Here is a 60,922-nt window from a genome sequence, read left to right as displayed (position 1 = left end):
TAGGGCTTGGGGCTGCGGCTGCCGCTTTCCCCGCTGTGGATTCACCCTCAGAGGAGCTGAGAGTTTGTCCCGGGGACACACACACACGAACACAAGGACACAGGACACACACACGGACACAAGGACACACACACGAACACAAGGACACAGGACACACACACGGACACAAGGACACACGCATGGACACAAGGACACACACACGAACACAAGGACAGGACACACGCACGGACACAAGGACACAGGACACACGCACGGACACAAGGACACAGGACACACACACGAACACAAGGACACACGCACGGACACAAGGACACAAGACACACACACGGACACAAGGACACAGGACACACGCACGGACACAAGGACACAGGACACACACACGGACACAAGGACACACACACGAACACAAGGACACAGGACACACGCACGGACACAAGGACACAGGACACACGCACGGACACAAGGACACACGACACACACACAAACACAAGGACACACGCATGGACACAAGGACACAAGACACACACGGACACAAGGACACAGGACACACGCACGGACACAAGGACACAGGACACACACACGGACACAAGGACACACGCACGGACACAAGGACACAGGACACACACACGGACACAAGGACACACGCACAGACACAAGGACACAAGACACACACACGGACACAAGGACACACGCACAGACACAAGGACACAAGACACACGCATGGACACAAGGACACACGCACGAACACAAGGACACACGTACAGACACAAGGACACAAGACACACACATGGACACAAGGACACAGGACACACACACGGACACAAGGACACACGCACAGATACAAGGACACAGGACACACACACGAACACAAGGACACACGCACGGATACAAGGACACAGGACACACGCACGAACACAAGGACACACGCACAGACACAAGGACACAAGACACACACACGGACACAAGGACACAAGACACACACACGGACACAAGGACACACGCACAGACACAAGGACACAGGACACACACGAACACAAGGACATACGCACGGATACAAGGACACAGGACACACGCACGAACACAAGGACACACGCACAGACACAAGGACACAAGACACACACACAGACACAAGGACACAGGACACACACACGGACACAAGGACACACGCACAGACACAAGGACACAGGACACACACACGAACACAAGGACATACGCACAGATACAAGGACACAGGACACACGCACGAACACAAGGACACACGCACAGACACAAGGACACAAGACACACGCACAGACACAAGGACACAGGACACACACACGAACACAAGGACACACGCACAGATACAAGGACACAGGACACACGCACGAACACAAGGACACACGCACAGACACAAGGACACAAGACACACGCACAGACACAAGGACACAGGACACACACACGAACACAAGGACACACGCACGGACACAAGGACACACGCACGGATACAAGGACACAGGACACACGCACGGACACAAGGACACACGCACGGACACAAGGACACAGGACACACACACGAACACAAGGACACACGCACAGACACAAGGACACAAGACACACACACGGACACAAGGACACACGCACGAACACAAGGACACAGGACACACGCACGAACACAAGGACACATGCACAGACACAAGGACACAAGACACACACACGGACACAAGGACACACGCACGGACACAAGGACACAGGACACACACACGAACACAAGGACACACGCACGGATACAAGGACACAGGACACACGCACGAACACAAGGACACACGCACAGACACAAGGACACAAGACACACACACGGACACAGGACACACACACGAACACAAGGACACACGCACAGACACAAGGACACAAGACACACACACGGACACAAGGACACACACACGGACACAAGGACACAGGACACACACACGGACACAAGGACACAGGACACACGCACGGACACAAGGACACACACACGGACACAAGGACACAGGACACACACACGAACACAAGGACACACGCACGGACACAAGGACACACGCACGGATACAAGGACACAGGACACACGCACGAACACAAGGACACACGCACGGACACAAGGACACACGCACAGACACAAGGACACAGGACACACACACGGACACAAGGACACACGCACGGACACAAGGACACAGGACACACACACGAACACAAGGACACACGCACGGACACAAGGACACACGCACGGATACAAGGACACAGGACACACGCACGAACACAAGGACACACGCACGGACACAAGGACACACGCACAGACACAAGGACACAGGACACACACACGGACACAAGGACACACGCACGGACACAAGGACACACGCACGGACACAAGGACACAGGACACACGCACGAACACAAGGACACACACACGGACACAAGGACACACGCACGGATACAAGGACACAGGACACACGCACGAACACAAGGACACACACACGGACACAAGGACACACGCACGGACACAAGGACACAGGACACACGCACGAACACAAGGACACACACACGGACACAAGGACACACGCACGAACACAAGGACACACACACGGACACACTGGTGGCCGCCGGCTGCCGCTGTCAGCACCCACACACCCGACTCACCTCACACACCAGTACCGTGCCCTCCTCCTCTGGGGTGGCAGAGGCAGGAGGTCACTGGTGTCATAGAAGTGTCACAGAATCAACCAGGCTGGAAAAGACCTTTAAACTCATCCAATCCAACCGTTCCCCAGCACTGCCAAGGCCACCACTAACCCATGGCACTGAGGCCTCGCAGGGACGGTGTCTCCAGCACTACCCTGAGCAGCCTGTCCCAACGCCTGACCAGGCCCTGTGTGAGTGCAGGTACACACACATTCAGGGCTCACAAGCACACGCACACTTGGGGTTCCCCTGAGCACCAGCACAGCCCCTCGGTTTCCCTGGCACCCCTGCATCCCAGCCCTCCCACCTGCCAGGAGTCCTGGGCTCACCACCTGGTCCAGCTTGAATTTCTGTGGTGAATGCACAACTTCCCCCACACCCAGTTTTGGGGGGGACACTCTGGTCCCCAACCAGACACACGGGCTGTGACACACGATCCAGCTCCAGATGCACAGAGCCACTCATTTGCATCACGCTGGTCCCCTCCAGTAGCGAGTTATGGGGATACTATTCCCACCCCGTGGCCGGAGGTAGAAGACCCCCTTCCGCTGCAGCAGGTGACACCAAATTCCCTGATGCACACACAGGTCTCCCCAGTAGGTGGCACCTGGTCCTTGCAGCACCCACTCAAACTCAGATCTCAGAGTGAGATGATGCACAGAAATGATTACAAAAACGTTTAATATGAAAATATAAAAAGCCAGGACAGACTGTGGTGACTGGCACAGGGCTCAGCCTGGTTTATAACCAAATGGCCCCTTTTAAAACACCTTTCTGCTTCATCCCGCCTTGCTCTTCCTGGTTCCCCTTCGCATTTGCATGGGTCCATTCCTGCACCCTTCCCAACCTGTGTCCAAGTGTTTAGTCAGACTTTCCCTGAAGATACATGAACCTGAATCATAGAATCATGGAACGGTTTGGTCATGCAGTTCCAATGCCCTGCCATGGACAGGGACACCTTGCACTAGAGCAGGTTGCTCAAGAATCTCTTCTGTTATTTTCTATGGCTCCTTTGAGAGGGGATCCTTCACCTGTCAGCAGCTGCATGTTCCCTGACTTAGGGGAGCAGATAGATCCAAGGTATTGGCACAGGATTTGGAGCCAAGCTCTCTTATTCCAGCAGCTTCTCACCAGTGGCTCTCATGACACTGTCCACTGCTGGCAATAGAATTAGCCAAGTAATGTAGGCCTGGGACAAGGAGGCTCAGAGGGATTATTGCATTTTCCATTGTAACGTCGGGATTCCACACTTTAACTGCTCTTTCTTTGCTCCCATAAGCTGAGCAACGGGAGCAAAAGCAGTTCAGTTTTCCCAGGCCTAGCTGGAATTCTCCAGATCTGCAACAAGATACGGGTCTTTCAAACGGAGGATCTGGTATAGCTGTTCCTGGGCCTCCAGACCCTTCTTCTCAATTACATCCAGCAAAATTAGGTTCCTTGTTACACTATTATTTTGACTTCGCAGCTCCTCTTCTTCATCACTATTGATGACGTTTGCATTCCGCAAGTACGACAGAATGGTGAGCTGCCTCATCCTGGAGCAAAGTTTGGCTTTGTGCTTCTTCAGGAATGCTCCACCTAGCAGAGACTGAGGCTCCATTACTGTGCTGCAGCAGCCGAGTGCTGTGCTGCTCCATGTGGCATCCAAAGCCAGCGGATACCACAGCTGTGCACTCTGCTCCACAGCCATGTGGCTCCATCCCTCCACCAACAAGGATGGGCACCAGCTGCAACAGCAGTGGGAGCACTGGAAGCAGGGCAAGGAAGGAGGACCCAGTGGTGGGAGCGCCGGAAGCAGGGCAAGGAGGGAGGACCAGTCTGGAGGGTCACCTGCACCGTGCCACTTTACCTACCAGCATGGCACAGAGTGTGCTGCCAGCAATGTGGGACCAACAGTTTGAGGTTGCAGCTTTGAAGACTTTTTGTCTAGAAACTATCATAAGGATGGGAATAAAGGCTGATATCTGCTTTAAATCAGAGACTGGTGAGCTCCAAAGAACTAGATTTAGACTCTAGAAAGGTAGCTCTGAAACACTGTACTGACCTGATGTGTTCGTGACGGCAGAGGCAGGGGGATTAATATCACCTGAAAGTGAAAGGAGAGAGATCACTGAAAATGCCATCACTGAAATGATGGTGCCCAGTCCTCCACAACATCTTCCTGAGGTGCCCAATCCTCCAGAAAGCTCTTGGCCATTTCTCCTACTGTTCCTGCCCATCTGTGCAGCACTCAGTTGTAGGTGTTACTCTTGGGGGTGCTGGATCAGACCAGCAGAGAGGGGGTCTCAAGGCACGACGAGCAGTGCCATACCCTGTGCCTGTGAGGGGCTGCCTCTCGCAGCTCTGCTGCCACACTTCTCCACAGGGGATCCAGGGGTGGATATTGCTGCATGATGTTAATGGTGTGTGTGGTGGCTGCAGAGCTGACCCAGCCATGCAGAGGCACATGGAGAAGGCAAGCTCTGGTCCATCTGGCCTTGCCTTAACCCGGTGTGCTCTTGGCGTTTTATCACACACTGGTGTCATACCCAGACAACCTGGAAGAGAAATGCTGGCTGAACATGCAGCTTTTAAAGATAGAATCATAGAATAGTTTGGGTTGGAAGGGACCTTCAAAGCTCATCCAGTCCAACCCCCCTACAAGGAGCAGGGATATCTTCAACTAGATCAAGTTCCCAGAACCACATCCAGCCTGGCCTTGAATGTCTCCAGGGATGGTGTATCCACCGCCTCTCTGGGCAACCTGTGCCAGTGTCTCACCACCCTCATGGTAACAAATGTCTTTCTCTCGTTCACCCTCAATCTCCCCTCTTTCAGTTTAAAACCGTCACCCCTCATCCTATCGCAACAGACTCTGCTAAAAAGTCTCTCCCCATCTTTCTTATACACTCCTTTTAAGTAGTGAAAGGCCACAATATGGTCTCCCCAGAGTCTTCTCCTCTCCAGGCTGGACAACCCCAACTCCTTTAGCCTTTCCTCATAGGAGAGGTGCTCCAGCCCTTTGATGATTTGTGTGTCCCTCCTCTGGACCCTCTCCAACAGGCCCATGGCTTTGCTCTACTGAGGACTCCAGAGCTGGGCGTAGACTCCAGGTGAGGTCTCCCCAGAGCAGAGCAGAGGGGCAGAATCACCTCCCTCGACCTGCTGCTCACACTCCTCTGGCTGCAGCCCAGGATACAATTTGCCTCTGGGCTGCAAGCGCACAGTGCTGGCTCTTGTCCAACCCTTCATCCCCCAGTGCCTCCAAGTCCTTCTCCTCAGGGCTACTCTCCATCTCTCCATCCCCCAGCCTGTATTGATACCAGGGGTTGCCCCGACCCAGAAGCCAGGACCCTGCACTTGGCCTTGTTGAACCTCATGAGGTTCAAGATGCTGATTTTCACTGATGTTTACCTCCTCTGCATTGCACCGTGGTTGCACTGGGAGATCCACGGGTGTTCCTTATGTTCATGGACTTATTAAAATAAGTCAGCCTTCTACGTAAACAGTAGCCACGAGAAGAGAGACTGACAGCGCTGTCATGCTCTCCTAAGCCCCAGGCATATGAAATTCCGCATTAAATTTGAAGCTCTGGTCTGATGTATATTGGGGTGTCCTTTCAGGTCCTTATATCCTCAGTGGCCTGTTTTTGCACACATAGACAGCGTTCGCTTTTCCTGCAGGATGTGTGGACGACTGTGACCACAAAATATGTAAGGTCTCTTGGGTGATGCACCTCTGCTTTTGCTAAGATAAATGAGCTCCTAGATGGACCTGCTGTTCCTACCTGGTCTCAGCGATGCCCTCCAGACCTCGGTATTATCACGTGTGTTTGTTATAATGAGCCCTATTTCCTCTGCCATGTTGTTGATGTAGATCTCGACAAAGAGCTGCTGTTCCTTAGGACTCTTGTAACAAAACATCAAGCGTGCCTGTAAAGACAATTAGCAAGTTGAACCTCATTGTGAGGAGCTGCAGTGAATTCACAGACATCATCCTGTGTTTCCTGGCTATACCAGCAAGAGAAAAGAGAAGGGAAGATCTGTATGTCAGGGCTCTGCTATGCTGTCAATAGCACTAATTTTTGTTGGAGCATCTTATCTGACCTACCTCCCAAAGATGGACTGATGTCCAGTCTAGATGTGCTGAGAAAGGGCTTTGTCTAGCTGAGCACTGAAAGCCCAGGATGCAGGGATGTAGCACCTTCTAACCTGCTCTGATGGCTGCATCTCCACTGGGTAATACATTTTTTCCCAACGTTCAGCCTGAACTTCCCAGGTTGCAAGTTATGGCTTCTACTGCTTTTACCTGACACTGCCAAGAGCTTGGCTCTGTCATCTTTAGAACTGCTCTCTGGGGCTTTGGGGTGTGCTCTGCAGTCTTTCTGGGGATGTATATCATGAAGTATCTTCACCACTTGAAAGCAGTACAGCTCCCTGTGCCCCTGCCTCTGAGACTGAGCAAGACAGGTTCTAGCAGCAGAGTATGGCTGAAAACAGAGCCTTCTGGCATCTTCTAATTCACTGGGGGAAAAAGAAGGGGAGAGGGAACAATCCCACTTACTTCAGGTGTTATCACCACCAAATCTGTACTGGTCACCCGGTAAAGGCACCCAAAGAACAGAGGGCTGAATGGAGGAGGCTTGGGAATAAGCTTTGAATTCCAATCCTTTTCTTGGTTTTCTATGGCCTGTAAACATCAAGCATGGCTTTTGAGAGAGAAAAGAAAAACACCAGAAGGGCTGTGACCTGGAGCTGGTTCTGGAGAATCCAAGAAGAGATTGACCAAGTCAGAACAGATCAGTGTGTGTGTTTCACAGGCAATGCTGTGCTTCAGGAGCTAGGCAGCTCCTGCTCCATGCAGGCAGGAAGCTCCCATGCGCAGGCAGGAACATGGGCAGGGTGATGCAATGTGTCTGTGACAGAGGGTAGGGGTTTGCAGGCAGCAGAACAGCTGGTGAGCAGCCACCTGGTGCTGTGCCTGGCAGTGGCCCCAAGTCCTACATCTGCTCCGTGTTGCAGAGCATCCTGTGCCGTGGCTTTGCTTGTGCTAGGACATGCTGCCCCAGCCAAAAACATGAATAGTGATTCCTAGAGGTGTTTGTGAAAGAGAGTGAGGTAGGCAGGAGCAAGGATGCTGTCCTGCAGTGGGAGACGGGAGCACAGGGCTGTGTGTGAATCAGAGGCAGCAAATCTGGGAGGCATCTCTGCTTATCAAATCCAGCCCCTGCTACTGCAGTCATACAGATGTCATCCTTTTGTAACCCAGTCAAGCTCCCTCTGTCTTACCTGCTTCACAGAGTTGTCATCTGGGATCAGGTAGAGGTGAAAAGTTGTATTTGCAGCCCTGAGCTGCTGGTAGATCAGCACCAAAGAATGCATAGGAAATGAATTTAAGGTTGAACGTAACTTCCTCCAAAGCACCCCAAGCAGTGAGAAGCTGGGATTCCTCAGGACAGCAGAGAATGCAGACACCTTGGTCGGTATCTCCAGGATCATCTTCTCAGATTTAAAATGAGCAATGGAGCATAGGCTGGTGTCTACGTCTTCTGCAAGAGACAGCAAAGGCAACAAGGTTCTGTTCAGTTGTTCTGGCACCCTCTTAGGCTGTCAGGCTTGAGCAATAGAAAGGGGATATGCACCCACACATGATGACATGCTCTGCTTTTAGTCCCAGGTGTGCCCTGGGCTTTTGGGCTTTGGCAAGGGAGCTGCAGGCCCAGAAACCTGCGAATCTGAACTCTAACGACAGCGTTTTGGTCTGCTCAGCTGTGTCAGTGAGGAGTGCATAGAGCCACTGTCTGGCTGACACAACTGTCCCTGCAGGCCCTGGCTGGGAGATGGAGCCAGACAAGAAGCTCTTTTTCAGAAGAGGACATGGATTTGCCACAGGAGCCTCATCCAGCACACCCAGTGCCTGTGTCAGGGCCACAGCATGGGGACTGGGACTCCTCTGCACAATCAGGTGCTGATGCTCCTTCTCCACTCATTAGCAGTGCCTTGGTAAGAGCACTGCAGGACAGAGGACCCAGATCCAAGCCTTGTGACTCCTCATGTTGCCTGGGGGAAAATGAACAATTTCATTCCACTTCCTCTCCTGCCTGGGCCAGGTCTGACCTACTGCATCCCACCCCAGAGTGGTCCAGCCTGGGGGTGAGTGCAGTTGGCTGGCTCCTGTCCCAGTGGAGCAGAGCAGAAGCAACCATTGCCATCCACAGCTGCCATAATGCAAAGAGCTGAGAACTCCCTGGGGGAGCCTGGGGTAGTGCCTGGGGGAGTCATCAGTGGGAGGAAAGGGTGAGTGAGGAGGCACTGGTGGTGAGGGGCAGGAGTTGGTGAAGGACCACTGGGGAAAGGCTTGGTAAAAGATACGAGAAGGAGGAAGGATTCCAAAGCAAAGCAGAGGAACACAAAGGAACACAGGGAATCTCAGAGGAAAGAGAGAATTTGGCACTTTCTGAAGAGATGTGCCGGGGGGCAGAGGCAGAGGGGTGGTGCATTGGGATGCCCAGGTCCCTGTGGCTGCTGTACCTGCAAGGCAGATGAAGTGGGGCAGATGCACCTCCTCCACGACCCAGGGATTCACCTTGATGTGGAAGAGGGGTCCGGCAGGAACCCACATTTCCTTATCGGCCTTGCTGAGGAGACTGCTCCAGGCGACATATCTGTAGGTGATGGTCACTGCTGACTTCACCTTAAAGCCAAGGCCTGTAGTGGAGCACTGGAAGATGCCTGCATGATGGAGGTGAGCTCTGCGGGTGGAAAGGATGACAGCATCATGCCACCATGGACAGGGCTTTTGGAAATACTCCCTCTTCCCCCCATAGCACTTACCGGTAGGTGATGCGGTGATTCAAAGCCCCTGGGATTATATATGGCACCACCTGTGGAAGATCCTGCAACACAAGTGTGGCCAGTTTGGGTCCAAATAGGGTGTTGTGCTGGGATTGACAGTGAAGCATGGTGCAGCTTGGAGTGGGAGCTCAGTGCCTGTGCCTGGTGCTTGGAAAGGCATTGCTCTCATCAGTGACGAGTCCAGAAAAATCAGTAATTGGAACTCCTCTGCTCTGGGATCCAAAAGAAGCACTGGCCATTTCTGAGCCACGTGACCCTTTTAATGTATGCAGATCCCTGCAGCAGTGCCCAAGGCAGATCACAGCCCCCCCTGGGTAGATGCCACTAGGCTGAGGAAGGCATTGGCTAGTCCATGCATCCTCCATCCAGTAGTTAGGATACACAGCTCCCAGAGCTCCAAATGATGTATTTCACCTGCTGAGTTTTAGGAAGCATTTTGCAAAGGGAACTTCAGGATAGGAAAGCTGCTCTTTCCTGAGAGAAAATGTGTGCTGCTGACTTCCTTGTGAGTAAACCTGGGCTATTCCCTCTCTGCCATAATGTATCAGCAGAGGGGACTGTGGCCACAGGCAACTGGAATGTTTAGCAGTGAGAATAAATACGGGATGTAAGCAAGTGGGATTTGTCTTCCTGCAAACTTGGAAACTTGGGCAGCGCATGGTGGGTTAGCACAGCAAAAGGGACGGGACTGTCCTGGAGGATGAGGAATTGCTGTGAGTAACGGGTTGTGAAGGTGCACCCGGTGACAGGCAGGTCCGTGCCTGGCTCCTTCTGTGCCGCTTCCTGCTGGTGTGACCTGCAAAGCCCTTACCTCTCTGATGCAGCTGCAGCACTTTCCCTGCAGTGGTGGGTCTGGGTTTGGGGCCAGCTCCAGCTTGTCATCGCTCTCCTGCAGAGCGAAACACAGAGAAAAGCACTTGCACACTGTATTTGTTTACTCCAGCGGTGCTTGCTGCTGAAGGAGAGGTCTGAGGACATGAGCAACATCCCTGGTGCCAGATAGTGCTAGCCCTGCTCCCACCTCCTGCAGGGAGGAAACAGGCTGATACCTGAGCTGTGCTCACCTGACCGGTGAGCTCCATCTCCTGAGCCCAAGGGCAGCACCCACCAGCTCCTGACACCCAGCGCGGTAGTGATGGGCAGCCCCAGAGCCCCCAGCCACAGAGCTGGCCAAGAGCCTGTGCCTTCCTCCCCATCCCTGCATGCTCCTCACCCAGCCTTGTGCATCTTGTCTTGCACGACCTTACCTCTGAGCTCCCCAAGGCTTCACCTCTCAGAGGTTTGTAACGGCTTGCCACACGCTTCCTTACGACTGGAAGAACAGGAAGACATTGTTGGTTTTGCCTCATGTTTGGGAGAAGGCATTCTCAAGCAGCCTTCACCCCATCTTCCCAAACCCATCAGCCACACTAGTCCCCTCAGGTACCATCACATGCTTCCACAACTACTGCATCTTTCACATCTTCCTCTACAAACCATGGCAGTGACATGCTCAGCACAAGGCAGTGAGTTGAGATGTTACGCTCACCACTGTGCAGCTCCACAAGCCCCACGGCACCAAGCTGTCAGTGAGGACCTGAGCACGACCTTACCTGAAAATTCAGGATCCAAATCTTCCCCATAATCTTGCACTGCAATTGCAACAGAAAGCAGAGGAGAGCCCAGAACCAACTTCATGTCCAGAGGAGTTTCCTATCCTCTGCCCGTCCTCCCCCTCTTTGTAGCTTTACTGTCAAACCTCTTCCTGCTTGTTTGTGCCCTGTCCCAAGATGGGCAGGCACTGTGCTGCCGAGAACACGCTCCCAGCCTCCTTATCACTCCCCATTGCCACACAGAGAGCAAATTTCTTGCTCAGCTTCCAGGAGCAGAGTCCTTCTCTCTCCTGCCCTCCTCCTCCACAGAGGCATTGCTGAGCCTTTGCCTTCCTCTCACCTGCCAGTGCGCGTGTGCGATGGCAGCTCTCTGGTGCACAGAGAGGAGCAGCCTTGCCCCTTCCTTCCTGCCTGCAGTCCTGATGAGGTCCCTCCTCTGGAGACACCTCAGTCTGCGCCTGCTTGCTCCTCCACTGCCTCCAGACAGATCACCTACATCCCCCAGGCCACCCAGCGCTTACACCTTAGGTTACAGTACAGAAGGCAGCTGGGTTTGATTTCACAGTGTCAGGTTGTCCTCCATCTGTTTGTAATTATAGAACAACTTCTAACATTTTGGGGACATGATGAAGTCCTATGCGTTCATCTTGACCGTAAGCTCCTACAGAGTGATCCAAAGACACTGGCATTGAAAGTGTTTTGCCCCATGAAGTTTTAGTGAAGACACTAAACTCGTTGAACTCACCAGCACCGCGGGTTAAGGGCCCATTACCCTCCTTGGGGTCGCTTTCAGCCATCACAAAAATCCAAGGCTCCTTTCTCCCTCGCAAGATCCTGGCTTCCTTGCTTCCCTACGAAACCGAAAGTGCTGCATGACGTCAGGGATGACCAAAGCAGCATCATGCCTCGGCTGAGCCCTCCTCCTCCAGCTGCACCTCGCTGCCTCCCTGCCTGCACTGGCTTTCCTCCCTGGGCTGCTCCATTCACACAACCTCTCCCTTATTACCTTCCCTTTCCCCTTCCCCCCAACCAGCTTCTCTTCTGGGATTTCCTTTCGTGGGGAAGGCAGGGGTAGAGCATTTTCCCAAGGGAATGGTACAGCAGAGGCCTTGATCCAACCTGGAAAGCAGGTCTGGGGATGCCACAGGATCCCCACTGAGTTATCAGGTCACCCCAACACCTGCCCTTCATCCCAGCCCTCCCTTTTCTGCCAGTCCTGAGTGTGCCTGGGCTGGGCAGGACGTGGCTCTGCCTGCCCCGGGCTGCAGGAGTCCAGCCTGTCCTGTTCGTGAGGCAGTGGGGTTTGTGTGAGGGGGTAATGGTGCAGGGCTGAACCTCTGCGGACCTGGCAGGGTCAGCAGCATAGCAGGGGCCAGGCAGGAGGGGTGGGAAATGCCAGTGACATCCAGAGTTCCCTCTGCCCTGGAAAAGGGGGAACAAGGACATTTCAGTGACAGATGCTGCAGTCCTGGCAGTGCCCAATGTGGGAGTGGTGGAGTCAGTGCCTAGAGCCTAAAGTTGTACCACAAGAGAGCGGTAACAGGAGTATGCACTGCCCAGTAGCTCTGTGTATTTATTATGGAATCACAGCCTCGTTTGGGTTGAAGGGACCTTAAAGCTCCTCCAGCTCCAACCCCTGCCACAGGCAGGGACCCCTTCCACTGGAGCAGCTTGCTCCAAGCCCCTGTGTCCAACCTGGCCTTGAACACTGCCAGGGATGGGGCAGCCACAGCTTCTCTGGGCACCCTGTGCCAGCGCCTCAGCACCCTCACAGGGAAGAGCTTCTGCCTAAGAGCTCATCTCAGTCTCCCCTCTGGCAGGTTAAAGCCATTCCCCTTGGCCCGTCCCTAAAGGCCCTTGTCCAAAGCTGCTTTTCAGGTTCCCTGTAGCTCCTTTAGGCACTGGAGCTGCTTGAAGGTCTCCCTAGAGCCTTCTCTTCTCCAGGCTGAACCAGCCCAGCTCTCTCAGCCTGGCTCCACTATGTCAGGGATGCTCTTGCTCTGCTGCTTGTGGACGCGCCCAGTGCTCCATAGTCCCTCTTGCAAGACCATGGAGGCACATGGAGTGCCTATGTCCACAGGATCCACCCGTGGGTAGTGCTTTTTACCCTCAGTGAACATCACAGCTGAACAGCCCAGTTAGGCCTCTTGCTTATTTGGAGCAGTGAGCAAGTAACTAAAGCTGTGCATCAGAGAGCAGTGACCTACCTGGACAACCTCGAGGAGTCATATCGTCAGGGTGTCAGACAGCAGTGACACAAGACAATCTGTAGCCAGGGGAGATAAAACCTTTCTCTGTATCCAGAGTGGTCTCAAAGTCATGGAGACAAAAGAAAAGGCACACAGGGATCATGGAATGGTTTGTGTTGGAAGGGACCTTAAAGCTCATCCAGTCCCAACCGCCTGCCACGAACAGGGATGCCTTCCACTAGAGCAGGTTGTTCCAAGCCCTGTCCAGCCTGGCCTTGAACACTTTCACGTTGTAAGATGTGGAATGCTGACACTCGTCCAGACAGTGTATGACAGGGAAAGAAAACAGTTCACCGGGGAGAAGGGTGACATGCCAGCCAGTCAGGAGGGGGAGGAGATCGCTGTGTCCGAGGGAAGCCAGAGAAACGGGAATTCAGGAAGAAAACGTGGAACGCGCGGTGCGGGACAGGACGGGGAGGGTTGCGCCGCAGCGGTCCCTGCTGCGGGCGGAGGGATCCGGCGCTGCTCGGTGAAAGCATCGCGTGCGCTGGACGCCGGGCCAGCGGGAACCCCGAGCCCCGGGACCAGAGCCGGTGCCGTGTCCCGGGCGGACGCCCCTCCCCGCCCCGCCCTGGTCCGCCCCGGGGGCGGCCGCGCTCCCGTCCGCCGCGCCGGCCCCGGCCTCGCCGCTGCTGCCCGGGTAAGCACCGGGGGCGGTGGGCCCCGTCCCGGAGGTGGTGGAATCCTGATGGGGAAAATCCTGGTTCGGGGCCGCTGCCGCATCCGCACCTCCGGTCCGGGGGGGGAGGGGAGCGGGCGGTGGGAGCCGGAATACCGGGGGGTGGCGGGGACTGCACCGGACCCGGAGGCTCCTCTGCGGGGCCGGGGCTGGGGCATGGGCGGCCAGTGGCGCCGCAGCTGTGCGGGTGCGCCGGTGATGTTCGCATTTCTCGAGATGCAGCAACGGCTTAAGAAAGCAATGCAGAAAAGAACGATCTGTGATGAGTGTCGGGGAAAAGCCGCGGATCACCCGAGCCCCGGGTTTGGGGTCTTCCCCCCTCCCCAGCGTGTTCTTCAAGCTTGCTTGTCGCTGATTTGGGGGCCATGATTCCGTCTGAGCAAAAAGAGCCTGGGTGTCACAGTAGCGCTGGGGCACTGGCAGGATGCTACTTGCAGGTGCCTTGCTTGAGTAGTGGGGAAACGGCATTAGCAGAAGTATAGGTGATAGCATGGTCTCCTTTGAGAGGGAACATCCAGTTCCCAGTGCTATGGATGGAAGCTGGAAGTTGGTGGTGTGCTTTAGCTGTTAGTCTTGGAAAACACTGCTGTGATAAAGTCCTCTTGCACTGCTTGCAGCTTCTGTAGGAGCACGGGTTTTTCTTGTGCAATCCTGAACGGGCAGCAATAGCGGCGAGAGGACTTGGCTGCCTGGAACAGATGGAGAATTAAAACTCCTCTGTGTTGTGAAATGTTTTGATTTTTTTTCATTCGGCAGTCTACACCTGGGGAGCATGTTCAGCCTTTGCACTTTCTGCTGGCATCCCTTTGAGATCTGAACGAAATCCCATGTCTAATTACTTCCAATCCAGCTTGCAGAGGACATGCTTGGAGGGGTGGCAATGACAGCGTTGCTGAATGAGCCTTTAACCTGGAGCCTATAAACTGCTGAAGCAGCAGCCAGAAAAACAATTGCGGATAATTGTAGTCTGTCACAGTGCTCCTGCTGCACTGCTCTGGGAGCTGGCAGGGCACGGTAAACGGCAGCTTCAGAGCTCCCTGTGCTGCTGCTGACACAAAGTCCCGGGGACAAGGAGACAAGGTGGAGTGTGACAGGATGTGGGCATCCATGGGGCTGTGAGGCAGTCCCGGCACGTTGCAGCATGAGTTTTGCTTCTGTTTCTTGGGGCTATCCCAAAGCAAGTTACCTGGGAAAGCCAAACCCATCTTTGCTCCAGGGCGGTGCAAAGCAACTCTGGGTCCTCACCAGAACGCAGCTGGAGAGGTGAAGGTTCGGTGGGAAGGGCTGTGCTGAGAAGGCAGGAGGGGGTGGGGACCCTGGGGTGGCACGGTGGTGGAGGAGCATGAGGGGAAGGAGACTGGTGGGGCTCTGCTGGTCAGCAACTGAGGGACCCCGAAGCAGAGTCAGGACTTGTATGGAAATGGCACAAGACTGGGAGCAGGAGAGTTGGGCAGAAGGAAGGGGGAACTGGCTGGAGAGCTGTGTAAGGGAAAGAAAGGGGATGTAGGACTGCAGAGGTCAAGGGGAGGTTGGGGTGCCAGGGGGAGGAGAGAAGGGAGAAGGGCATTCCAGGGCACCAGCCCACTTGATTTTGGCTCATGTGCTGCGCAGGCAGGGTATGGACAGCAGTGCACAGCATGTCCCTGCGAGCAGCGTGACCGTGTCCTGGGTGCAAAATCCTCGAGGTGGAGGGACCAGAAGCAGTCACACTAATGAGGGTGTTTCCCCATGTCTGTGCAGGTGCCAGGCTGGGGTGTTGTGTGAGCCTTGTGTTCATCCTTCGTAGTGCAATTCCTGACAAGAATTGACAGCTTCAGGATGGAGACAGTCTGTTTTCACCCCCAAATGATTTTACAATACAAATTCTCCCTGCCCTGAACCCACCGTCCCCCATCACGCTCTTTTGTGACTTGTTTGTCTTCCCACCGGCTTTTTCCAGCTTTTCTAGTGACAGGCAAAGCCTGTGCACCTCCACGGGGTCAGAGCCGGGCTGCTGCTCGCTGCCTGGATAACACAGAGCGCACAGCATGCTCCATGGGGCGCTATTCTCCGGCCGTGCCTGGCTTGTGTTGAGTCCCACATCCAGAGAGACTTGCTTTCCTTGGCACCAGAGCCCAGCCTGTCCCGGAGGTGAGGCGGTTTGACTCTGCTGAGCCAGTCCTTGCTCCTGATGCTGAACTGAGGAGTTTCTCTTTGTGGTTGTGGGCTGTGGCAGCTTGGCCATGCCCTTGGTGTCAGAGCTCAAGGGGAATGGACCCCTGCATGGGCAGCTCGGCGGGTCAGCAGGACTGTGCCAGCAGCGAGCGTGGTTGTCGGTGGAGTTGCTCTCTGCAGAACTGTGGAGGCAGCACAGAGAACTATGAAGCAGCCATTCAGTGTGCCCACAGGTAGGCATGCTTGCTGGTGAGGCTGCACCCTTGGGATACTTAGATACTTTTATTAGTGTCCTCTGCCCACAGAGCAGCAGAAACGGCTGCAAATTGCTGAGGAGGTGGACGTAAGAAGCATCACTGATGTCTGGAGGTGCCCCACTGAGCAGAGATGGAGGAGAAGTGGGGCATGAAGCTGTGCACAGGGGGACCAAAGGTGAAACGGGAGCTAACCTTGAGGATATGATGGAGGAGGATGGTCGGGGTGTACTTGTCAGGGATGGGGGCAATGTAGGCCCGGGAGGGTGGTGGTGACCCACCGCAGAGCTCCGGCAGTCACAGTGCGAGTCTAGCCAGAGCAAACCCCCAAAGCAGGAAGAGAAACGGGCAGCCCTTGTCTTAGGAGGGCACCAGGCGTGTGAGCTTGGTGTGTGGTGGGTCAGGGTGGGTCCAAACCCAGCTGGGATGAAGCCACACAGAGTGATGGTGTGGCCAGGAGGTGGGGTCTACTGCTTGGTGCCACTGCATGGGGTGAGGAGCTAGGTGAGAAATGGGGGCCCCGGGTTGCTGTGAAGTTCAGGACCTGATGGGCAGCGGCAGTGCCCTGTATCTGAGGCACAGTGCCTGGGCGGCTCACTGGCGGGCTGTGCTGTGTGCTGGGCTCTGCTTGCTGTGTGCAGGGTGTTTCTGAAGCAGGTCTGCTGCTGGGGCTGCTCCCTGCTGGGCCTTGCGTTAGAGACAATATTTGCACGTATGAGAAGCGGCAGGGAGGCAGCGCTGCGGTAGAGGGGATGGTTTGAGGTCAGGGGTAGTTATTTGACACAGCGGGGACCAGAACCAGGGGCTGCTCTGCCCCACAAGTATGGAGAGTATCACCAGATGCTCTGAGCCTCCAGCTGTGCACTCCTCTTGTGCTCCTGCTTTGGGGGTGCAGCCTGCAGGGCTGGGTATCACTGGCTGGAAAAGGCACAGTCCTCACTCTGCAGAGCAGGCAAGGCTGTTTGTTCGCACACAAGCAAGTTTTCCAGGAGATGTGGAGCTGCCTTGTGTCCTCTGGTGCGCATGGCATTGCATCCTGGTAGGGGAGGAACCCAGGGTCACGGGGCCATGTGTGTCCTGTGTCCACGCTTACAGAATCCCAGCCTGGTTAGTGTAGGAAGGGACCTTAAAGCTCATCCATTTCCAGTCCCTTGCCACGGGCAGGGACACCTTCCACTAGAGCAGCTTGCTCCAAGCCCCATCCGACCTGGATAGTTTTGCTTTCTTGTCTTTGAAGATCAATTCTGTTCAGAATAAAGGGTTCAGGTGGAAAACAAGCCATGTGTGACAACTGGAGAGAATCTCTCACCTGAGCAGCAAGTGTGGTAGAAAAAGACATTTGTGGTAGAAAAAGACACTATTGATGGACATCAGAGGCCTTCTAAGACTCCAGATGTCCATTGGGATGCTATCCCTGAGTACAGATACCTGCATTGACTTCCTTCTCCCAGCCCCAGAGCCTTCTCTCAGACCTGGTAGACCGTGTCAGCTGGTGAGATTTACATGTGCAGAGCACAAGGGTGTTGGTGAGACTCATTTTAGGTGTCCTTACACTGAGCAGGAAAGAAATGACTTGTTGTGATACGGACTCTTCAGAGACATCTATGAAGGATGTCCTGAGAGGAAAGTGCTGAGTTCTGCGAATGGTGGTAACATCGCTGTGAGTCCAAAAATTATCTGCAGTAACAGATAGTGCTTCTGAAGGTCAGAGTTCTGGAGCAGAAGCAGGCATATTTGCAGGCAACAAAACCAAGATACAGTAAAGAGATAATTTTATTGTATGCAGGGGCAGTTATAAACCAGCAGCTCCTTTTGAATATGGAGCTGTGGGACATTGCCTGAGATGACCTCCACTACAAATCACTGAAAACCAGAAAAACAAAGCTGCCGCAGGGAAGGAAGGTGGAGACATCACAGACCCAGCGGGAGCCCTGGTCCTGCAGGAGCAGCAGGACATCATTGGCCAGAAATGGCCCCAGGAGCTTGGCCAAGGCCTGTGCTCAGTGCTGCAGAGGGAGGTGAAACCCCCCTTTTGTCCAACAAAAACAACAGGGAACTTGTGCTGTGCAAGAGGGAAGAGCCCTCCCTGCTTCTCCCTCTGGTGGCACCCGGGGCTGACCTGGCCAGGACCAGGCAAGGGGCAGCTCGGGTCAGGATGATGCCTGTGAAATGGGGAGGGTGCAGCCAAGAGCTCAGCGAGGGGATCTGGAGGGGCCAGGAGAGGCCACAGCCGGTGTCCGTGTGCACCAGCACCTCTTCCACAGCAGGGGAATCATGGCTGTTCACTCCCTGAGCAGTGCTCTGTGCTCCCCATGGAGCGGTCTCTGGCTAACATTCCCAGCTGGAGCGAGCTTGGGTGGCACACTGGCACGTGCCCATGTCCCTGTGCATGGCTCAGTGCTCGGGCCGGTGCAAGGCTTCCAGGCAGGGAACCAGGAATAGCCATGGCAGCAGAAGAGATGCCGATTGTGAGATGGTGTAGTTGGATGGGATGGACCTCGGTGCCCAGGTGATGAAATGACAGTGTTTCAATAGATGCAAACTGATGCTCAGGGGAAAAATACTGATTCTATCTGCAATGTACAATGTACTTACAAACTTAACACACTAGCACTTGGGAAGGATTTCGCAGTCACAGCAGATGTATATCCCTTACCGGCAGTAAAAACTTGTTGCAGTGTTGCAGCTTTACTGCTGTGCAGTGGAAGTGCTTGGGGTTAGTAGCACTGGATTGGTTTCTGCCTTTTTCCGGTTGGATTGTTTTTCATCTTTCTTCTGTCTGGGAGCAGGGTGGATTCTCTGGTTCTGTCCTCTTGGGCAGTGCTCCCTGTGGCTGATGCTGGAGTCCTCTTTTGCAGACAGCCTGTTGCAGGGCTGATTCCCCATTCATGAGGGAGTTTTTAGAGTATGTTCCTCAGCACCACAACAATAACCTCTTATTTTTGATACCTGCCTTCTTGTTGCCCTCTTTGAGCAGATGCTGAAGCTGTTCCTGTACAGCTGTGAAGCATGAAGTGCTGCTTAGCTCAGGGAACAGATTATGAACTGATTTACTGAGGCATGGACATTAGCTCCCTGACTTTGTACAGGTCAGTGCATTACCCTTTAAGAGCTAGCAAGGCTCTGCAGATGATCCTGGGCTCAGTTACATCGTGTTGTGTATGAGCTTATTTCCCTTCCCTAACAGAGAGGAGATTTGGCCATGACTCCTGCAGGATCCAGCTCCAGATCTGTACCTCTGAATGCTGCTAGCAAAGACATGGTCCCATTGTGTTTCATGTTGGTCTAGCAGGGCAGGCTGGTGCCTTCTTGCAACCAGCTGGGTCTTGGGTGACTTTCTGAAGCATCTCTCTGTGCTACCTGGGACTGAGGCTGTGGGCAGCCCGACGGCTCCTTCTCTGTTAGCATCAGCTGGAATCCTACAAGAACCATTTTGCTTCTGCCTGGTTAACTCCAGGAATGGAGGAGAGACCCCTAGAGATGCACCGTTCTCTGCTCTAGGAGTTTGGGGTGACTACTTAATCAGCCTGAGCACAGTGTATGTCTCCAAAGGGCCCAGGGGGACCATCAGTGGGGAAATCAGGAGTTGTGATGTGAACCTGGGGGGATGGCTGCAGATTGCTGTCCTTAAGGCGAAACAAAGCAAAGGCATCTCAGACAAATGGCCGACACTTAGGGACTGGAGCTCTGACATCCCCCCAAAGTCCCTCTAAAACCAGCCAGACCAGCTGGGAACCAGTCCCATGGCCATCAGATCACATGAATATCTCTGGGGGGTTTGGAGAAGATCGAGGTGAGGCACATTTAGGAGTCACTCTTGTGTCATCCATCCCATCTGGCAGACTGGGGTGGATGGTTGGGTGTCCCCACTGTGCTCCCCCACGTGTGCAGCATCCCAAGGGCTTGCTTCCGTGCTGCCTGGGCAACTGGACAGCCCTGTCCTGCTGGCTCAGTGTCTACTTTCTGTTGCAGGAAACCCGCAGCAAGCGGCTGCTCCCCGTCAGCAGGGGATTGGTTGTGGGAACTGGCTGTGGCAGACCTCGGTGTAGGATCTGTGCAGGTGACAGGATCTTCATTTCAGCTTTCTCTTTGCTCTCCTGTTCATGGCTCACGTTCTGCTCACAGCAGCATCTTACTTTGGTGTGAACTCACTTAAGTGCAGTTTTACTTTCCCTTCCGGATTGATGCTGGGGATGTTCTGGATTCCTCCCCCCGCCCCCCCAGCTCATCCCTGTCACTGGCTGCTCTTTGGCACCCACCTCCTGCCTCCAGTTTTGCCAACCTTTTCATGCCATTTTATTCTATGTTTTACACTAATTTATTGTCCTGCCTCACTGATACATTAATGGCTTGAGTCTCTCTTTCTCTGGTACAAAGCCTTTTTTCCTTTCTTCCTGCCAGTTTTGGTACAGCACTTACTGCATGTGACTGTTCAGTTTTTCCCTGGTGCTCCCAAAACTTCCTCTGTGTTTATGCACTTTCTTACATGGCATTTTCTTCCATTTGCATAAATATTGTTGTGCTGCTTTCCTTGGATGCTGCTGCTCTTGCGAGAAGAGGTCTTGGCGCTTCTCTGCTCTATTTCATGTTCCCCCTTTTGCAAATGAGCTCGTTGGTGGCTCCCAGCACATCTCATCACTCTCTGTAGTCTGCAGGCAAGCTTGTGTGGGCTTTGTCCTGGTTTGTCCTGGTTTTGTCCTGGCACTTCTCAGTGTCTGCTTCGCCCGGCACACAGGGCACCCATCTCTCGTCCCTCTATAGCCTGGATTACTTACTCAGCATGTGTCAGGCTTTGAAGGTGCTCCTGCAATGCACCTAGGACTTGGTGGAGCTCACACCATGCACTGCCGAAGTCGAGTTTGAAGGTCTGTGGGAAGGAGTGTGTTTTAGAAAGATATAGCTGAAAACAAAGGGATGTGTCTGGATATTTTGAGTTGGTGCTTAAGCAAAGGGGAGAAATTGCAGTGCTTGGTGCTGCCTCCTGGCACTGCTGTGTTGTCTTCTCGCTGGAGAGATCTTGAACACACTCTTCACCTGTGTTAAAATATCCCTTGGAAATGTTTTTAACTTCCTGCCCAGATCAGAAAGCTTTGTGGGAAATACGTGGCAAGCCCAGAGCAAATCAGTGCAAGTACAGGTGTGAATGGGCAAAATGAATTCAATGTTCTGTTTTATTGCCAGTTGTGTTGTGTGAATCTTTGCTGTTTTCAGGCAAGGAGTGTAACTGAAAAGGTTTGCCCTAATTCTTGGCCTTTGGAGGTTGGACTAGGTGACCTTTGAAGGTCCCTTCCTACCCAAACCATTCCATGATTCCATGATGAGTCTGTGATTACCTGAGAGCACCATCAGTTAATGAGATAAATACAACTTGAAGGGGACTCTTTGCCTGACCCACTTAAACGTCAAAATATCTTGTCTTAATAATACAAAAAATTGTGTTTTGGTGCAAAATGGCCTCATATTGAGCCCCCTTTCCCAAAGAATTGTTTCAAAGTGAATGAGTTTTCTGCAGGAATGAGCATTACTGGAAAGGGGGAACTTACAGCACTGGGCAATAAAGTAGATTTCTTTTTCCATCACCTACTAATGAAAGAAACAAACCTGACTAGAGATGTATTTATGGTTTAACCATTGTATTTGGGCTGTGACCTGCATGCTTAGAGATTTAATTCCCAAAGGCAGGGCTTTGGAAAGTGATTAAAGTCTGAATGTGAAGGATCGGAGGGGTTTTGGAACTTTAAACTTTGAAAGGATGATTGAAGTTTTGAACTTCACATCCGAATTCATTGCGACTCTGGCACGGCGACCCCAGCGTCACATCTGCCCCCGTCACTCGTGTCACCAGGGTGCCTGGGGCTCGGTGTGACTTGCCCCTGTGCTCCATTACCTGTGGCTTGGCTCAGGCGCTAGCTTGAGTTCCGCTCCCTGCAGCACCCGCACTCCCTGCTGCTGCCAGTGCTCATGGAGCTTTTCTGCCCGGTGCAGGTTGTGACCAACGTCGAGCCCAGGCCGGTGTGAGCAGTGAGCAGTGGTGTATCAGCCGAGATGTGCCTGCAGCCGTGCTGACCTGCCCGCTAACCCCGTTTTGCCCAGCGCCATGGGAGGATGCTTCTCCAAACCCAAACCAGGTGACTGTTTCCATCCCATGGGGAGAAGTAGGTCAGTGGCTGCCGCTGCCCGGGGGAATGTTAATTCTTTGCTCCTGCAGGGAGGATTACCAGCCCCTTAATCCCCCCACATTCCTCCACACTCTCACTCCTGTAGGAAGCTGTGCTGGGGCTGCAGAGGTGCTGGAGGGTGCTGGGGGTGGGTTGCACCCTCCAACCCATCCAAACACCCCCTGCCAGGTCTTCCCTGTCCCGTCTCCTCATGCCCCCACTACCCTCACTGTTTCTGCCCCCTCATGGCCCAGGGTGGGTTTGTCTGTCCCCATATGGTCCTCATACGTGGCTCCAGCCACGTACTTCCTTACTGCCCCAGCTTTGGCACTCACTGGGCAGCCGTTAGTTTTGTCCCTGCTGGAAGAAAATGACCAGGGAAGGAGCAGGACCACCTAATGCTTGATTTCCTGATGCTTTCTCAGTCCCACCAACCAGGCCAGATCCTGGGGCTGCTCTGCTCTCTGGATTTCTCATGTGCCATGAGTGTGGTGCCCTCACACCTTCCTTTACCAGTGATGCTGTGACACAGTTTGGTCAAAACCCTTTCCTGGATAATTCTGACTGAAAGAACAGAGACTGAGATGAGCTCTTAGGCAGAAGCTCTTCCCTGTGAGGGTGCTGAGGCGCTGGCACAGGGTGCCCAGAGAAGCTGTGGCTGCCCCATCCCTGGCAGTGTTCAAGGCCAGGGTGGACAGGGCAAGCTCATCATACCCAGAAGCACCCACATCACCCCAGTGCTGGTGCCCTGGAAACAGATGCTGGTGCAGTTGGTGTTACCAAAGCTCCCTACGAGGAGAGCTGTCATCCTGCAGCTTGTTTTGGACACTTAAGAGGGAGCTGAAGGATGACCTTGTGCTTGATATGTGCTTGTGCCCAAGTGCGAGGGGGATCATTCAGCATCCACAATAATAAGGTGGTTTTCTGCCCTAGACCTGCACTGTGACTTTATGGGTCACTGCAGAGCCAAGGTAACAGCGTTGGACACTGTGAGCTCTAAGTTTTCTTTTGTGAAAACCCTCACTGCTTATAGCCTTCCTTGAAACGTTTAAGGAGTGAAAATGCATCTGGGAATAAACGCCTCTGTTGACTAAACTTGTGACAAACTCTGCTGGCAGCTCCAGTTTATTTCATGCACCATCAGCAAAGTTGCGTTTAGTCTTGGGCTGGTGGAGGGATAACAGTGCTCTGCAGGCACATTTCCTGAAGGGCAGATTTTCACATAGAGCTGTATTTGCATAGCAGGGTTGAATGACTGAAAATGCCACCCTGCAATGTAAGGCTTTCTCTGCAGCTCTGCTTTTCATTAGCGGTCTTCAAAGGCTTTTGACAAGCCTTTCCCCAGCCCTGGTTAGCACACCGCTGCCTGCGGAGCTTCATCGTGGTGGTTATACAACCAGTGAGGTAAACATGCATTTGAAGGTGCTGATTGTTCTGGTAAAGAGGTTTCACAGCTTTCAGTGCTGTTTGTCACTCCCCTGCACCACCAGAGCGGAGCAGTGGGCTTCCCAGTTTCTGAAAACCCACTTACCCCCTGTATGCAGGAGAAGCAAACCGTGCAGGGACAGAGCAGGGCTGTTTTCTCCACCAGTGCTGTTGTGAAATGAAGGAACTATTTCAGGTGCAGCCTGAAGTCATCAGAATTTATTTAGGTGCTTTTGAAATAGGTACAGGAGGTCCTTGTCTGTTCCATCTTCTTATATCTGAGAGAGACCCTCGGTCCCCTCCCTGAGCATCCTCAGTGTATCTCGAGATAACCTTGACACTGCACACACGTTGCTGTGTGCCAGGAAGAACTCCTGATGACCAGATCACAAGTACCAGAGCTTTGGGGAGTGGAGTCCTGCAACAGTAAATAGCTGCGCTGGCTGTATCGGAGACCAGCCCTGAAGTGCTGCAGCAGCGTTTGAGCCCGTCCTGGTACTGTAGTGTTTAATTATATTCATTATATTCAAGTATTTATTCTATTCAGGCAGTGACATCATGTGCTGTTCCCTCCGGTGCTGCAGAGCCCTGTGCAGACGGATCCTCTGCTGCAGGCCCTGGTATCAGTCTCTGCATCATTTTTGCCCTGCTTTTCCCTGTGCGAGCGTGGTGCATCCGCAGTAGCTGCCAGCTGGCAGCCTGTGTGGGATCCCAACGCCTGCTCTGGGAGAGGCAGCCAGCTCAGGGTGAGAGTGAAGGGACCTGTGGTGGTGGGAGCTGCAGGAGCACCATCGGTGCACTGGGCATGGGAGAGCAGCTTCCAAGCCCTGTGAGGTGGTGGGCATTTTCCTTTGCACTCTGCTGGGCTCAGCTTGTGATGGGGGGGCAGCTCCGGCACGCACAGCATGTCTGCAGGGTGCTTCGTCCTCGCACAGAGGGGGCTTTGGCTCTGAGCAGGCGATGTGTCCCCTTCACAGGGATGCTGCCCGCTGCTGGAGGGGATGCTTTGCTCCGAGGTGCCCCCAGGTTTGGCTGGCAAGTCCTACCTCCTGTTTTTTGGGAGTGTGGCATGTGCAGAACGGGGCATCTGAAGGATGAAGGTAGACCTGGGCATGTCTGACATAATTGCTTTGTTGATAGCTCTGCTATTGTTAATAGAAATGGTTTGGAGTCTCTTTGAGACCACCTGAAGTAGTTGTCATCGAGATTTGCAGTTCAGAGGCAGCATGGTTGAGCCTGGGGGGTGCCTGGAGAGCTCAGCTCTGGGGGGGACAGGGAGCCCCCAGACCTGCCCCATGGTGGTGGGTTTACTCTGTGTTGGCTGTCGGAAGATGTCGTGGTTTAAGCCCAGCAACCTGGAGCAAGCTGCTCTAGTGTGAGGAGTCCCTGCCTGTGGCAGGGGGTTGGAACTGGATGAGCTTTAAGGTCCCTTCCAACCCAAGCCAGTCTGGGATTCTATGAAAAGCAAGGATAGCTGCTTTACTTCGGTGTACACCACTGAACAGGTTTGACAATAAAAGCTCCCTTATTGTGGACCAGGGGACCCAGGGACAAGCAGGAACTGCCCCTGACCATCAGAAGGGACACCATAGCCAGTGGGACCCCTCAGCCCTGGCAGCCACCCTGCGTGCCGCCACCAGCAGTGATGGAGCAAGGCACAGCTGGAGGTGCCCCTTTGTGTCTTCCTGCCAGACAAGGATGTGCTGCCAGCCCCCCATCCCCACACAGTGGTGGGGGAGTCCAGAGGCTCTCCTCAGCGCCCCAGGTGAAGACATGCAGATGTTCATCCGAGCTCCCCAGAGGGGAGCCCACAATCTCACACCCCCGTGCCTGGGGTGGGCTGGCTACAAGAGCACCAGGGGAGGTCAGTGATGAGCTCTCACATTGTAAAGTCAAACCCATCACCTCAGCTCCCAGGGATTTCATAGAACTGAAACCATTAATATTCATAATAAACCCCCGGGAGTTCTATAGAGAGCCAAGGGGTAAGTGCCAGAGACTGAAGAAGCATCTCAAGCAAAATGGAGGTTGCTGAGCTTTCCTCATCTTAGAAATGTCATGAACAGAAGCTGTGCAGAAGATAAAAATTAAAGCTCATGACATAAACAGGTTAAGGAAAGGCAAAGGGAGGGAACTACATGCCTCAGAAGAGCAAGACAAGCCCTGCAGCAAGAGAAGGGTGCTGGGTCTTCCCAGCTTTCCCTGTTGCCTCACGCTAATTGTTTCAAGTCCCTTGAGAGGACAATGGAAGAAAAGGTCAAGGGGGAGGTTGATCCAAGTGCCAGACCCACCAGGGACAGGATTCACCAGGGGGTCTGATGAACAGATCCAGTAAAGCCATTTTCTGTGTATCCATGCTGAACCAACAGACAATGTGAACCTCTGTTGCAGTGTGGCACCTGCAGGAGCTCCTGCAAATGTTCAAACGTGCATTAAAAAACATTAAGATAAAATATTGCTGTGAGCAGATTTATGCTTGGAGCTCCACAGCAATAGCGCAGCTCCCAGCAGGTACCCAGCAGAGGGACTGCCTTGGCATCACAGAATTCAAGACTGGTTTGTGTTGAAGGGACCCTAAAGCTCCTCCAGCTCCAACCCCTGCCACAGGCAGGGACCCCTTCCACTGGAGCAGCTTGCTCCAAGCCCTGTGTCCAACCTGGCCTTGAACACTGCCAGGGATGGGGCAGCCACAGCTTCTCTGGGCACCCTGGGCCAGTGCCTCACCAATGGATTTTCTCACTTGAGGCTGAAGGTTCACTCCATGCTGGAAACCCCATGCAAAATAATTCTGGATATTTCTAGTGCCTTATTAAATGGTCTCCATCTACTGAAGCATCTTTACCCACCACACAGTGCTGCCTTTCTCGTTCAGTCAGTGTAACCTACCAGCAGCAATTCAAGGGTTTTCTGAAGTCTGAGCCCTAGGGCCTTGGCATGCCTCACATTTAGCTGCCTGAAGCTGTTTTCCACTAAACAGGACAGGAACTGTGACTGAGGGCTTGTTTTGCACTGATGACTGATGTTTGCTTGCAAGAATATGTACTTTATGCATGCAAAGGCGCTTGATGGAGAAAGAACAGTGGAATAATGGGCTGGGGTAATCAAGCTGAGTTTGATACTAAATGTTCTATCTTCCCAAGCAAGCCAACAAAGAAATATTCTGGTGTGTGTCAGTCCCTTTTGAAGCCCAGGGAAGGAGCGAGAACGGCTGCAAAACCTCTGGCTTCATTTCAATAAAGGTGTCTGTTTGCTCCTGCAGTTGAAGTAAAAATTGAAGTTGTGATACCTGAGAAGGAGAGAAGCAAGGAGGAGATGTCACCCAATGGGAAAGCCAGCCCCCTGATCTACAAAGTCAATGGGACTGCCCGGCATTATCATCTCGAGGAGCATCCCATTGCCAGCAACCCCTACCACAACCCAAAGGACATGGTGGAAGCATCCGTGTGCCACGTGAAGGACCTGGAGAATGGACAGTAAGTGCCTACTATTTTTACAGGTAGAACAGAGAGACCTTCTACCCCAAACCAAACTCCGTGTCTTGTTCTTCAGAGGTTCTAGAGATGATGACTTGGTAAAATAAGCTTCTTTTCTTCATCTTAAAAAATGACATCATGGACAATTGACAGCTTTTCTTTAACGGTCTGCTGCTCCCTGCACAATCTGCAGTGGGCCTCATCTTCAAAAGATGGAATGTTCTGTAGCAGAATTTCTCAACAGGCTGATTGTAAGATCCTTTCCAACTGAAACCGTTCAATGATTCAAAGATTCAAAAAGCTCTGCTGGTCACAGGGATGGTGAGGAGGGAGCTGGCTGAAGCCTGTGAAAACCTACCTGGCTGTGGGTGGTTGTAGCAGAGAGCTCTGCAGCTAAAACTGCCACCGGTCTGGAAACAAGGCTCACACTTCAGCTGTGTGTGCACTCAGGTACTGGAACACGGCACCAAGTGCAGTATGGGCTTGCACCATTTGCAGTTCAAGGTGACAACAGCTTTTTTCCAAGCAGGCTGAGTCTAGCTGAGAACAGAGGTGCTGCAAGAAGGTCCCATAGCTCATGTAAGCAGTGGGCCAGACTGAAGGAACCCCTTCTGACTCTGATAACCGGAGGAATTTTCCATCCTGGAAAACCTTCTCAGTCCCTCCTCTCAAGGGGCATGCTGAGCCGGGGGTGCATAAGCACAGCAGCAATGTAAAGCACTGGCACAAGTGTTTGGGCACCTCTACCTTGTGCTGGTGGAGTCTGCAAGCACTCAACATACTCTTTCATGCCATCATTTCTGCCTTTCTGGTACTAAGATGGTCTCAGCGTAACCATAAAAGATACTGGAGGATAAACTCTGGCTCACTGCAGGGACATCAGTGAGCTACAGACAGAAAGAAGCCCCAGTGCTCCCTCTGAGCAAAGGTCCTTTGCAGATCAGAGATGAGTTTTAGCTGGTGCTTCCCAGGTGTGGGGTGGAACGGGGCAACAGGGCAAATTCCCAACTGTGTAAATAGCTCAGCAGGGAGCAGCGAAGCACAAATCATCCTCTGCAGTGAGGGTGGGATCAGGAGCTCGCAGGTGGCTGTGCACTGCCTTGAAGACACCAGGTCTTCTTTTCGACTCCCTCAGGTCAGACAGGTCCTTGGGTAAGTTGTAAACTCTTTCACTTATCTTATCTGTCTTCCCATAGAGTTATGGTTGTCATTTAACCACAGGGTTTATCTGAAGTACTGCACAGCTGAGGAATGCAGCAGGACTTGTATTGCTCTATTCCCCTTGTGCTGACCAAGGGACTTCCAAGTGCCAAATGTCCTGCACAGGGAGGGAGCAGAGCTGCATTGCTCTGGAGTGGGGCTGCCAATTTACTGGGACAAAACAGCTCCCAAGGGCAGGAGCTCTGCTCCTGGTGAGCTCTGCTGCTGGTCTCACCTGTGGTGGCAAGGACATGAGCGTTTGCTGTTACTCCAGTGGGACAGTTGATGCAGATGGAGCAGGCACCTGCACAAAGACTTGCCCAGGATGGGTTTGAAGGTTGTACAGGGGTGCTGGTGCATTGAACCCTGGTCTCATCTCCATGGCTGTGAAGTAGAGAGCAGGACAAGTGTTTCTCTTGCCTGAGTGCAAGTGACAGGGCTCTGTTGGGATGTTACCCAAATAGGAATGAGCATGCAAAGTGAGTCCCATTCTTCTGACACCCTGAGACCTGTAATACATGAATGGTGTTCAGGGCTCACACGTGGCCAACAGCTTTCTTAAGCACATGGGATTTGCTGTGTGCACAGTGATGTACTCAGTACATCAAATGCAACATGCCAGGCTTGCTGTAGAGATGGTGCACTTCGTGCAATGGGAACAACCAGGGTTTCCAGATCAAGACCAAGTGGAGACAGGCTTTCTGGCTGGAAGAGGGGAAGTTTCCAGGGAACAGCAGCTCTGTGTTCCAGCTCCCTGCAGAATGAGGGCTCACTCCTTGTCTCCCAGCTTTCCTCCATGGCTAGCTGGAAGGCTCTGCCGGCAGCAGCACAGAGGCAAAGCCCCTCCAGGATGCAGAGATTTCCTCTGCAGAAAGAGCAGCGGGAGGTAGCAAGGAGGGTACATGGAGTTCTGAGGAAAAGGTGACCCACCTTGGTGACCTGGGATGTAGCCAGGCCCGGAGCACAGCCCCAAGACTGGAATACACCAGGGGTCAGAACTGCCAGTCCTGGATTTCAAGCCTGAGCAATGTTGTGTTTGCTTTGAGTGAGTGAACGCCAGCCTGGCCGCGGCTGCTGAGCTACTGGGGTGAGGAGGGGAGGTGTCACAGTGGAACCAGTTTGGTTTCTTGCTTCCACTATGTGCTTGAAAGCTTTATTGTGACCCCTTGCACTTGGGTGGAGACCTCAAGCCACTTCCTGAGGAACTGGGGTGGTGCTTTGGGCCACTGCTTGACACGGTGATGGGTGAAGAAGCTGCCCTTCAATGGCCCAGCTTGGATGTGCCCAGGCTGGGAGCAGTAGAGAAGCTCCAAAGCTGGCTTGGTGACAGGGGTGACCCAGGCCTGTAGGTCCCCTAGAGCTGGTGGTGAGCAGGTTGAAGGAGAGGGGGAACCTGGTGGGACCAGGGCTGGATGAGGGGGTGGCGGATGCTCTGCCGTGTGTTTTCCATGCTCCTCCTCCCCAGGATGCGGGAAGTGGACCTGGGCTGTGGGAAGGCTCTGCTCATCAAGGAGAATGGCGAGTTCCACGCCGTGGGACACAAGTGTCCCCACTACGGGGCTCCACTGGTCAAAGGTCAGTCTGTGTCACCTCCTCGGAGACTGAGAGCATCGGAATGTCAGCAGGAGCCAGCCCAGTGTCCATCTGGCTGCACTGCTGGGCACAGGGCAGTGCTGTGCCGTCAATCAGCATCACCTTGGTATGTTCTCACTGGGGGAAAGCGTGTGCAGGGAGCTGGGGGTGCACAGATCTCCTGGGAGCACTTTGCCACAGGTCTGGTTTGCTGGTGAGCCCCGCTTGCCTGTCACAGCTTGTCACACAGCCTGTCACAGGGCTGTGCATTCCTTGGGTGACTTTGAGTTAAAAACTAGCATGGGCACTGTTAAATTCAGCTTCTGCTTGATTCTTCAGCTGGAGCTGAGCCTCTCTGGATGGTATGAAAGAGCTGCAGCTCCCTGTCCCCACACAAAGCCTGGCTTTATGGGGCTTTTCACATTCTGTCCACCAGTTCCAGCCACTGAGTTTGAAAAATGTCTTAAAGGGGAAAAAGCATCCCCTTATGTTGTTTCATAAAAAAATCCTACAAAGCCACAGCTCTTGTAAATCACGTCCTGACGGGGGAGGAGAAGCTCTTTGGGCTGATGGGATCCTTTCAGTAGCAAAAAGAAATGTTGCTGGTGGAATTCTGTGGAATGGTGGGATGTTGTTTTGGGGTGATAGGGTGTTGAAGTGGGATGGTGGCGTGTCGAAGTGGGTTCCCATGTTGCACAGTGCTGGGTGCACGAGGGGACGCTTTTAGCCCCTCTTGGGGCAGAGGAGCCCGTCTGCCTTTCAGAGACCTGCAGTCACAGCCCTGACACTGGCAGGCTGGCTGCTCACATGAGGATCTCACTGGGAAATACAGGACTTGCTGCAGAAGTCATGCTCCTGCATCCCAGCATGTGGGTGATGAAATGTGGCGCTGCTGTGCCTTGGCAACGGAAGGTGCAAGCACAGGACCAGTCCAGCATGGCCAGACTGTAGCTGTTCACTCTGCTTCAGGGCTGTGAACCAGGGCTTTCAGGCAGGAAAAGCCTAAGTCCAAGGTAGCAGCCTCTGAGCAAGCATTTGTGAGGAGCAAGCTCATGGCTCCGGCATGTCCCCTGCTTCCCTGGCAGTGGGCAGGCCCCATGCTGTGTCAGGATCTGTTCTGAAACACGCCTGCTCTAAACAAGTGATGCTCTGCTTGAGGCGCTGCTTGCTCTGGATGCTCCTGGGGCTTGTGGAGGCGACGGCAAGAGCCTGGAGGCTGCAGCCCCAGGCCCTGCTGCAGCACAAGGTTCTATTCCAGGCAGAGCAGACAGCTCTGGAGCTGTGCTCAGATGTGCTGGAAAGGCACTGTCAGTGACAGCATTCCAGCTGGGATTGCTTATTCAGGATCCCAGTTCATAGCTGTTCAGCCTCTATTGCAGTCCCATGTGTGAGGGAAGATAACTCCACATCAAGTACCCAAGATGCTGTTGAGCATCCAGGTCCACAACAGCCGCACATGTCCTGTAGGAAAGGTCACACCTCTGGGTAAAGGAGCGTCATGGGGACATGCTCACAGAGTGGGAACTTTGAGGACAGCTCCTGCCACTGCAGGAGGCCCTGGGCACCAACCTTCAGCTGTCAGGAGGTCAGCCCTGCTTCAGTTGAAAGCAAGGAGTCCACCACCACAAGGACAGCAGGAGGGACACTTGCCTCTGCCACCCTGCCCTGGCTATGTCACAGCAGCTTCATCTCCGTGGGCTGCAGACAGAAACAGGAGACAGCTGCAGGGCAGCACCAACTCCGCATTGCTATGTTCCCTGCAGGGGTTTTGTCCAAAGGAAGAGTCCGCTGTCCCTGGCATGGAGCTTGCTTCAACATCAGCACAGGTGACATAGAGGACTTCCCTGGTTTGGACAGCTTACCCAGGTTCCAGGTGAGACCTTCGTTCTTGCAAAAGCAGAGGAAATCACGGAATCTCAGCCTGGTTTGGCTGGAAGGGACCTTAAAGCTCCTCCAGCTCCAACCCCTGCCATGGGCAGGGACCCCTTCCACTGGAGCAGCTTGCTCCAAGCCCCTGTGTCCAACCTGGCCTTGAACACTGCCAGGGATGGGGCAGCCACAGCTTCTCTGGGCACCCTGGGCCAGCGCCTCAGCACCCTCACAGTAAAATGCTTCTTCCCTATGTTCAATCCAGATCTCCCCTCTTTCAGTTTAAAACCATCACCCCTCGTCCCATCACTATAGGCCTTTTTAAAAAGTCTGTCCCCATCTTGTCTGTAAGCCCCCTTTAAATATTGGAAGGTTGCAATAAGGTCTCCCTGGAGTCTTCTCCAGGCTGAATAACACAAACTCAGCCTTTCCTCATAGCAGAGGTGCTCCCCTTGCTTCCACCCATGGGCACTGGGCACCTCCTGGGAACCCGGAGTTGGAGGTGCGCAGTCTGGGAGGCCTTTGATCAGGAATGGGGTGAGACTGAGGAACCAGCCGTAAGCCAGAGGTAGAAATCAGGTTTCAGACTGACTGTCAGTGCATAGTTAATACGAGACAGGAAACATCCCCACAGCCTTGAGCTGGGCTGAGCCCTGCCATGGCCTGAGCTGCTCTCACAGGAGACTGGTGGGACCACTGCACTGCTCATGGGCTGTTCACAGAGGGAGCAATCACCCTCCTCATGCCAGAGGCATTCACTGCCCTGCAAACCACTGCTGTTCTATCACCCTCAGGTGAAGATCGAGAAGGAGAAGGTGTACATCCGAGCAAGCAAGCAGGTAAGGGGCCACTGGCACCCCAGAATCAAGCCCCGTGCTTTTAGTTTCTGCTCTGTGTGTGTCAGGGTGGAGGGAAATGCTTTTCTTCTGGTCCTGCGGCAGGGGAAGCAGTGCCTGAACAGGAGGATGCACAAGCATCCAACATGGGTAAACCAAAGGTCCACCCAGCCTGGTCCTGTCTCAAGCAGCAGCTTGTACAGAGGCACGAGTGGAGCAGGGCAGAGGTGGTGTGTCTCCCTCCCAGCCCCCTGCAGCTGCCGATGCCTGAGCCGGGGTGTCCATGGATCCAGCTCTTACTGGGTGTTTGTCCTGGATTTGTTTGTGTTTCCTTACACTCACAGCAACGTTTAATTTGGTTGGCCCATAGAAACAGGACTCTTCCAGCAGCCTTGCTGGGTCTGAATGTGGCGGAGCGATGACAGAGGTCATCTGTGCTCCCTCCAGTGTGTGAACAGGGAGGACTTTCATCCCCCAGATGTGAAGCCCATTCAAGCCACTGCCACCTTTCTTTCCACTAGAAGCCTTCTTCTGATGCACATTTACATGTACACGTGTGTTGAGTCCAGTGGCTCAGAACAAGGTGCACCCGTACAGCACTTGGGTTAGGTCCCGAGAAGTCACCTGAATGGCAGCACTCCTACACCAGCTGATTTGGGTGGGATATGATGAGGAAAATTGAGCCTATTTTCTCTTCCAGAAATGGAGTTCAGCCTCCAATGGCTGGGAGCAGGGGGTCTGTGAGCAGGGCTATAGTGGCATAGGTCTTTGGGTGTGCTCTGGCAGGCTGGACAAGTCCATCAGCTCCTGTGGATATCAGAGGTGTACAAATTCTGCTCAGGTGCAGGATAAAGTTCCTGACAGGACTTCTGCATTTCCATCTTGCCTGTTGGTTGCAGAGGTGCATAAGAACACACCTGGGCTGCTTCTATCCCCTCTCTCCAGCTGTGTGTACCTGGATCAATTTGCAGAAGGCAGTGGATGAATTTTTCTTTTACACCTTGTAAAGGGGTGATACATCGTGTGGTGGAAGGGTATTTGGATGTGCTTGGGTTTGCAGTCCTCACTGGCTACAAAGGTGCAGTTTCTTTTTGATCCAAGCTGCTTTATGACAATAATGTGGTTACCCAGGTTAAAGATGAGAAAAGATAATGACTTTTCTTCCTGTTGTTGGTGGCATAGGCTCTTCAGACACAGAGGAGGACAAAGGTGATGGCAAAGTGCATCTCCTTGAGCAACTATAACCTGAGTAGCACCAATGTGCTGATCATCGGCGCAGGTATTGTGTGGCACGTGCTGGAACCACCATGTATGTCCCCTCCTGCTCTGTGGAGCTTTGTAGTTCCCTGTCACAGTCCTTTGTAGTGGGTGCCCTGAACCCTCTTCCCTCTGCACCCTCCCCACGTACATCAGTAACCCCCGATTTCCACAGCTGATAAGTGTAAAGTCCTCTGACGTGATCCTGTGATGTGGATACACCTTTTCCTCTTGGAGCCTGCACATCTCTGTCTCAGCCCACCGCAGCTGCCTGCAGCTCCAAACCTCTCACCCCAAGATGCTTCTCTGAAGATAAATTCTTCTGTCTTCCCAGAAAATATCAAAATCCTGCATGAAATTGCGAAACTGCCTACTTCTTTTCTTCCCCCTTTCCCATCTCCATTTGTATAATGCAGTTTTCATAGAAAGCTGCAGTGAATGGAGTTTTGTGAAGTGAATCCCATCTTCTGAGTTTGCCTGTTTCTGGAATGGGTTGGAAACGAAGCTGGTTGATTGAGAGCCAGGGTGTGACGCTGTGTCCCCGAGGTCAGCTGCACTGTGCTGGTGTGCGGCACAGCTGGTTGGGTTTAGGAGCAAAGGGTTTAGACCTTCAGATGCCCACTGCACTGCTGCCACCAGTCTTCCTTCTCCCTTAGGGGCAGCTGGACTGCTCTGTGCAGAGACCTTGCGCCAGGAGGGTTTCTCAGACAGGATTGTGATGTGCACGATGGACAGACACCTGCCCTACGACAGACCAAAGCTCAGTAAGGTTTGTATCACTTTGGGAATGTCATATTCCTTCCCTGTTTTAAAACTTGCTCTAGGACCTTTCCCCACGTGCTGCAGCAGCATGTTTCTTCTTCCTTGTTCGTCCCAACTGTGGTTCTCCCTTGAATTTTATTTTCTGTTGGTGACTGAAATATGAAACATAACAGGAATTGTTAAAACTCTGAACTGAGTGCTCCAGCACAGGAACAAGGGAGTTCTTCCCTGTGAGGGTGCTGAGGCGCTGGCACAGGGTGCCCAGAGAAGCTGTGGCTGCCCCATCCCTGGCAGTGTTCAAGGCCAGGTTGGACACAGGGGCTTGGAGCAAGCTGCTCCAGTGGAAGGGGTCCCTGCCAATGGCAGGGGTTGGAGCTGGAGGAGCTTTAAGGTCCCTTCCAACCCAAACCATTCTATGATTCGATGATATTCTTCACAGGCCTGTCTATAGCTGACTTGGGCATGTTGCACCTAGATGGATCCTTTTATCATGTTTCTGGATCAAAATCTTCAGGGCAATGAAATGGAACATGTGAAAAAAATGTGTTGTCTGCCAGGTCTTTAATGACTGCACAGTTCTTCCTGCCCAGTGGTGCTCCATGCCATGATTATTGGGAGTATCAGTCACTATCACAACTGGATAACTTGATTGCAGTGCAAAGATCACTTTTTCTGGCAATCATGTCATTTTATATTCTATTGTAGACACAAGATGATCTTCTAATTGCATTTTTTATTACTGATTCTTAAGTTTTACATGATACCAGAGAGCAGCTCAGGTTGGACAGGAGCACTTGGTCTTGAAGACTGGAGGTAACCTCAGAACAGGCGGTGTATGTATTACCCTTTCTGTCAGGGTTGCTCTGACTCTGCTTCCAGACCCAAGGCAAAGTGACTTTCAAAGGAAGGCAGATATACGCGGGTTTTTTTGAGAACATTCGAGCTGTTCCTGTGCTTGGACAGGACCCATTTGGGGTGAGGAGCAGCTGCCTGAAACCTGCATCCAGGAGTCACAGGGGTGCGCTGGGGAGCTCAGAGAAGCTCACAGTGCCTGTCCCAGCCCGGCAGCTCTTCCCACATTCATCCCCACCATGTGAGTCTCTGACTGCCTTTTCCACTTGCCATTAAATAGTAAGAACATCTCACACAGCAGGGATGTTCTGCATGGTCTGTTAAACTCTCCACTCAACACATCTGGCTGTAGTCACTTTGGGAAGGTGCACAAAGCCCATGAAAGAGCAGGCAAAATTTTCAGGAGCAGGCTAGAAAACAAAGGGGATTTTTCTTAATCTTATAGTGAGGGGACTAACCTTGGAAAGAGTCATTGGAGGAGGAGCATGTAAAGCTGTAAGCAGCAGACTTCTTGCCTCCTGGAAACTACAGCGTTGTCCTTCATCTGCCTTGCTGAATGGCTGATACCAGTCTGTCCCAAAGTCCCACCAGACTGCTCCTCTTTGTCCCCTTTGGACCATGACCTGCTCTCTGGTGTCCTGCACCATCCCCATTATGTCTCTGGAGCACTGAGCAGGAGCAAACCCACGGTGGTTGTGCACTACCCTGCGCTGCCCTCCCTGCACATGCTCCCAAGCTGTGAGTCTGACGTTCCTCTCTGTAAATGTTGGGTGTAGAAAGATTTTGCAGTAAGATCTGTATGACCTTGCCTGTATCTCAGGTCCCAAGATATGGGTCTCTGCTGAGCACAGCATCAGCTGGAGTAATGGTGAGGGGGTGTCCTGCAGGGCTCATCCTGGCCCCTGACTGAGCCTCTCCAGGGATTAGGACCTTGCTGTTTTCCAGCTGGTTGTCTTCCAAATAACGGGGGTTTTCTTTTGTTCCTATGGACTGTGAGAGCTGCTTTGCACTCAAAAGCGCTTGCTGTGGTCCTTCCTTGGCCAGTCAGTGCCACCCCAGTGTCAAGCAGGAAGAAGGCACCAGCCTGGCATCTTGTGGTGACTTTTACTTGACAAGGCTTTGATTCCAGCCACTGTGTATCAACTCTTTTAGCCCATGCCATAAGGACTGACTTCAGGCTACTGACTTGGGTTCATAACAGACATTTCTCCCCTTGCCTGTTCAACCACAGCAGTTGACAGGAGAATGGCTTTTTTGCAGTCGATGGATTCCCACCCGGAGCAGATCGCCCTGCGCCCCAAGGAGTTCTTCCGCAGCTACGACATTGAAGTCCTAACTGAAATGCAGGTAAGGAGAGTGCTGTGTGTACTTGCAGGCCACCTCCTGCAGGTGCTGACACACAAGGGCTGCGTTTAGGAGACGTGGCAGCTAGTTCTGTTCATAGCTCACTGGTTGCATTGCAGAAATGTTGGGTCTCCTCCAGCACAGAGCACAGGTTGCTTGTGACTGTTCCAAACTACAGTTAATGCAGTTCCTCGTGTGGCAGGAATGACAAACTGTGCAAACTCTGCGGTGACCATCATTCCTTACCTGCCATTTGGGAACTTCCTCACATGGATCTGGGGTGACCAAGTGGCCTCTGATGAGGATAACCAGCCTGCAAGCGATGCAGACAGTAATGGCTTGAACATTTCTCCCCAGTATTTTATTTATACTGTGAGATCTTCAAAGATCCGTGGAAAGGCAAACAGGAATATTTAAGGTCTGAGTTGGCTAAGCTGTGCACAAGAACACAGGAGACTAAGAACTAACGGATAGGTTGGTTTGGCCCAGTTAGAATTAAACTTGGCTAGGGATGTGAAAGATAACAGGAAGGGATTCTATAGGTAAATTTCAAGTAAAAGACAGACTAGGGACAGCGTGGGCCCTCTCCAGCAGCTATCGGGAGAACTGGCTACCCTGGATTTGGAGAAGGCTGAGGTTCTTAATGACTTCTTTGCCTCAGTCTTCACTGGCAAAGGCTCTGACTGCACCACCCAAGTCTTGGAAGGCAGACTCAGGGATTGCAAGAATGAAGACTCCAGGCCCACTGTAGGAGAGGATCTGGTTCGAGACCATCTTAAAAACCTAAACGTACACAAGTCCATGGGACCTGACGAAATCCATCTGTGGGTCCTGAAGGAGCTGGTGGATGAAGTTGCTAAGCCACTGGCCATCATATTTGAAAAATCATGGCAGTCAGGTGAAGTTCCCGACGACTGGAAAAAGGGAAATATAACCCCCATTTTTAAGAAGGGAAAAATGGATGACCCAGGGAATTACAGACCAGTCAGTCTGTGCCTGGCAAAATCTTGGAGCAGATTCTCCTGGAAGGCATGCTAAGGCACATGGAAAACAAGGTGGTTGGTGACAGCCAGCATGGCTTCACTAAGGGGAAATCCTGCCTGACCAATTTGGTGGCCTTCTATGATGGGGCTACGAAACTGATGGACAGGGGCAGAGCAGCTGATGTCATCTACCTGGACTTGTGCAAAGCCTTCGACACTGTCCTGCACAACATCCTTGTCTCTAAATTGGAGAGACATCAATTTGATGGGTGGACCACTCGGTGGATAAAGAACTGGCTGGATGGCCACAAGCAAAGAGTTGTGGTCAATGGCTCAATGTCCGGCTGGAGACCGGTAACGAGTGGTGTTCCTCAGGGATCGGTGTTGGGACCGGTCTTGTTCAACATCTTTGTGGGTGACATGGACAGTGGGATTGAGTGCGCCCTCAGCAAGTTTGCCGATGACACCAAGCTGTGTGGTTCGGTTGATACGCTGGAGGGAAGGGATGCCATCCAGAGGGACCTCGACACGCTTGTGAGGTGGGCTGATGCCAACCTGATGAAGTTTAACCATGCCAAGCGCAAGGTCCTACACCTGGGTCAGAGCAATCCCAGGCACAGCTACAGGTTGGGCAGAGAAGAGATTCAGAGCAGCCCTGCAGAGAAGGACTTGGGGGTCTTGGTCAATGAGAAAATGAACATGAGCCGGCTGCAGTGTGTGCTCGCAGCCCAGAAAGCAACCGTATCCTGGGCTGCATCAAGAGGAGCGTGACCAGCAGGTCGAAGGAGGTGATCCTGCCCCTCTGCTCTGCTCTTCTCTTGTGAGACCTCACTTGGAGCATTGTGTGCAGTTCTGGTGTCCTCAACATAAAAAGGACATGGAACTGTTGGAACAAGTCCAGAGGAGGCCACGAGGATGATCAGGGGAGTGGAGCACCTCCTGTATGAAGAGAGGCTGAGAACATTGGGGCTGTTCAGCCTGGAGAAGAGAAGGCTGCGTGGAGACCTCATAGCAGCCTTCCAGTACCTGAAGGGGGCCTACAGGGATGCTGGGGATGGACTCTTCATCAGGGACTGTAGTGACAGGACAAGGGGTAACGGGTTCAAACTGAAACAGGGGAAGTTTAGATTGGATCTAAGGAAGAAATTCTTTACTGAGAGGGTGGTGAAGCACTGGAATGGGTTGCCCAGGGATGTTGTGAATGCTCCATCCTTGGCGGTGTTCAAGGCCGGGTTGGATGAGGCCTTGGGTGGCCTGGTTTAGTGTGAGGTGTCCCTGCCCATGGCAGGGGGGCTGGAACTGGATGATCTTAAGGTCCTTTCCAACCCTAACTATTCTATGATTCTATGGTTGGGCTGGGAGCTGAGTGAATGGCTGGGGTTTCATCCCTTAACATACTTTAGGAATGATTTCAGGTTGCGGCTGTGGACGTCAAGAACAAGACAGCTGTGTTCAAGGATGGATTTAAGATGGAATACAACAAGCTGCTGATAGCAACTGGAAACACGTAAGCTATGAATAAACATTTTAAAGAGCGAGAGAAACATATCTGAGAATGTGAGGAGCTTGTGCCTGGGCATGAGGGGTCAAATGTAGTGGTTGAATTTGTTTGCAAAGAGTGTTTGCTTGCATGAAAAGCAAGGGATGACTATTGGATAAGTCTGTATATATCTCTATCTATCTATCTATCTATATCTCTATCTAGATATATCTATATCATCTTTATCTATATATCTATCTGTATATCTACATAACCTATATCTCTATCATCTCTATCTCTATCTCTGTATCTGTCTATGCAGGGGGGTTGGACTAGATGACCTTTGAAGGTCCTGTCCAACCCAAACTATTCTATGATTTTATGATATATCCGTATCTATATGATCAATATTATATATATCTTTATCTCTATAAATCTGCGCTGGGTATGTCTGCTCAGCCAAAGCTGAAAAACCTTTGTGTCATCTCTGTGTCACTCAAGAGCACCACCCTGGAAGTAGTGGGTTGACTTGTTCTTTATAAAGGATTTGTCAAAACTGGCACTTTAAGATGAAAGTGAGGCACCCTGGCTCCCTTTCCTTGTGCTCCCAACACCAGGGCACAAAACGAAGTAGGAGAAGTGCAGCCCCTGCAGAATTTAATCTGGTAAAGGGATGCCGTAGAACAGCCAAAGCAGGGGCTCCCGTTGCCACCCTCTGTGCCACCAGTAACAGCAACAGCCCCACTAAATGCTAAGGTCTGATGCTGGCGTCTGCACTAGTCTCCTAATCAGGCTGAGGAGGATTAAGCCTTCAGCAGTAATGTCGAAATCCTTATGCACAAGCTCCAGGTACCCTGGGTAAATGTTTTAGGTATCCGAATTATTTAGGATCATCTGTCCCATTTCCAGATGTGAGTTGAGGATGCAGGAGCCAGATGTTTAAAAATACATGGGTTCCACTAAGTGCATGGGGAGGACAAGAATAAACTGCTACAGCATGCTCCTATGAACAGATAGTGGATCCTGCATCTCCAGAGGGTTATGAAACATTCAGTGTCCGGCTTCAAAGCATCTGCTGGGGCACACAGTGACATTTCTGTGTCCCATTAAGCTTATGGAAATTTTTACAGCATGCCAGCAGTGAAACACAAGCTTAGAATTGCAGAATAGTTTGGGTTGGAAGGGACCTTCAAAGCTCACCCAGTCCAACCCCCTGCAGTGAGTAGGCACATCCTCACCTGGAGCAGTTTCTTAGAACCACATCCAGCCTGGCCTGGAATGTCTTCAGAGATGGGGCATCCATCCGCTCTCTGGCACAGGGCAGCCTGTGTCAGTGTCTCACCACCTTCATTGCTTGCAAAACCGTGCCCAGCCTGTGTTGTGCTGCACTGCCCAGGACTGAGCTCACCCCAGCCTCGAGGGCTCCCCGGCCCATGGATGGGGTCAGGGCAGCTCTGCCCACGGCCCACCAGCGTTTGGGGTTTTCCATGTTATGTCTCCAGCCCAGAGAAAGGTGGAAAAAGGGAAGATCTGAGATGCTGCTGGAGTCCTGGAAAGAGGGTCTGCAGTCCCAGCTTTCAACCTGGGGTCTAGAAAAGCACCTGTATTGCCCTGAATGTGTGTTTTTCAGGCCCAAAGCTCTCAGCTGCAAAGGCAAGGAGGTGGAAAACGTTTTCAACATCCGGACGCCTGAAGATGCCAGCCGTGTGGTGAAGCTGGCCACGAGCAAGAACGTGGTTATTGTGGGAGCATCCTTCCTGGGTGAGCGCTCATTCCGCAGTGTCCATGTCTCGCTGTCCACATCTCCCTGCAGACTTCATGCAGTCCCTTGCTCAGTTTGTCACTGCTTGGTTAGAGGTAACCCCTTGCCCAAGCTAGACCTTAGGGTTGTCCAACTTCCAGCCCCAGGTGGAGAAGAGAAGCTCTGTGGGGACCTCAAAGCAGCCTTCCAGTATTTGAAGGGGGCTACAAGGATGCTGGAGAGGGACTCTTCATCAGGGACTGTAGCCACAGGACAAGGGGTGATGGGTTCAAACATAAAGAGGAGAGATTTAGGTTAGCTCTTAGGCAGAAGCTCTTCCCTGTGAGGGTGCTGAGGTGCTGGCACAGGGTGCCCAGAGAAGCTGTGGCTGCCCCATCCCTGGCAGTGTTCAAGGCCAGGTTGGACACAGGGGCTGGAGCAAGCTGCTCTAGTGGCAGGGGTGGGAGCTGGATGAGCTTTAAGGTCCCTTCAGCCCAAACCAGCCGAGTGGTTGGAACCCCAGGTCTCCCTGTAGAGCAGCTTCAACCTCCTCAGCTGGGATGGGGTGAGGCTGCTCCTCTGCTGCTGTCCCCACTGCCGCTCAGATCTGCTTCTGTTCCCCAGGGATGGAGGTGGCCGCCTACCTCACGGAGAGGGCCCACTCAGTGTCTGTGGTAGAGCTCGAGGAAGTGCCCTTCAAGAAGTTCTTTGGGGAGAGGGTTGGCCGCGCTGTCATGAAGGTACCTTGGTTTCCCCCCAGAGGGTGGTTTTGGTGGCAGTGGGTTCTGCTTGTCTCGCTTGGTGCACTAATTTATTGATATTTGATGTTTATTGATTAAGCCAGGATGGCAGCAGTGACTAGACAAGATGAACAGGCTGTGTCTTCCCCTCTCTTGATCCATGTGTGCTGTAGAGCACCTTCTTCTGGACACATGTTGGGGATGGAGCTGGTGCTGACCCCCGTTTGCAAAGCGGTTGAGGAGAGCCCAGAGGGTGGTCAGGGCAGTGCAGGGGGCACAGGAACACCGGGAGCAGTGGTCCTGATGTCCCCTGGTTTGTCCCATGTCCCCCCTCCAGATGTTTGAGAGCAACAGGGTAAAGTTCTACATGCAGACAGAGGTGTCGGAGCTGCGGGAGCAGGAGAGCAAGGTACGGTGCGGGCACGGGCTCCCTGGATTCACCACCATAGCCTCCCCCTGGGGCGCTGCTCTCTTCACTGCTGAGGTTCTGAGCTTTCCTAGCCCCTGAAATCGATATTCCTGGGGGTTGCCCTCCAGGAGCATCATGCTCCAGTGTGGCACGCGGAGTGGTGCCATTGCTCCCACCCTTCCTGCTGCCATTGGAAGGGGTTATGGTCACACTGCAGGTCAGAAGAGGAGCGAGCTGTCAGTTTGGCTTGTTCCTATTACAGGTTTTGGGGGTGTTTTTGTCCCTAAAATAACAGTGCTGTTCCCCTGTGTCTCACGCAGCTGAAGGAGGTGGTGCTGAAGAGTGGGAAGGTGCTGCGTGCCGATGTGTGTGTTGTTGGCATTGGTAAGGGGCTGTGCCTGCGGGTGCGAAGCCCATGGGGCTTCTGGGGCTCTGCTTGGTGGAGGGGCCATGGCAGCAGTGGGTCCTGGGGCAGGGGAGCTGGGGGGGGTGGTGATGTGCCAGCCCTGCACAGTGGGAGTGGTGGGGCTCTGTAGGGCCCCTTTCCCTTGGGATAGACAGGTTGTCCAAGCAGGGGGCAGATGTGTGGCCTGGGGGTCACCCCAGGGCTGTGGGGGTGCCCGGCTGCCGTGCCAGCAGCTCTTCCCTTCTCCCACAGGCGCAGTCCCAGCAACGGGCTTCCTCAAGCAGAGTGGCATAAACCTCGACTCCAAAGGCTTCATCGTGGTCAACAAGGTGAGCCTGGAGGGCAGCCCCTGCCAGGGGAGAGCAGGAGGAGCTGAGGGCTCTTCTCCAAGATGAGCTTCGTTGCAGCTCCAAACTGGTGCTGCAGGGGGGTTTTATCCAAGATGCATAATGCTGGAGCACCCAGGACCTCCCCTGCAGCCCTGGGTGCTGTGGCTTGGGTCCAGCTCTGAGCTGCCCTGGGATGGTGTGGGTATTTTGGGGGGAAAATGGTTTCAAGGATCCCAGAGGATCTTATCTTTCCTCATCAGCACCAGTGACTCCAATACGAGTGATGTTGGTGCTGATGGATGGTGTGTGCTATGAGGGAAGAGCTGGGGCTCATTGCTCATACGTGCAATAAGCCAGGCTCTATTTCAAATCCTGACAGACTCCAGCCTTCTAAGAGGGGCTCCAGGACACCAATCCATGTCTCTCTTTACTGGGTAACCCACTGGCAGGTCCTCTCTGTGGTCTGCTTGGAAAGTGGTGGATCAAATCCCACCATGGGCTCCCAGAGCTGAGCAGAGGCTGCCTGGTGTTCCTGGGGACTGCACAGCTCTGGTGCAGTTCCCTGTGTCTGTTCAGGGAGGGTGCAGATGCCACTGATGCCCATTTCTGCTTCCTCCTGCAGATGATGCAGACCAACATCCCCGGAGTGTTTGCAGCCGGTGACGCTGTCACATTCCCACTGTCCTTGAGGAATAATAAGAAGGTGAACGTCCCTCACTGGCAGATGGCCCACATGCACGGTAGGTGCTTCACAGCCCCTTGGCTTCGCAACAGCAAATTGCTTATGGGAAAGAGCCTTTTCCATACCCCCAGGAGATTTCCAAACCCACTGGCAAGAGAACAAGGCAACTGCCAGCAGGGGAGCTGGGTGGTTGTGTTTAACAGTTTGAAGCATGTGTATTTGGTGCTGTTCTACGCCTTCATTTGTCAGCCTCTTGACGTGCATTGCCTAACAATGCCTGAGACCTTTCTCCCCCCCGTGCCAGCAAGCCTGGAAACCCTGGTGTGATTGTCTGCCCTCAAGCTTTCCAAGGCCACAACCCCATGAGGAGGTTGACCTCTGTGTGGGTGTCCTGGGTGAGAAGTTTTGGAACCACACCTTCAACATTAGCCTTTGGACACAGCCGCCTTTAACACTGGCCCAGACATGCCATGAGGATGATCAGGGACTGGAGCACCTCCTGTATGGAGACAGGCTGAGAACATTGGGGCTGTTCAGCCTGGAGAAGAGAAGGCTGCGTGGAGACCTTGGAGCAGCTTCCAGTGTCTGAAGGATGCTGGAGAGGGACTCTTCATCAGGGACTGTAGTGATAGGACAAGGGGTGATGGGTTCAGACTGAAACAGGGAAGTTCAGGTTGGAGATAAGGAAAAGGCTCTTCCCTGTGAGGGTGCTGAGGCGCTGGCACAGGGTGCCCAGAGAAGCTGTGGCTGCCCCATCCCTGGCAGTGTTCAAGGCCAGGTTGGACACAGGGGCTTGGAGCAAGCTGCTCCAGTGGAAGGGGTCCCTGCCCGTGGCAGGGGTTTGGAGCTGGATCCTAAGCTCCTTTTCAACCCCTAAACCATTCTGTGATTCTATGGTTCTATGCCTCTGTGGGTAAGGACTGTCCCCTAACAGTCTCCATGTCCTTGGAGAGGGGGGAGTGATTATCCATCCCATCCCCGTTTGTGGTGGGAACTCAGCGAGCTCTCAGCCCTGCCACTGCTACAGAAGCTGTGTTGAACCAGGCTCAGTGGCACATGGCTCATGTCAGTGGAGGTAACGAGTCAGTAGGAGCTGCAGTGCCGGGGAGGAGTCCAAGCCCAGCTCTGGGCGATGCCATGCACTGGGCTTCCTTGTTGGTACTCTTGCTTGTTGCTGTGTAGTCTTTTATTTACCCTAAGCAGAAGGTCCTGGTCTCCCTGTACTCTGGGACTGGAGATGTTGATGCTGTCCTGTGGCTGAGGGCAGATCACAACACCTGCCCCAGCACAGAGCTGCCCTGCTTACTCTGCTGCTTTTCTCTTTCAGGCCGTGTCGCCGCACTGAACATGCTGGCCCATGGCGTGGAGCTCAACACAGTCCCATACCTGTGGACTGCGATGTTCGGGAAGAGCATCCGATATGCGGGTAAGGGGCTCCCTGAGCCTGCTGTAGAGTTTGTGCTGGTGGAGGTGTGCTGGGATAGAGCAGCCACAGCCACATCCCTTGCTGCGGACCCTCTGTGCCAACCTCTGCTTCAGGTCTGCTTCCCTTCCTGCCTCCAAAACCTGGTCTGCTCATGGCCATGTGCGCAGGCCAGAGGGATGGCTGTGGTCACAGGGGGTGGCCCAAGCAAAAACAGTGTCCCTTAACTCTGAAGTAAAAGGGGTGCTTTTTGGTACCCTCATCTAGTGCTGGTTTCTTGGTGACTGCAGGATGGTCTTCGTGTAGCTCTGGATTGAAACATCCTGTCTTAGGGACTAGAGCTGGATCCAGGGGAATTGTTGCTGATTCCACTGCTTCTCTTGCCTTCCAGGTCATGGGGAAGGATTCGATGATGTTGTCATTCAAGGAGATTTAGATGAACTGAAGTTTGTGGCATTTTATACCAAGTAAGTGTTTCTCTTCTCCACATTCATCCACAGACATTGGTCTAAGCTTGTTCTGTTAGGCTGAAAAGTATTTTTGCCAGAGCTTCTGCCTGAGGTTTTGCTCCTCTCTGGACACTGCGGCTGCAGGACATTAATAAAGGGCCCTAGAGAAATGATGTGCTAAGAATAAAGCAAGTTAATCTGGTCTTTGGACCTAATGTCTCTGCCAGATATAAGCACTTGGTCTGTTCACAGAGTGTTTGAGAGCAGATAACAGCTTCTATTAATGGGTTGCTGGAATTTCCCATCAAAGTTTTCCTCCCCCTTTCATCACTGTGTTAATGATCTGTGGCCAGGGCTGGGCTGGGAGCAGAGGTATCATTGCTCCTGTTATGGCTGACAAATTAAGCTCAAAACCCCTCTTCTGACAAACTGTGAAGGTCAGCAAGAGTTCAGGAGCTTCTGTTACACCTGTGTGGAACTCAGCTCCCCCCTCGGCTGGGAGCCTGGCTGGGAATACTTGCCAGGGATGTGCTGACAGCCGGGATGTGCTGCCCCAGTGTTCCTGAGCCACGAGAGCCACGGCAAGACTGCACTGTGGATTTATCCCAAAATATCTGCTGCTCTTTATTCTTGTGCTGCCCCTGTCTTGTCCCTCATGGGGACCTCTCATGGGGCCTCCTCATGCCTGAAGACGGGTGGGATTTCTTCAAGTGCTTTCTAATGTGGGGATGGGGAGAGTGAAACCAGGAAAGTGAAGGTCTGCAGGGCCCAGTGATCAAACCACCTGTGGCAGCATCAGGCAGAGCTCATCTCACCGGGGCTCTCCACCCCTCTGTGCTCTGCCCAGTGTCCCTCACAGCATCCCCTCTATGTCCCCCTCTTCAAGAGCAGCCACTTGCTCCCATTGCCAGCAGTTGGATGTGGCCATCAGGTTTGAAGAGACACAGGGCTCCCTTTATCAGGCCATGGCAGCAGCAGCCAGGTCCCCAGCACTCACCCTCCTTCTCCTAGCGCCTCGAATAGAAACCTGCTGCAGGCAACAGGGCTCCACCATGGGCCGCCCTTGGCACGTGGTTCACCTCTGAGCTCCCCTCGGCCAAAGCCTCCTGACAGGGTGGGTTTGTGCCCATGTTGGGGATAGCTGCTGCAGGGGAACATCCCCCTTCTCCAGCCTCAGCCATGGGGCTGTCGCTCCCTACCCTCTCGATGTTCTGAAGTTCATTTAAATCACACAACTGCCAAAGCAGCGTTTTAAAATGCACTGTTTGTTGTGTGGGTGTCAGGCGGGGGGGGATAAAACCCAGGTTGGGCAGTTTTGCCAGAGGGGTTTGCAGCACTGTGTGCACTGCATCCTTGTGAAGCCACTGCACAGCCATTGCACTGTCCCATCTCGTGTCCGCTGCAGCATGAGCAGGCCAGGTACCCACAACCTGCCCTGGTATACATTTCTTTGCAGCATATCATCTTCTTTGAAGCCTTGATTCCCCCTTTCCATACCGGAGCTTTCAGCCATTTATTCCAGCCCTGATTAGAGAGGAAATGTCAGGTTGCTTTAATTAAACATCTGTAGAGCCTGTTCAAAGGAGAGCCCCGCAGAAGGTGCATAATCCCTGCTCTGTGCAGCCCAGCTCAGCATGCCTGGGCAGACCCACCGGCACACAGGGGCGCTGCCCTGTGCTCTGATGTTCTGCCACCCGGGAGGGGCTCTGGAGATGGTCTTTGGGTACCAGGGTGGCATCTCCCCCTGAGAGCCAGAGGTGCTGGGGGAGCGCTGGCCAGCTCATCCCCACTCCTTTGCTCGGCTGCAATCCCAGTTCCTGCTTCTGTGAAAGCATTTCTTCCTCTTTTCTCATTTGGTGTCAGTTCCTCTGGTTGGTGCTAATGCTTTTTGATTGAGGACACTGCCCAAAATGGGCAATCCCCTCGTGCTTCCTTCTGCTGTGCCCACTCGATCGTTCGGACTCTCCTCCTCCTGGTGCACGCTGTCAGGGAAATCCTGACCTCCTGCCTCTCCCCTCTCTCAGCACAGGGCAGCAGCACCAGGATCACCTCCCTGGCTGGCAGCAACCACTGGGCATCCCTGCTGATGTCCAGGGCTTTATCCACCTTTGCTGCTGTTTTCCCACAGATTCCAAGGTGCCTCAAGCTGTCTCCACCCCCTGAGCACCCTAGTGATGCTCACCACGCCAGCACATGTGAGAACACAGTGGGGCCAGCCTGCTGTGTCAGCTCCCAGCTTTCTCTTGCCCCTTGTCCCACCTCACCAGCACGGGCCCTGTGGTGTCCACACCTTGGGACGGGTCCAGGATGTTTCTCCGCTTCCTGCTTCTCTCCAGCGTGTGCTTCCTGGGTGCTGGAGCTGCGCTTGTGCAGGGCTGCTCTAACCCCATGCTCTGCCTGGCCCTAGGAGTGACGAGGTGGTGGCCGTGGCCAGCATGAACTACGACCCGATCGTGTCCAAGGTGGCCGAGGTCCTGGCTGCCAGCAGGACCATCCGGAAGCGCGATGTGGAGTAAGTAGTGGTGCTGTGGGAACTGGCAGTGCTGGGGCAGGGGCCCAGGGACCGGGGGTGCAGGGCAGGGCTGAGCGCCCCAGGACAGGACCCCGATGACACTGGGCAGCCTCTCCCACTGCTCCCCTCTCTGTAGCCTTCTGCCTCGCTCACTCTGTGCCCCTGTCACTGTGCCCCCCTCCCCCAGCTGCCTCCATCTCTCACATCCTGTGCACAAGGGGTTTGTCTTGAGCACAACAGATCCTATGAGACAGTGGTGCTCAGTGCACCAGGCACCCCTGGGACCATGCTGAGGGTCCACCCAGCCACCAGGTAGTGTTGTGCCCAACGCCCCCAGTGCATCGGGAAGCACTTGCTGGCTGGGAGGGAGGTGGCATCTCATGGGCAGCCCGGCTGGCCGTTGTGGGGATCAGCGAGCCTGGAGGAGGCCGGATCACCTAAACCTGAATGTCTTCTCTTTCTGTCTCTCCTGCTGCTTTCGCTCCTTTCAGGCTGTTTGTTCGTCACGGCAAGTACGTTCTGTTTGGGATCCCAGTGCACTGGGTGTGGGGCTCGGGCTGGCTGGAGCTGGTGGGGATGGCTGCCACATCCCCTTTGCAGCTGCCTTTTGGCTGGGATGCTGCTCGGTGGGGGAGATGCCTGCCCTTGGGTGGCTTCCGCAGGAATTCCCAGCTGAATGCAGGAATGGCTTGTTTTTGGCAAAAAACCCCCAAACGCCACTGTTTGAGCTCAGTTTGAGCTGGAACGGAGTATCTGCACATGATGTTTTGGGTAGGTGTAGTGACATATGAGTGAGGGTGGAGGACGGGGCACAGCCCATGGGGACCGGTGTTCAGCGCTGAGGGCAGTGCCCAGGTGCATCAGGAACAGTTTTGCACGTGCATCTCACAGTGCTGCTGGTTTGCTCTCCCTTTTAGAACCGGAGACATGTCCTGGCTGACAGGAAAAGGCTCCTAACGCTGCTGGTGGCTGTGCCCTCCTGGTGCTGCGCTCGCCGTGGGGAGATGGGCTGGCAGCTCCGCGGAGGAAAGGGAGCACCGCAGCCGAGTCACTTCCCCTTCAGACCCAGATGAGCCTGGCCCCGGTCACTGCGCACTCACTCCCCTGCTGGGGCTCTGCTGCAATTCCCATGGGATGCTGGAAAAGCAGCCCCCACAGAGAGCAGGGCTCGGCACTGGTGGTGGGCACGGGTGCTGCAGATGCTGACAACAGACTGGGAGTCCCCAGCACGACCCTTGCCTCCGTAAGCAGCATGAGTGCCTTTTGTTGCTCCCTGTGCTTTCATGCATGTGGCCCCATCCCCAATTCCCTTTGTTCCCACAGAGTTCTGATGTGCATCCCCGCAGAGCCGGACCTCTGCTCCCCCTCCGCATGGCTCAGCACTACCATGGCTGTCCCCGTGCCCACCCAGCTCAGGGAGCGTGGGGACAGGCAGGGGATGGTGTCCCACCAGGGGGTCTCTGTACAGCCCATGCTGGCGTCTGGCCCCTTCCCCAGGCTGGTCACCCTGTTTAGCCCTAGCAGAGGTGATCCCTGCCCAGGCCGAGGGCTCTAGAGCCCATCTGTCTCCAGCACCAGCAGCACCCCCCGTGCCAGCACGGCCAAGGGGCTGGATCTGCTCCCAGCCTGTGCAGCAGCTCTCAGTCAGTGTCGGTGTGAGGGAGGTGCAGAGCGCGGTGTGAGTGAGGTGTGACGGCAGCCTCCAGCCTGGGGCAGCGCCTCAGCCCTGGGCTGTCTGTCCTGAGCAAGGACTGAAGGATCGGTGCTGCTGATGAGATGTTCTTCAATGAACATATGGCCTCCATCACTCCCTGCTCCTGCCCTCCTACTGCCTCCTGACAAGGCGGCATTTCTCATCTTGGCTTCCCATGCCGGTGCTCTGTTGTTGTGTTCTCTGCCCCTTGCTGAAGAAGAGCCTTATCTCCAGCTCAGGAGTGGACCTGGCCATCCCGCAGCCCTGTACCAAACAGCCCAGCAGAGCCGGGGGGGCAAGAACCCCCCTTGGAGAGCCCCCAGTGCTCTGCCCAGGTGTCTCCCCCCATAGTCAGTGTTTTACTCTAAGCCCAAAGCAAGATTATTTATATTTTTAATTGGACCCCCTCTGTGGATTAAAGTAGTGCTATTCTTGGGATCTGGATCATCTCCGGTTCCTTCCAAGGCCTTGGGTCATCCTTGCAGGTTGGCCGGTTGGTGCAATCACTACTATGGAGGCTTCCCACTTGTGTCCAGGTCACCTGGATTTACTTCCAGACTTCCTGCTTTCTGCTGGGTAGAAAAAGCACCAGCTGTCTGTGCTTGGGCTCTTCTGGTTGCACTGCAAGGCTTTTCCCAGGCAATGTGACCAGAGGGGACAGCAGATGGGGATGTGCGTGCCTCAGCACTCAGCAGCCAACAGAGGCCTCTTCTTGAACCGTTACATATCTGTGAGATCCACAAAGGGATGTGAGCGTGCAAGTCTCATCCTAGGTCCATGGGGCAGCCACAGCTTCTCTGGGCACCCTGTGCCAGCCCCTCAGCACCCTCACAGGGAAGAGCTGCCTCAGAAGTGAGGGTTGGAAAGGACCTGAATTTCATCCAGTTCCAGTATCTGGGAAACTGCCTAGTGAGGAGCAGAGATTTTGTTTTCAATGAAAGCTTAGGGCATGAGGGAACTAAGAAAACCCTGTCCCCTGGTGTGGTGCCACCAGAGGGGTCCCGCGTGTGCAGGGAGGAAAGGGGTGCTGTGCCCAACATGTGGCTTCTGGGTCCTGCCAGCACATGGGGTGAGATGTGGGCAGGGCAACAGGCAAAAGCCCAGCATCAGAACAGTACCAGCTGTGGGTCTGGGGGAGTCACATCTGCAGGGGCAACCTAGGTGAGCATCCTGGAAGGTAGCTGGGTGATGTGGTGAAGCCACGTGATGGTGCCATGCAGCTGGGGATTGTGAACAAGCTTCCTGAACCCCAGCTGGGTTTAGAGACTGATGCTCATTGCCAGTGGGAACAGGGGATTTCTTAAAAGATGGAAACCTTCTCCCCTGGCATGGGGGGTTGAGAGTTGCCCCGGAAGAGGTGGCAGAGAAGACAGTGCAGCTTTGCCCAGCTCAAGGACACGCTCGCCACTGGTAAGCATTAGCCAAGGTGCTGGACAGGATCCAGCACATGTCTTAAGGAAAGCCATGGTGGTGACTGGAGTTTCTCATGTCATGGGGTGATGTTCCTAGCCCAGCTGAAACAGCTCCTCTGTAGAAAGGGGCAGTGGGACTTGGCTACAAGAGCACTGGAGAGGGGCTTTGGACAAGAGCCTGTAGGGACAGGACAAGGGGAATGGCTTTAACATGCCAGAGGGGAGACTGAGATGAGATGCTTTGAAGAAGCCTTTCTGGGGAAAAGCATCATCCCCTTCTGGGGCAAATCATCTGTCAAGGAGTTCTGAGCAGGAGGTGTCGATACAGCCTGGCTGCAGAGGGTGCAGCAGAGCAGGTGCTGCCCGCAGGGAGCACGGGCTGGGGACACGGTGGTCGGTACCACGGTGATGGAGGGGAGATGCTGTGTCCTTGTGGCTCCCCCGGGGGCTTGGTGTCCCAGGGAAGCGCCGCGCTGTTCCTGGGAGCCGTGGCCCCGCGCACGAACCCAACCTGTCATCCTGTTAATCCCTCCCGGCTAATCCCTGCTGAGCCCGGCGAGCAGGGCTCGGCGCTGCCATGGCTGCGCACACGCCGCTGCCCCCCAACCTCCGCCGGGGCTTGATGACCTTCAGCGGCTCCCTCTTCATCGACAATAAGACGCAGGACAGCGGCGCTGCCCAGAGGTGCAGCCCAGGTACGCAGCAGGGCTCAGCGGGGCTTGGTGTCGCTTCATCCCTGTGAGCCTGCCCAGCACCTCACTGCGCACCCGGGTGCTGCTGAGCGGGGTCCCTGCACCCACCCACCAATAAGTGCATTTACTGCTAGCAGCTGCTCCCCAGAGTCCTCCTGAGCATGGCAGGGGCTCCCTCGGGGCAGCGGGGCCCTGCGGGTGCTGAGCAGCCCTGCCCACCCCTACCTGCCCTGCCTAGCCCACGAGCTGCTGGCCAACCTGCCCCTCCAGATGATGCTCTACTTCAACGCCTGCTACTTCCCGGTGTGGTGCCTGGCAGAGGGGATGATGCTGCAGCTGAAGGTACCATCCCAGGGAGCATGTGTGGCATTGAGCCTGCTCCTGCCCAACCTGGCTGGGCCACACTGAGCAGGGGAGAGGGGACCCTCCTCAAGCTTAATGGGTCCCCCACAGGGTACAAGGCTCTGGTTCCCAGAAATGAGAACCACCACTGAAGTCTAGGCAAGGGAAGGTTAAAGTGGGAGGGCAGAATGGGCAGCAGCACAGATCTTGGCATGGGGCACAAGGAATGGTGCACAGGGGATGGGACGCTGGGCATGGGATGCAGGTGTCAGGGCTGGCTGGGACGAGGCTGTGCTCCTGTTCCAGTATCACCTCCTGCCTGAGCACTACCAGTTCCTGCTGGTCACCACCTTCCTCATCCTCTTGCTGGTTGAGGTCTCCCGCCTCTACCTGGGCTACATGGGGAACCTACAGGAGAAGGTAAGCATCACCTCTGCCCCGGCCTCGAGTCCCCTGTTCCTGGTGAGGGGTGGTGTTGCTGTGGCTTTGCTGGATGTCCCCTCACTCAGGACCTGAGCACCCATCACAACCCATTCCTCCTGGAGTCCTGCCTGGAGCTGTCCTAGGAGGGAAGCACAGGGGCAGGCAGGACCTGGAGGCAGGGAACAAGGGACCCACTCACTCTCCTGCTGTACCCCTCCCTGTGCCATGGATGCGATGCTCCAGCACTGGGCTTCACAGTGTCTGAACACACGCAGGCATGGCACCGTGTGGCAGCAGCGTCCCAGTGCCCAAGGTGCCAAGACCAGCAGAGTGGGAGAGTGGTCTCCATACCCCACCGCTGGCTTCTGCACCCACGTCACCAGCTCTGCTCCTGCAGGTGCCTGAATTGGCCGGGTTCCTCCTGCTCTCCTTCCTGATCCAGCTCCCACTCCTGCTCTTCCTGCTGACGGACAGCCAGGTCCTGAGCCTGCCGCTGGAGCTGGCAGTGCACAGCCTGCTCCTGGCCTTCCTCCTGGCCGAGATCGTGGCTGCCTTCCTGGCGCTGCGCACCATGAGCAAGCAGCTGGCGGCACAGTTCTACCTGCGGCAGTGGGAAGAGGGCAGCCGGGGCCTGCCAGGGCCAGGGCAGGCAGTCAGGGAAGGACCCTGCTGCAAGACTCCCCCAGCCCACGCTGTCAGCCCCAGCAGAGAGCATTAAACAGTGCTCATGGCCCTGCTGCTCCACAGTGTGTTTGTGAGCCAGGCAGCTCGAAGGTGTCCAGAGCAGCCCATGGCACAGACCCCCCCTCACCGGGCCCACACAGCCTAGGGAATGGGACAGCATGGGGCTCAGCACCCCAAATGCTGCACTTGTCCTCCAGATCATCAGCCCTGGCAGAGGGCAAGAACCAGGAGCTGCTGCACTCTCCAGCAAGCAAGTCCCAGCCAAGGGCCGCTGGCTTCAGCTCAGCTCCTCAACCCTTCCCACACACAGCAGAGGAGGGGACAACCCTGCTGCTCCCTGCAGAGCTCCCTAGGATTTGGGTCACCCACTGCAGCTGGAATCAGAGGGTGCTGTGAGGTGCAAGAGGGGCACCACAAACCCTTTGGAGCCAGCCCCAGTGCTATAGAGCGAGCAGAACCACCTCCCACTTTCCAAGCAGCTTTATTTTGTTGGGTCCCTGGTTTTCACAGGAACTCCAGGCCCACGGCCATGGGGAATGGGAAGAAGTGCAGTGCTTCAAGCCTTGCCAGCAGCTTCCCAGCAAGCCCGAATTCCCGCAGCAGCTCCACTCCGGCCCTAGCTGGGAGCTGCACGTGGGTTCATACTCCAGGAGCCAAGAACTTCTGCTGATGCAAACAGGGCTCCAGGGCAGGCAGAGCCCCAGTCCAGCAGCACACACGCACTGGTGCAGGTCAGGGCCTCCTGCACCCAGTCTGCAGCCATGTCCCCATCACATCTACCCCAGGTTGCTCTGGAGCACAGGGTACCCGGTGGAGTGTCCCCGATGGCCCTAAGCTGCAGCTTCACTCTTACCTTTGGGCGGTTTTGCCTGCAAAATGAACATGAGCATCTTAGTTACACCTGAGAGAAGCAGAAAGCCCAGCTGGGGGTCCTGGCTCTTCTCAGTTCCATGGGCCAGATTCGTTGTTTGATACCCCCACTCCACTCCTGACTCAGATCAGACATTAGGGATAGCTTTTTCCCCTCAGTGGAATGGTGCAGCCCTGGGGCAGGTCACCAGGAGATGTGTCCTCAGAGGCTTCTAACACTTAGCCAGATAAAGCTGAAGCTGAGCCAAGCCAAGGCTGGCAGCTCTCCTGTTCTGCAGCCCCCCTCCCAGCCCACCCCTTCTGATCCCCCCAGTTCGGCAGGGCTGGGCAGTGCCTGAGCTGACAGCTCCAGCACCCTGGGAGAGCTGCCCTTGGTACATGGAGTTTGGCCAGATTCAGTTTGGAAGCGGGTGAATAATGTCGAGCTGTGTCAGGTTCTGTGGTAAGATCCCCTCAGGGACTCCCTGTTTTCTAACAGGAGTTGAGGTCGTGGTTCAGGTTTCCCTGCAGCTGGGGCACTGGTCTGGTCCCTCTCTTCCACTGCCACCTGTTGGCATTAAACTTGGAGAGGTTTAGTCTGTCAGGCTCAGCTCAGATCAGCCACCAACAACCAGAGACTCAGAACTGCTCCATTGGAGCTTTCCCAGATCTCATGAACAGCGTTTTAACCAAGGGGCAGACAATTAAACCTACTTGCAAAACTTGCCTCCAACCTCTTCTCTCCAAAGTGGCCCCATCCTTACCTCTTCAAACTTCTCCCTCCAATAGAAGTCAGCCTTGGCATCCAGGTAGAGCAGAACCAGGTCACAGACCACCGTGGCCTGGAGACAAGACAAGCACAGCAGCACGGTCAGCAGCACCACTTCCTATAGGAAAACCAGGCCCCTGCTCCAGCTCCCACCAAGCCCTGCAAACCTGACCTGCCTCCAGCACAAGCCACCCAGGCAGGTCTCTGACCCAGCCTGCTCCCATGAGCTGCACAGGAGGTTAGATGAGATCACCTGGGCAGCAACGCATGAAAGCAGGGCCAGGGCCACATACATCTGTGAGGAAAGAGGGGCCAGGGGGATCCAGGCTCCCCAGGGCTCTGCTGGAAGGGATGAGCCACAGAAGTGCTCTACAAGGGGCTGCCTCACCTCAATGACCGCAACACCGTGTCCGCGCTGGAGCGGGACACTGGCTCCCTCTAGTCAGGGCAGACACACAGAGGAGGTGCTCACTCCTGTGGGCTGAGACAGCTGGAACAGACCAGCCAGCAACACCCCTTCCCGGGGCACACAAACACCCCCCTCCATGAGCTGTGTCCCGACAGTGCTCAGGATCCTCGACCCAGCAGCACAACAGCAGAAGGGCAGCTAACACCCTGATCTGGACAGCAGGGAGCCGTGTGCCGGGGCAGGCCGGGTAACAACGGGCGAGAGACAAATCCCAACCCACAGATCAGAGAAGCACGTGTAGAGAATACTCACAGCACCAAAGAATGCAATGCCAGTGCCAAAGCTCACAGCAGCAGGAATTATGCTGAACTTCCCAGCCTGGTAAGAACAGTGGATGGAGAGTGATTAGAGGTGTGGAACAAACCCTGCTGGGCAGATTCCTTAAAGCCAGGGAGGTGCTGGAGGACACCAATGTCAGTTCTCCATGCCTAGCTGTATGAGCCTAACTTGTGTCACTTCAACTCAAAACCCCTTTGGCTGCCAAAGAAGGGACTGAGGCAGCTCATGCCTTGGTGGCAGCAGAGGTTACTGTGACCCCCTACTCCTGCAGGCACAGTGGGAGCCTCCTTCCTGCTGCAGGATGCCAGCAGCTGCCACCCACAGAACATCCCAGTGACCAGCAAACAGCCTTAGTGGGATGTGCCCCCTCTGCTCAATGAGTCTGGTATCTCAGAAGAGATTTCCAGGCTCCTGTCTCATCCCTGGCTAGTCAATCCTGCTCCACACCTCCTGGACCTGATCTCACAACCCAGAAGTGGTGCACCCTATCTTGAACATCTGCTTCACCCTCTTCAAGTGGAACGGCCACTGCTAAGCATAACAGAGCAGCTGTTTACATCTCGCAGGTGGCAAATCCTCTCAGCACAGGACCCATCTGGGACAGTTGAGTGCTGAGTTTGTCAGTGATGCTGCACACTGTGGTGTCAGCCATCATTATGCCCATGGGGTTTCTCCCCAAGGGTATAATCAGTCAAGAAATCAGAGCAGCCTCCAGTATCTGAAGGGCCTACAGGGATGCTTCATCAGGGACTGTAGCAATAGGACAAGTGGTGATGGGTTCAAACTTAAATAGGGCCATCCCTAGCAGTATTCAAGGCCAGGTTGGATGGGGCTTGGAGCAACCTGGTCTAGCAGGTGTTCCTGCCTGTGGCAGGGGATTGGAACTGGATGATCTTAAGGTCCTTCCCAACCCAAACCATTCTGTGATTCTAAGAAGAGATTAATTGCCCACGTTCAGAAAAGTTCAGGTTGATCTCCCAGACAACCTCACCTTGCCTACAGGGCCCAGTGCTTCCCAACGCCCACGTCATCAGTGAGGGAAGCCTCCCTGCTCAGGGCATTATCAAGACACTTCCCTTCAAATGGGAGAGACCATTAACTCCTCTGCTTGGAAAACTCTAGGAAGAGGGGAAGAGCTCACCAGGGTGAGAAGCCATGCCAGGAAGGCTGCAGGAGAGGGCAGGCAGGAGTGGTGAGGGAGTCAGCCCAGCGGGGCCAGCAGTACCTGCCCGTGCACGGAGATGTCAAAGCGGATCCCATAGAGCTTGAGCAGGGTCCGGTAGAGCCGTCGCTGGGAGTCCCAGTAGTAGGAGGCAGTTCTGTGGGAGACACTGGACATGGCTCAAAGCCAGGGCAGCTCTGTGCAGGCAGCGGTCCAGTGGCCTGGGAATGCTGGAGCCATATGCCTGTGCACACCATGCATCCTCCAGCGGGCTGGGACACGGGTGATGCAGCAGCTTGGCATCAGCAGTGGGGCATCAGCATCCACTCAGCACCCGGCCTGGGGTCACTGGAAGCATGCAGGTCCCAGTGTGTCCAGTTCAGGGTCAGCACAGCCATGAGCTGCCACATGTCCCTGCCCTCCAGCAGGAAATGCCTTCATAGCTCCAAACAGAGCAGAGCCACAGGGTGCAGAAACTATCACAGCACCCCAGGATTGTTATCGCACCCCGCTGTCCCTGCTGCTCCTTTCAGAGCACCCATCAGGAAAACTGGGATCTCAAACAATCACCGTGTGCTCAACCTATGGGCCCATGTGGCCATTGCTCCAGCATCCTCACCTGAAATTGTACCTCCTGTCCTGCAGGCTGAAGGAGTACTGAGGCTGGCAGCGGGCTGCGGGGCGATCCAGGTCACAGTCCCACTCAATGCGAACTCCGATGCTCCCTCCCTGCAGAACACATTGCACCAACGATTTCATTGGGGATTGGAGATTTGACAAGTTCTTCACTGTTCCAACAGCCACAGATCACACATTCCCTTAACAATTCACGGGTCAGACCTGACCCCTGCCCCTTGCCCACATCCCTGGGGGATCTGGAGTCATCTTCCACGTTAAAGAGAACAAGTACCAGCAGTGCGAGGTCTCCAAAGGTCTCTCCAGCTGCCTCCACCATGTCACGCACACGGAAGATGGGGCAGGAGGGGCTGAGGGATGGGTCATACGTGCAGCTCTTGAAATAGTAGGGGTCATTGGTCTGCAGAGCATTGCACCTGAGACAGGAGAGAGAGGGGGGAGCTGTCATGGGTGGAATGGGAGGTCAAGGAGTCCTGCTGCAGGGCTGAAAAGGAGATCCTCCCGCTGGAGTGGGACTGCCAATGCTCCTGCTCCAAGGGGGAGTAGTCATTGCCCCTCCTAAAGCCTCAGCTGAAGAGAGGGTGGAGGGAAACCAGCCCAGTGCAATCACACACGGAGTTGTCACCCTTCACACCTCCTTCCACTCTGTCCTGGGTTCAGCTGTAACAGTTATTTTTCTCCTTCTTAGTAGCTGGTGCTGTGCTCTGTTTTTGACTTTAGTCTGAGAACAATGCTGATAGCAGCAACTAAGCATGCTACTTAACACTCACTTCCCTCCCTGCACCGGGAGGGATGGGGAGGAGAATGGAAAGAATGTAACTCCCACAGGTTAAGATAAGAACAGTCCAGTAACTAAGGTATAACACAAACCACTACTGCTACCACCAATAATAATAAGGGAAATAACAAGGGAAGAGAATACAATTGCTCAGCACCCGCCGACCCATACCCAGCCCAACCGGAGCAGTGATCTGGGCCTCCCGGGTAACTCCCCCAGTTTCTATACTAAGCATGACGTGCTGTGGTATGGAATACCTCTTTGGTTAGTTAGGGTCAGGTGTCCTGTCTCTGTTTCCTCCCGGCTTCCTGCGCCCCTCCTTACCGGCAGAGCACTGAAAAGTCTTTGATGGGGGTAAGTGCTACTGAGTAACAACTAAACCATCCATATGTTATCAGCCTTGTTCTCAGGCTAAGGTCAAAAACATAGCGCTGCACCAGCTACTAAGGAGAAAAGTAAATTACAGCTGAGCGCAGGACAGCTGAGACCTTGGGAATGAGTGGCCTCTGTGTCCTTTGCACAGGCAGACACCAGGATCTCTCTCTCTGAGGGCTCCCCATCCCATTGCTCTTACATCTGCCAACATGTATGATGGCACAGGGCTCCCAGGACACCCCAGCGAGGCTGTGGGCACGGGGGGGGGCTGCGGGGGTGTCCTACTTGCCTGGAGAAGTTGAATTTGGTGAAGTGGACAGTATTTCTTATGAAAAGAGTGAAATTCTCTGCCTCAGCCAGAAGAGGTTTCCTGGAAAACAACCACCGGCAAACTCAGATTGTGCACAGAGGCCAAGGCACGTCCCTGCTCTCCTCGCTCCATGGTCTCTGCCACAATCCCAGGACTGTGGCTACAATGGACAGTCACAAGAATGATCTTAACTGACTGGTAGATCAATGTCCAAGGTTTCCCTGGGCCTGGCTGCCCGCTGGGCAAGCATGATCAAGCTCCTGGTTATACAGAGGGAAGGAACCAGAGCTCTCAAGGCCTGCTGTTTCCTCAGCCTGTGCCTTACCTAGACAGGGTGTTGTTCTCCACAGGACACCAGCCATAGATCTCACAGGTGGAATGCGTGGTGTTGAACATGACACATTTCCCGGTTTTTATCCCTAGAAAGGAGACGATGTATATAATTGCTTTTCCTTTTTGAAACAGCGTCTCCACAGCTCCCCTCCTGGGACAGTGCCTGACCACAAGCTCGTTCTGAACCACAAAGACAACCCCGGGATCACCTTCAGCCTTTTACCCACCCAACACTTCCCCTGTGAAATCTTCCCTCGTGGCTGCTGTCATACACAGACAAGGTGCTGTTTGCTGCTATGCCCCACGGCCAGGCTGTATTATGAAAGGAAAACCGCCAATCACACAGTACACTGGTTTCAACTCCAGCAGCCAGTGTCAGAAACAAAGCACTCAGCATTTGCTGTGACAGCACCTTGTGCCTGCTCATGCAGCCAGGACAGGTCGCTGGGTGGTTGTGCCAAGAACAGATGGCTGCAGAGCACTTCTGTGCGTGCTCCCAGAAAGCACTAAACTTGTGGTACCTTCGTGGGCCTGTTTGTTACGGAACGTGAGGAATTCAATGATTTTATGGTTGAGGTTTTTATTTAGCAAAATACCCAGTACCATTGCCATGAACCACTGGCTCTCCCATGGGACAGTCTGCATCTTCTGTGCACATCCCAGTGGGAACAGAGGGGCTCTGAGGGAGACAGAGAGAAGCGCAGTCACTGTGCAGCACCCGAGGCCACACGGTCACTCACCCACCTCCCTGTGCTGCTGTGCCTGCTCCTCTGTGCACGTCCCAAACACTTATAGAAGACATCTGCCATGTCCAGAACCTGGGCAGGCTCCAGGCAGCGAGGAGAGAGGCACCTCCAAGGGACAACCCTTCCCTCCTGTCTCCCTCCTCCACGCTGGAAGCAGAGGAAACCTCAGGAGCTAGCTCGGATCTTTCAGCTGAGAGTGGGAACAAGCATAGGTAGGTTCAGGAAGGCCTTAATGGCAGAGCCCATTAGGCACCTTGTAAAGCACCAGCACAGTTCCCCTGGGAAGAGACCCTACATACAGCAGGACACATGGAAAGAGACACATACAGAAAGCTTCACCCTCACTCTGGACCCACCTGAGTGCTGGAGGCACAAAAAGCTCCTATTCTAACAGAGAGGCAGGTAGGAGGGGTAACACCTTCCCCCAGCTACTCTCAAGGCCATCCCAAGGGTCACCAGCCCAACAAACCCAGCTTCCCAGGCCCAAAAGCAGTGGGAAGCTCCAGTTATGGAGTCAGAAGAAGGGGGGTGGGGTGGGGGTATCTGATTGCCCCCCCTCCCCGCCCCCCAGGGCAGCCTCAGCCCTTTGTTCCAGGTGTGAGACCCACTAAAA

The 60,922-nt window shown here is 54.1% G+C and overlaps 4 protein-coding genes across 5 annotated transcripts in view; 2 read left to right on the top strand and 2 right to left on the bottom strand.

The window, feature by feature from the left end:
- Positions 1-3,502: 3,502 nt before the first annotated feature.
- Positions 3,503-13,348, bottom strand: CARD8 (caspase recruitment domain family member 8; the record flags this gene model as incomplete). Its single annotated transcript, XM_080628375.1, has 12 exons — positions 3,503-4,272; positions 4,739-4,780; positions 6,461-6,605; positions 7,237-7,362; positions 7,962-8,221; positions 9,204-9,424; positions 9,507-9,568; positions 10,339-10,416; positions 10,775-10,839; positions 11,865-11,970; positions 12,126-12,238; positions 13,327-13,348. 12 exons carry the CDS (start codon positions 13,346-13,348, stop codon positions 4,013-4,015), a joined length of 1,500 nt encoding a protein of 499 aa, XP_080484501.1. The 3' UTR covers positions 3,503-4,012.
- Positions 13,349-22,552: 9,204 nt separating this feature from the next.
- AIFM3 (AIF family member 3) lies at positions 22,553-49,314 on the top strand (the record flags this gene model as incomplete). 2 transcript variants are annotated; one of them, XM_080628647.1, is made up of 20 exons in its annotated part: positions 22,553-22,583; positions 27,298-27,511; positions 30,177-30,286; positions 32,047-32,156; positions 32,947-32,991; positions 34,171-34,267; positions 34,902-35,014; positions 37,120-37,206; positions 39,602-39,693; positions 41,297-41,427; positions 42,032-42,147; positions 42,485-42,556; positions 42,877-42,940; positions 43,215-43,291; positions 43,914-44,031; positions 45,301-45,399; positions 45,788-45,863; positions 48,253-48,357; positions 48,849-48,869; positions 49,275-49,314. In XM_080628647.1, 20 exons carry the CDS (start codon positions 22,553-22,555, stop codon positions 49,312-49,314), a joined length of 1,818 nt encoding a protein of 605 aa, XP_080484773.1. The 2 variants fall into 2 exon arrangements, with proteins under 2 accessions (XP_080484773.1, XP_080484774.1); XM_080628648.1 differs by lacking the exon at positions 48,849-48,869.
- Positions 49,315-52,039: 2,725 nt separating this feature from the next.
- On the top strand, positions 52,040-53,637 carry LOC308226559 (transmembrane protein 17B-like; the record flags this gene model as incomplete). Its single annotated transcript, XM_080628374.1, has 4 exons — positions 52,040-52,157; positions 52,393-52,496; positions 52,803-52,916; positions 53,317-53,637. The coding sequence occupies 4 exons, from the start codon at positions 52,040-52,042 to the stop codon at positions 53,635-53,637; spliced, it is 657 nt and encodes a 218-aa protein (XP_080484500.1).
- Positions 53,638-54,107: 470 nt separating this feature from the next.
- The window catches only part of P2RX6 (purinergic receptor P2X 6), a gene marked incomplete at both ends in the record, with an annotated part of 8,758 nt that continues 1,943 nt past the window's right edge, over positions 54,108-60,922 (bottom strand). The window contains 10 exons of the mRNA XM_080628373.1: positions 54,108-54,223; positions 54,457-54,472; positions 55,217-55,294; positions 55,943-56,008; positions 57,195-57,288; positions 57,751-57,860; positions 58,042-58,183; positions 59,210-59,290; positions 59,556-59,649; positions 60,167-60,242. Coding sequence (XP_080484499.1) covers positions 54,108-54,223; positions 54,457-54,472; positions 55,217-55,294; positions 55,943-56,008; positions 57,195-57,288; positions 57,751-57,860; positions 58,042-58,183; positions 59,210-59,290; positions 59,556-59,649; positions 60,167-60,242 — 873 coding nt within the window. The remainder of the gene's footprint in view (positions 54,224-54,456; positions 54,473-55,216; positions 55,295-55,942; positions 56,009-57,194; positions 57,289-57,750; positions 57,861-58,041; positions 58,184-59,209; positions 59,291-59,555; positions 59,650-60,166; positions 60,243-60,922) is intronic.

The sequence above is a fragment of the Psittacula echo genome, assembly GCF_963264785.1.
Source record: "Psittacula echo genome assembly, chromosome: 13".
NCBI lineage: Eukaryota > Metazoa > Chordata > Aves > Psittaciformes > Psittacidae > Psittacula > Psittacula echo.
The sequence above is the reverse complement of the archived record's forward strand: the minus strand, read 5'-3'. Positions and strand labels throughout refer to the sequence as shown.